This window comes from Durio zibethinus, chromosome 1, assembly GCF_047325235.1.
Source record: "Durio zibethinus cultivar Kanyao isolate XHJ-2024 chromosome 1, ASM4732523v1, whole genome shotgun sequence".
In the NCBI taxonomy this organism is placed as follows: Eukaryota; Viridiplantae; Streptophyta; class Magnoliopsida; order Malvales; family Malvaceae; genus Durio; species Durio zibethinus.
In genome coordinates this window covers 10185989-10258077 of record NC_143162.1, presented here as the reverse complement: position 1 = coordinate 10258077, position 72089 = coordinate 10185989, and the positions used below count along the sequence as shown (strand labels likewise).

General features: G+C 34.5%; 5 protein-coding genes and 2 pseudogenes across 8 annotated transcripts; 6 read left to right on the top strand and 1 right to left on the bottom strand.

The window, feature by feature from the left end:
- The first annotated feature begins 26351 nt into the window (after positions 1-26351).
- On the top strand, positions 26352-27970 carry LOC111312093 (uncharacterized). The gene is made up of 2 exons (XM_022912074.2): positions 26352-26593; positions 27597-27970. Exons 1-2 carry the CDS (start codon positions 26378-26380, stop codon positions 27822-27824), a joined length of 444 nt encoding a protein of 147 aa, XP_022767809.2. The 5' UTR covers positions 26352-26377; the 3' UTR covers positions 27825-27970.
- Positions 27971-28466: 496 nt separating this feature from the next.
- Positions 28467-30571, top strand: LOC111312094 (uncharacterized). The gene is made up of 3 exons (XM_022912075.2): positions 28467-28723; positions 29769-29969; positions 30271-30571. Exons 1-3 carry the CDS (start codon positions 28613-28615, stop codon positions 30304-30306), a joined length of 348 nt encoding a protein of 115 aa, XP_022767810.1. The 5' UTR covers positions 28467-28612; the 3' UTR covers positions 30307-30571.
- A 1617-nt stretch (positions 30572-32188) lies between these two features.
- On the top strand, positions 32189-33195 carry LOC111312092 (PRA1 family protein B4 pseudogene; annotated as a pseudogene). Its single transcript, XR_016343171.1, has one exon. The product of XR_016343171.1 is annotated as a PRA1 family protein B4 pseudogene (transcript).
- Positions 33196-34129: 934 nt separating this feature from the next.
- Positions 34130-38728, top strand: LOC149520344 (probably inactive leucine-rich repeat receptor-like protein kinase IMK2). The gene is made up of 2 exons (XM_089762985.1): positions 34130-37688; positions 37919-38728. The coding sequence occupies exons 1-2, from the start codon at positions 35726-35728 to the stop codon at positions 38533-38535; spliced, it is 2580 nt and encodes an 859-aa protein (XP_089619111.1). The 5' UTR covers positions 34130-35725; the 3' UTR covers positions 38536-38728.
- Positions 38729-38818: 90 nt separating this feature from the next.
- On the top strand, positions 38819-41783 carry LOC111312091 (BRISC complex subunit Abro1-like protein). Its single transcript, XM_089763007.1, has 3 exons — positions 38819-40014; positions 40083-40165; positions 41440-41783. Exons 1-2 carry the CDS (start codon positions 39139-39141, stop codon positions 40137-40139), a joined length of 933 nt encoding a protein of 310 aa, XP_089619133.1. The 5' UTR covers positions 38819-39138; the 3' UTR covers positions 40140-40165; positions 41440-41783.
- Positions 41784-41918: 135 nt separating this feature from the next.
- LOC111312089 (uncharacterized) lies at positions 41919-44726 on the top strand (annotated as a pseudogene). The gene is made up of 2 exons (XR_016343166.1): positions 41919-42654; positions 42774-44726. The product of XR_016343166.1 is annotated as an uncharacterized LOC111312089 (transcript).
- Positions 44727-44961: 235 nt separating this feature from the next.
- Positions 44962-49938, bottom strand: LOC111312088 (protein DETOXIFICATION 44, chloroplastic-like). 2 transcript variants are annotated; one of them, XM_022912065.2, is made up of 13 exons: positions 49334-49938; positions 49109-49230; positions 48805-48942; positions 48565-48707; positions 48324-48459; positions 47654-47750; positions 47427-47527; positions 46763-46926; positions 46561-46632; positions 46349-46465; positions 45726-45821; positions 45494-45615; positions 44962-45373 (listed from the first exon to the last, which is right to left on the bottom strand). In XM_022912065.2, the coding sequence occupies exons 1-13, from the start codon at positions 49621-49623 to the stop codon at positions 45310-45312; spliced, it is 1662 nt and encodes a 553-aa protein (XP_022767800.2). In that variant the 5' UTR covers positions 49624-49938; the 3' UTR covers positions 44962-45309. The 2 variants fall into 2 exon arrangements, with proteins under 2 accessions (XP_022767800.2, XP_089619125.1); XM_089762999.1 differs by lacking the exon at positions 48805-48942 and having other exon boundaries at positions 49334-49935.
- Between the last annotated feature and the right edge of the window lie 22151 nt (positions 49939-72089).

Below are 72089 nucleotides of genomic sequence, written 5' to 3'. Positions count from 1 at the left end.
TTATCATTATTTATGGTTTAATAATTTAAGTAAATAAGTTAAGTTAATTATTATAGTTTATAAGTATTGAATTTATTAAACTTGATAATTAAAACAAAGGTTTTGTTTAAATAATGTAAACAAAAACTTTTGCTTAATAAACATAATTAAACTAAAAGAGTTTTAATTATAATGAATAAGGGTTTTGTTTTATGAAACAATGAATGCAATGTAAACAAAAGAAAATTTTGTTTAAAACTCATATATTGAGGGAATGTATAAATTGAATGCAGTTAAGGAATGAAACAAATGCTTCACTCTCTTTGCCTATAAATTGATTCATTTTAGCCATCAAGAATGTGTTTTAAGTCAAAGGGTTAAGAGGGAAAAAAGCAAAACAAAAATTATAAAACACAATTTCTAAATAAAAAAATAATTATGGATCAAGATATGATTTCTCTTCAATTAGAAAATTATGACAATCATCTTGTTCTAAAACCTTGGGCATTAAGACCATGCAAAATTAAGATTTGATTTGCATAATAATAGAAAATCCAACATATGGTATCAAAGTCTTTGGTTTAAGAACTTGTAATTTTACGTTAAAAATCACTTTATATATATATTATGATTTATTTTTATTTCCTTATTTGTTGTAATTTTATTTCATATTTTGTTGAAATTATAATGTATCTATAAGCAAATAGCAACTCATATTCTTATATAAATTAAATATAGTAATAAATCATATTTATTAATGAAGAAACACATAACATAATGAATATATATTTATTAGATTAATGTATATATATTAAAATATATAATACGTAAAGAAAATGTAATAAAGGTAGCATAATAAATGCAAGACAAAATAAATGAAACTTAATAGTTATTAAATTGTATATTGAATTTTATAGTGATTCTGAAAGCCATTGATGTAAATGAATGTTTAACTATTTTATGCCTATCTACTTATTATAATATAAATATTGCATTATGTATGTAAGATATAATAATTATGTGAAAATTATAAATTATAGGTTTTGAACATTTTGTTTACTCAAAATATTAACACTTTCTGCATATGTATATTTTGGTTTATCATTATGGATTGTATATTATTTATTAAAATAATTGTTATCATTATTTATTTTGATATGACTAGTATGTTTAATTTATTAGTCACCAAAATTACCAAATTAAATAAACAATTTCAATTACTCATGACTATGTGATGCTATAAATGAGAAGATATGATAATATGTATTTATTGAGTAAATTGAAGTTAAATGATTATAAAATATTTAAGGATCCTCCAAAAGTAGATTGGTTAATTTTATAATCATAAACATGATCACAGTTGATTAATATAATTCATTAGATATTTTTGCATATCCAAATATAGCAAGTATGTCTAATTGGAATATATATAATTGTTAATTATGTGAAATTAAAATTAAACATCAATTATGTTTATTGTTGTACATTGTTGGATCACTCAAAGGAGAATTTCAATGTACATTTAATTTTTATATGCATGTTATTTGAATTTGTATCATGTATTTAAGTTATAACTCAAAGCATTAACGTATGAGCATTCTATCTATTTTGTAGCTTCTATTCATGTTTCTCTTTATTCGCAAGCTTTGTCTATTATAAATTTTAATGAGCTTAATTTTTTGAATGGTGTGAACAAGTCCAAAATCATCTAGGCATGCTAGATCTTGATTTAGCACTCTTGACTAATAGGTCTACTGCTATTATTGATCTAGCAGTACCGAACAACAATCTTTTTACAAAGTTTGAGAAAGATCAAATAGACTGAATTTAAAGTTCATGTGAATGACAGTAGGAAACAACATTAAGTCAACAATTCCTAAAATGACAATGCTAAGGAATTTTTAAAGTTTGTGAAAAATAGGTCTCAACCTGACTCTGTTGATAAGTCACTTGTTGGGACATTAATGGATACAGTAACTATGATGAAATTTGATGGTTCTCATACCATGTATGAGCATGTCATTAAAATGTGAAACATAACAGCAAAATTAAGATCCATGAGAATGAAAGTGAGTGAAAGTTTTCCTATACAATTTATTATAAATTCCTTACCTCCTAGGTATGCTTCATTTCAAATAAATTACAATACTATAAAGGATAAATGGAATGTGATTGAACTACAAAGTATACTTATTTAAGAAGAAACGAGGCTTAAGAAGTAAGGGATTGAATTAATTAATCTCATGGACTAGCCAAGAGCTAAAAAGAAACTAGAAAAAAAAAAAGAAAGGGCAATAAAAGATTAATATGTCATTTGCCCAAATTCACAAGAAAAAATAAAAGAAAGATAAGTGTCATTTATGTAGAAAGTCCAAATACTATAAAAAAATGCCTAAAACGTAATGCATGATTCGAAAAGAAAGGTAAGCCTAGTGCTTTCATATGTTTTGAATTAAATTTGGCAGAAGTTCCTTATTGTACTTGGTGATTTGATTCTGGTTGCATCACTCATGTTTCAAATACAATGTTGGGATTCCTTATAACCTAAACCATAAATCCAAATGAAAATTTTATTTTTATGATAAATTGAGTCAAAGCTCTAGTTGAAACCATTAGAACCTACCTTTTAATTTTAAACACTGGACATTATTTAGATTTTTTTATGTTCTTTTCGTTTCTTAAAAGTTAGTTTCTTTATCTAAACTTGATACATCTGGATATTCCTTTAAGTTTGAAAATTGATGTTTTAGTTTATTTAAACATAATCATTTTACTGGCTCTAATATTCTTTTTAATGGTTTATACAAATTTAATCTTGATAACCTTTTTGCTGAGACCTTGTTAACCTCACATCGTAATGTTGGTACTAAACGTGATTTAATGAATAAAAATTCAACTTATTTATGGTATAAACGTTTGGATCATATATCCAAAGAAAGAATACAAACATTGATAAAGAATGAAATCCTTCCTAATTTGGATTTTATTGATCTTAGTATGTGTGGATTGTATTAAGAGAAAATATACAAAACACACAATTAAAAAAACAACTATAAGAAGCAATTAACTCTTTGAGATTATACACACTAATATTTGTGAACCTTTTGATGTTCCATCTTTTGGTGGAGAAAAGTATTTTATTATCTTTATTAACGATTTTTCATGTTATGGTTATGTCTAATTATTGCATGAAAAATCGTAGTCAATAAATGCCTTAGAAGTATTTATTCATGAGGTTGAAAGGCAATTAGACAATAAGGTAAAAATTATCAAATCTAATAGAGGTGGTGAATATTATAGAAGTTATGATGAAAATGGACAATGTCCTAGTTCATTTGCTAAATTCCTTGAAAAGTATGGTATATGTGCTCAATACACAATGTAGATATATCGCAACAAAATGGTGTTGTAGAAAGGTTAAACTGTACCTTAATGAAATAGTTAAGAGTAAGTTAAGCAATTTTTCTTTACCCTTATCTTTGTCGATATATACTTTGAAAACCACCATGTATTTGTTAAACATGGTTCCTAGTAAGACCGTTTCAAAAACTCATTTTAAATTGTGAAAGGGAAGAAAATCTAGTTTAAGGCACCTGCATGTTTGGGGCTACCTAGTAGAAGTAATAATTTATAATCCATGGATTTAAGAACAATTAATGGATTGTTCATTGGTTATCCAAAAAAATCTAAAAGGTATAGATTTTACTATTCTCGTAATAATATAAGAATTATTGAAACTGAAAGTATTAGGTTCATTGAAAATAGTGAAACAAGTAGGAGTGTGGAACCACACAAAGTGGAATTTCAAGAAGTTATGATGCAAATCCCATTACCTATAACGTCTTCTCAAATTATTCTTACAATTGTTGAACAGTTTAGCAATTTACAAGAATAACAAATAAATTATCAACATCCCATAATGAAATTATTTCTCATGAACCTATAATGGATGAACCATAAGAGATAACGTTAAAAAGGTCTCAAAGATAAAAGAAATTTACTATTTTTGATGAATATGTGGCTCATCTACAAGAGTTAGAATTTAACTTAAGAATTAATGAAGATCCAATTTCATCTTCATAAGCCATAAAAAGTATTAATTCTACTAAATGGTTAGATGCTATGAAAGAAAAGCTAGAATCAACAGATCACAATGATGTTTGAAATCTTGTTAAATTGCTTGAAGATTGTAAAAGAGTTTGGTGTGAATGGGTTTTCAAGACCAAACGCGACTTAAATGACAATATTGAATGATACAAGGCTAAACTTGTTGCCAAAAGTTTTACAAAAAAAAAATGGCATTAACTATAAAGAAACTTTTTCCCCAATTTCTAAAAAGGATTTATTTAGAATTATTATGGTAATAGTGGCTCAATATGACTTAAAGTTACATCAAATGGATGTGAAAACAACTTTTTTGAATAGAAATTTAAAGAAAAAAGTTTACATAGACCAACTTGAGGGTTTTTCAATTAAAGAAAAAGAACACATGGAGTTTAAACTTAAAAAGTTAATATATGGACTTAAACAAGCTTTCCGACAATAATATCTTAAGTTCAATGATATTATTACTTCCTTTGGATTTAAAGAAAACACTATTGATTGATGTATATATCTAAAAATCAGAAAACATTGTTGATCGATATATATATCTGAAAGTCAGTTGGAGTAAGTTTATATTTTTGATTCTGTATATTGATGATATTTTACTTACTACTAATGATTTTAGCTTATTACATGAGAACAAGAAATTTCTCTCTAAGAATTTTGAAATAAAAGATAAGGGTAAGGCATTTTATGTAATTGGAATTGAAATATTTTGTGATAAATTACAAGGATTGTTAGGATTGTCTCAGAAAATATATATTAATAAAATTTTAAAGAGATTTAAAATGAAAAAAATGCTCTACAAGTGTTGTTCCAATTAAAAAAAAAAGATAAATTAAACCTTATGCAATACCTAAAGAATGAATTGGAACGCAAACAAATGGAACAAATTCCTTATGCATCAATTATTAGAAGCTTGATGTATGCCCAAACTTGTACTAGACCAGGCATTACTTTTAGTGTTGGAATGCTGTTTAGGTATCATAGTAATCCAGGATTAGATCATTGTAGAGCTGCAAAGAAAGTATTAAAATATTTACAAGGAATGAAAGATCACATGCTCACTTATAGGAGGTCCGATCATCTTGAGGTGATAAGATATTCAGATTTAGATTTTACTCAGTGTGTGGATATTAAAAAATTCACATTTGGCTATTTGTTTCTTTTAGTCGGTGGAACAATTTCATAAAAAAGTAAAAGTAATCTGTCATTTCTACATCCACTATAGAAGTTTAGTTTATGGCATGCTTTGAAGCCACTGTTCATGGTTTATATCTGCGAAACTTTATTTCATGACTTAGAATTGTCAACAATATCACCAAGCCGTTGAAAATTTATTGTGATAATATCACAATAGTCTTTTTTTTCTACAAACGACAAGTATTCAAAATGTACTAAATACATGGAATTGAAATACTTTGCTATTAAAAAAGAAATCCAAAAACAAAAAGTGTTAATTAAACACATTTGCACTAATCTTATGGTTGCGGATCCGTTAACAAAAGGTTTGCCACCAAAGACATTTAATGAACATGTCGAAAGAATGGGCATTATTTAAAACCATTATTGACATTACGGTAAAGTTTTATGTTTTTTTATGAATTTGGTACTTTGAGCTCTTTTAAGTATTATTTTTGAGATATTAATACATCATGTTCTATTATGTTAGTATATATGCATGATTAAATTATGTGAATATGAACATGATTTGTCTCTAATGAAGATATTATTGAACATTATGGCATCTCTCATTAAAAGCCATGTTGAGTATAGAACTAATAATATTATATATAGAAGGAATTATATTGTGTTAATGACATACAACCGCTATGATTTTTATTAGTTTTTGCTCAATGATGATATATGATTTGAGAAATGACTTAATTTATATTATATGCATTATGTTTATTATTAAACCATAAAGTTGAACAATTCCACATAGACTAAGTGGAAGAATGTTAGATATTATATGGCTTGTATGACCATTATCTTACTTTAAAAAATATCTTTATTTATGGTTTAATAACTTAAGTAAATAAGTTAAGTTAATTATTATAGTTTAAAAAGTATTGAATTTATTAAACTTGATAATTAAAACAAAGGTTTTATTTAATTAATGTAAATAAAACTGTTGCTTAATAAACATAATTAAAATAAAAGAGTTTCAATTATAATGAATGAGAGTTTTGTTTTATGAAACAATGAATGCAATGTAAACAAAAGAAAATTTTGTTTATAATTCATTCATTGATGGAACATGTGAATTAAATGCAATTAACAAATGAAAGATATCAATTCACTCTCTATGCCTATAAATTGATACATTTTATCCATCAAGAATGTGTGTTAAATCAAAGGGTCAAGAGAGAGAAAAAAAATTATAAAACACCATTTCTAAATAAAAAATAATTATGAATCAAAGTATGATTTCTCTTCAATTAGAAAATTGTGAAAATCATCTTATTCTAAGACTTTAAACATTAAGATTATGTAAAATTAAGATTTGGTTTGCATGATAAAGGAAAATCCAACAACTGTGTATGTAGTTTTGGTTGTTTAGTTATTTTCTAGTTTGTTAGTTAATTATTCAGTTATTGTAATTTAATTATAATGAATAATTAATTATTCAAATGATCATAAGAATGTAATAATTTATTATAATTGTAATTTCAAAATAAAAGGCCAAGTAGACAATTTCTTTTTCCATTTCATGCACAAAATGAAGTAGATTTTAAAATAAAAGGTAAAACATTGAATTAATAATAAGAATTTTATTTTCACAAATTATTTCAAAAATTTTTAAAAATTTAACAGATTTTTTAAAAGAATTTTAACAAGAATTTTTATTTATTATATTATTTTATTAAGATTTTAAAATATTTAGTAAGATACGTGAAAATCTTTAATACATTAATAACATTTAAAAAATTTTACCAATGGGATATATTAAATAATTGATTAAAAGGTTAAAAAATTTATCAAATAAAAATTTAATAATCATCTAAAATTTTATAATTTTATTTCAATCAATTAAGCCTCCAAATATATATATTTCTTATTAGATGAAAATTGATTAACTATCAATGTTAATTTCCATCCAATCAATGACTCAATTAAAGTAAAAATAAATATTTAAAAATTCAATTGAATAAAAATAAATATTTAAAGACTCAATTGATTTGAAATTAAAATTTAAAATTTGATTAATTATGATAAAATATTAAGAATTTAAATTATTATTAAATTTTTATTCAAAAACTTTTTTGAATTTTGACCCTTTCGTCAAAATAATTTTTAATAGTAATAGTGGACAAAAAAAACAACACTAATAAAATGGTCCATGTGCGTCCTCAAAGAGTTAGGTCAGATAATGTAGTCCCGATTGCAACACCGTCTGTCATGTGTCTTTTTCAATTTCCATTTGTTTTTTGTTTGGTAATAAGAATTTATTCAAGTTTTATATTAGCAGTGGGATGCCGTAAAGAAGATGAAGCTGTCATGAAATTTGTAGCTGATTTTATTGTCACGTGATTCCTATTCATATAATACTCAATTCAAAGTACTTACTATAGAAGAATCGTTTTTTTAATGTGATTGGAAATCCAATTGATGGAGAGCTAATGTAACATGTTTTATCTGAGCCATGCGTTCAACTTAACGGTTTTGTATAAAGATTAAAAAAAGAATAAAGGGAGAATTTGTTAATTTAATGATTAAAATATATAATTATTTTTTTATTTTATAATTTAATTATTAAATTAAAATTTTTTATTTTTTATCTTTTTTATTAAGCAAAGAAAAAACATTTTATTAATTTTATAGCTTGTATTATGATTTTGATGAAATTTGCTCTCTCTTTTGATGGTTTTTTTGTCAAATTATGTACGACATTTTTATTTTGTCAAAATTTAGAATTTAGTCATTATATTCTCATTTTTAGTTCTCATATATATATATATATATTTTGGTAAAACGTTATTCATTAATGTAAGATATCATCCACATTTGTAATAGATTCTGGTAAGGATTCTTCTCAAATATTCTGATGACCCACAGGACAAGGCACTCTCGCTATATCTTGTGCCAGAAAGTTTGCATTCCTACTCCCATAACCTATAGCAGTCTCTTATAGCTGTGATGCTAGTTGCAGAGTGTCTATTACAATCCCTATTCCCTCCCACAACGATGATGCACCCTTTTAGATCTAATCCAGTGCTAGTTTTGAGTCAGATTCTACCACCACTGATTCATAATTTCTTTCCCTCGCTACTCCTAAGCCAAAAAATATAGCTTTCATCTCTGTCTACACAGGGCCATGCAAACCAACCACCTTAGTTACATCGCTTAGAACAACACGTCCCCTCCCATCTCAAACCACCATCCGCAAACCCGCCATCTTGTTTTGTAAATCCACTGCAACATCTACATTAATTTTTACCTCAAAATCCACCGGCGGTTTTCACTGTTGACTAGGTTTTGGTTGCACATTTCTGCTATCTACGTTCACCAGCCTAGACTCTTCTACCAATCTTGATGTGGTGGTGGTTATTGTTCTTCCTGTGTTGAACCTGGCATGGTGTAACTGTCACGCCTTGGGCGGGGCACACCAGGCACATAGGCTCGATGTCATAGTCCTAAAAAAGAGTCATGAATTCTACATCAGCTGTGTACTAGAATTAATCTTGAGATATAAAGGTTCGCACCACATTTAACTTGTGAGGCACTTTTTATGAGATAAAATCGTGTGGTCAGAGGGACCAGAGCGAATAATATCTCACAAGTTACTGTGGACCGTGACACCTGAGCACCAGAGTTTAAAGCTCGAGCACCAGGGACATTGGTGGAGGTTTGCACACTAGGCCTTGGAGAGGAGTCCAGACCACCTGTCCAACATGCAGGCTTGCCCGCACAGCTAGGGCCAAGCCCGTAAGACACCCACACCACACCTAAGAGGGCCCAAGGGAGTAGGACTGATCTAGGATATTCCAGAAGCAGCCAAGATCGGCAAGAGCCTTTAACAGGATCTAGTTGACCTGAAAATCGGGATGAGCCTTCTATATTAGTGTGTAATCTGTGTAATCTCTGATTTTTAAGAGATATTGTAATTCCTTTATTTTAGAAATTAACCATAAGTAGAGTTGAGGGCCTTAACTATAAATAAAGGGTCGCCCCACCCTCTTTTGTACATCATCAGACACTTTACTTCAGTAATACATAATGCATATTCCAACAATTCTCTTGCTCTTTCAAACTTGCGCATTCTGTTCTTTTAGTTATTCTAGTGCCCACACGTTTGTGTTCTAGGCTAACTTAGGCTAAAAAGAGGTGATTCCAAGCCTAAGGTTGTATGAATTCTAAGTCTTAGATCGAAGCTCGTGACAGTTGGTATCAGAGTAGGTTTGGTTCAGGTTCTACTTGTGTTTGTGTGCAGGTTAGATCACAATCGAGGAAATGACATCCTATAGTGATGTTGCTAGCCAACAACTAGAGGCCTAGGAGCAAGGCCACAAAAGGGGCAAGAAAGCCAGTTCGAGAGACATCTGGTCTACCATGGACGGTAGGCTATCCAAGATGGAGATGACTATAGGCGATGTGAAAGAGAAGCTTGAAGATGTGGAGACTCACGTTGAAGCGCTAGACTCCATGGAGGAGAAGCTCAAAGGTGAGTTACAAGCTGCCCTCAATGAAGGCCTTGACATGATCACAAAGAGGAACAAAGTCTTGGAGGCCCAAGTGGAGACCATGCGCAATAGGATTGAGGCCATGCATAGAGAAATGGAGGATCTCAAGGCAGAGCTCACTGCTTGTAAGACTGTCATTGGGAATGGCATGTTTGCTAGAGTGTCTAAGACCCATGTGAAGATTTTCAAGCTTAAAGAGTTCAAGGGGATAGGGTGACTAAAGAAGTAGACAACTACCTATGGGGGATAGAGTAGTACTTTTGAGCCATAGACGTGTAAGACAATGCTACCAAGGTAAGCACTGCTTCAATATATCTTACGGATGTTGCCTTATTGTGGTAGAGACGTAGGTGTGATGATGTTCGGTGCGGGAATGCCATGATTGGAACCTAGAAGGAGTTTCAAAAGAAGTTCAGAGAGCAGTTTTACTCGAAGTACGCTAATGATGAGGCACGGGCAAAGTTGCATAGGCCTAGCCAATAAGGGGACATGAGGGAGTACGTCCAAAATTTTTTTGAACTGATGCTTTAGATCTCAGATTTGAGTAAGACAGAGGGTCTATTTGCTTTCATGGATGGGCTAAAGTTATGGGTGAAGCATGAGTTACAACAGAAAGAAGTTCGTGACTTGGCTAAAGCCATGACAACTGTTAAATCCTTGGTGGAGTTTAAACCACAAAACAAGTTCAAGTCTTTCAAGCCCAAAGGAAAGGGTAATGACAAGAGGGATCGGAAGAGATAGTTCAAGGGAAAGGACTATGACTGGCAGTCTATGGATAGGGACTGAGATCGTTTGAACAAAGATGGTGAAAGGAAGCCACCAACAGGGAAGTAGAAGGCAAAGGAAGACCGTGAACCAATCTCATGCTACCTATGTGGTGAGGGACACATAGTGCGTAATTACCCAAAGAGGGGTAAGCTGGCTATTATAGATAAGGAGTCGGATGAAGAGCCAAAGGTGGAGTAGCAAAGCTTAGGTCATTGATACTTAATGTTGTCTAGAGTAAGGGGAACTATAAGCCAAAAGGCTTGATGTTTGTAAATCTAATGGTTACGAGCAAAAAAGTGAGTGCACTAGTGGACATATATGCCTCACATTTGTTTTATTTTAGGTGATGAAGTCCAAAAACTTGAATTGAAAGTGCATCAAAAGATTGGTACTATCAAGATGGTGAACTTCAAGAAAGCGCAGGGAGTGGAGTTATAGCTTAGAGATTGGAAGGGTAAGGAAACCATGAAAGTGATACCCTTGGATGATTATGAGTTTATGATTAGTTTAGATTTTTTTGTTCAGATTAACGCCCTCATTGTGCCTTTTGCCAATTGTATATGCATTTTGGATGCATGGTGCCAATACCTTATACCATTAAGGCATAGGTCTGGGATTGGGTCTAAAGTACTGTCGGCCATTCAATTTGCCAAGGCGGTGAGTAAGGATAAAGACATTTTCTCGACAGTCTTGAAGTATAAAAAATCAAAAGAAAATGAGACCGACACCCCTTTAGAGGTGATAAGGGTTCTAGAGACCTTTAGTGATATGATGTCTGCCAAGCTGTCAAGCAAGTTACCACCTAAGAAAGAGGTGGACCATAGGATCGAGCTGGTGTTCGAGGCCAAGCCACCAGCCAGGGCCTTTTATCAAATGTTTCCCTTAGAGTTTGAAGAGTTAACGAAGCAACTCAGGGAACTGATTAATGCAGGGTGCATTAGGCTATCTAAGGCCCTGTATGATGCACTAGTGTTGTTCCAACACAAGCATGATGGGTCGTTACGATTATATATAGGCTACCAGGCATTGAACAAGCTGACCGTGAAGAACAAGTATCTTATCCTACTCATTGTAGACTTGTTCGATCAACTTGGAAATGTAATGTGGTTTTTCAAGCTAAATTTGAGGTCAGGCTAGTACTAGGTCAGGATCACGAAGGGAGATAAGCCTAAGATAGCATGTGTTACCCGTTATAGTTCATAAGAGTTCTTGGTCATGCCATTCAGACTCACCAATGTGCCAGCCATGTTTTGCACTCTAATGAGCAAGGTACTTCAATTATTTTTTGATCATTTTCTTATGGTTTATCTTGATGATATTATGATGTATAGCCAGACATTGGAGGACTACGTAGATCACTTGAGACAAGTGTTTGAGGTTTTATGGGCAAATGAACTATATGTTAAGAGGAAAAAAATGCTCATTTGCCTAGTAAGAAAACCCGTTCTTAGGTCACATAGTGAGAGGTAACAGGATAAGCATGAATAAAGGTAAAGTGTGAGCCATCCTAGAATGGGAACCTCTAGCCAAGGTCATTGAGTTAAAGTCATTCCTTGGGCTAGTCAACTACTATAGGCACTTCATCAAAGGTCACTCAGCCATAGCCATGCCATTGATTGACTTACTTAAAATGGGAAGAGCATAGGAATGAAGCGCATGATGCCAGAAAGCTTTTGTTCGATTGAAACAAGCTGTGACCAAAGAGCTAGTCTTAGCCTTGCCAGACCATGCCAAGTTGTATGAGGTGCATATGGATGCATTAGACTATGCAATAAGGGGTATGTTGATGTAAGAGGGTCATCCGATTACGTTTAAAAACTGGAAGCTCAATGAGATCAAGCATAGGTACATGGTTTAAGAGGAAAAGATGATAGTAGTGGCTTGCGTACTTGGTGCAATTACTTGTTGAGGTCGAGGTTCATGGTCAAGATAGATAATGTGGCAACCAGTTACTTTCAAATGCAGAAGAAGTTATCCCCCAAGCAAGTAAGATGGTAGATTTTCTTACAGAATTTGATTACAGGTTAGAGTACAAGCTTGGGTGAGCAAACCTAATGGCTGACACATTGAGCAGGAAGGTGAGCCTAGCTGTCATTAGCTAACCAGAGGGTTCTTTAGTGCCACACATCAAGAAGGGGCTCACGCACGATCTTATAGCCATAGCTTTTATCGAGCATGCTAAGCAAGGTAAGACTAGACGATTTTGAGTGCAAGATGATTTGTTGCTTACTAAGGGCAGTAGGTTGTTTATGTCACAGCATGGGATGCTCCGTAGGAAAGTCATGCACAAGTGCCATGATTCGAGGTAGGCTGAACACCCAAGGGTGAGCCTACCTTGGCTTTGCTAATGGACCAATACTATTAGCCGTACATCAAGGAAGATGTGAAGGCCTATGTAAAGACTTATCTTATGTGCTAATAAGACAAAGTAGAGCTTAAGCTGCCAGGTGATCTATTGGGCCATTGCCAGTGCCAAAGCGACCATGAGAAAGTGTCACTTTGGACTTTATAATCAGTCTACCCAAGGTAAAAGGGTTTGGGAGCATCATGGTAGTGGTGGACAAATTTTCCAAGTATGAGATTTTCATTCTAGCAACCAAGGAGGGCCCAATCGAGGAGGTAGCCTAATTGTTCCTGAAAAATGTGGTAAAGTACTAGGGAGTGTCAAGGACCATTGTTAGTGATCGAGATGGGCATTTTATAGGTAGGTTCTGGATTGAGTTGTTTAAGTTATTGGGGTCAGACTTAAACTTTTTCACTAGCATGCACTCGTAGATCGATGCCAACTGAATGTGTGAATGAACTGTTGAAGGCTACCTCAGGCACTATGTGAGTGCCATACAAAAGGACTAGCCAAAGCTATTAGATGTTGCCTAGTTTTTCTATAACTTACAAAAGAATGAAGCAATGAACCAGAGTCTATTTGAGATTGAGACAGGCAGTAACTGCTAACACTCAATTCGATTGCTGCAGGTTATACAAGGCCTGATCTAGCAATATACAAGTTTGTCAAGGCATGACAGGAGCAAGCCAACTTGGCCAGAGTCTGTCTCCACAAAGCTACTAAGAGGTCGAAGAAGTGGATAGACTAAAAGAGGTAGGACATGCAGTTCCAAGTAGAAAACTTGGTGTTGGTGAAGCTGCATCCCATTGTGTACCACAAAGGGCTATACAAAAGCCTATTCCAGAGGTATGAGGGATCTTTTAGAGTTCTCAAAAGGGTAGGCAAGGTTGCCTATAAGGTGGATATGCCACCCAAGTCAAAGGTACACTCGATGTTCTATGTTAGCATGCTCAAGCCATTCCATGAAGATAAAAGAGATCCAGGATGGGTAAAGTCAAAGTGTGCGCCATTAGGAGCCAGGGCCTCATATGATAAGAAGGTTCACAACATCATTGCTAATTGGGAAGTGAGGCAAAAAAATTATCAACTAAGATAAGAGTATTTGGTGCACTGGAAGGGACTTCCAAATAGTGAGGTGAGTTGGAAGCCAGCAAAAGACTTATGGCAATTTCAAGACCAGATCAGGCAGTTTCATGCAAAGGATGTGACAAGGCCGTCACGCAATTAGGTAAGGGAGAATGTCACACCTTGGGCGGGTGCACCAATCGTATAAGCTCGAGCACCAAGGGTTAAGGCTCGAGCACCATTGACATTGGCGAGAGTTTGCACACTAGGCCTTGGAGAGGAGTCCAGGCCGCTTACACAGCATGCAGGCTTGCCCGCACAGCCAGGGTTGAGCTGGCAAGATGCCTGTACCATACCTTGAGGGGCTTAAAAGAATAAGACTAATCCAGGATCTTTCAAAAGCAGCCAGGATCGGTAGGAGCCTTCAACAGGATCTGGTTGACCCTAAAAATTAAGAGAAGCCTTCTATATTAATATGTAATATCTTATTTTTATAAGATATTATAATCCCTTTATTTTAAGAGCTAGCCATAAGTAGAGTTAGGGGCCTCAACTATATATAGAGGGTCACCCTACCCTCCTTTGTTCATCATCACACATTTTGCTTCAGTAATATAAAATACATATTCCAGCAAATCCCTTGCTCTTTCAAACTTGCTCATTTTGTCTTTTCAATTGTTCTAGTGTCCACATGCTTATGTTCTAGGCTGACTTAGGCTAAAATGAAATGATTCCAAGCCTAAAGTCACACGAATTCTGAGTCTTAGATCGGAGCCTGTGACATAAGCATTAGTTTTGGTTCAGCCAAATGAGTCACAGTACATACATGCATAACTCCATTTGATTCTCTTGCTTGGTTTTAATCATAAAAGCTAGCCAAAAATCATCAGAAAAAGACCAACTTTCTAAAAAATCCTGCATTGAGGGACATATTTCCCCCCACACTACGACTGAATACACAGCCAAAAAAGACATGATAGCCAGTTTCATTCTTTTTCCCACAAACATAGCACTTGTCTTCCCTACCTAGCCCTTGAGCTTTGTGCACTTCATTGACAGGTAGTATTCCTCACACAAGTTTACATATGAAAATTTTAGCTTTAGGCATCAAAGTCCCCCTCCCTACCATCTACCATAACGATGATCGCATATCTCTAAAAGCTTGATCTTTCCTAAGTGATCTTCGAGCAACATGTTATGCAGATTTGACCGTAAACATCCCCAAAGGTGAATCCATCCATATTAGCTTGTAAGGGATGGGCTGTCAACTCAACGACACTTAAAGTATAAGATCACGCAGTCCTCTTGTCTGAACAGTTGATTCACCAGCTCCATTTTGTAACATTTTAATCTATCAGCTCTGTTACTTTCATTGGTGGTCCAACATTTCCAACAGGCAGATCGATTTATAGTTGGGTGGTTTATTGAGCCATCTATCCTTCCAAATATCAATTTGTTCCCCATCCCCAACCTGCCACCTTGCCCCAACTAGAAGTATCTCCTTTCTCGCCATCAAGCTCCTCCTTGCATACTATACATTGGTACCCAAGTTAGCATTTAAGAGCGTGGAATGATGGAAATACTTTGCTCTAAGGACCCGATGACACAAAGAAAACCCATCCTGCACCAATCTCCAGCATTGTTTTACCAGCATGGCAAGGTTGAAAGCCTTAAAGTCTTTAAAGCCCAACCCCTCATCTAGCTTAGATTCACATAAGAAATCTCAATTTTTCTAATGCATGCTCTTGTGTTCATCACTTTCACCCCACCAAAACCTGACGAGTAGCATATTCAACTCATTCACCAAGCTCTTTCGAAGCAAAAAACAGCTCATGTAGTGCATTGGAATAGCTTGAGCTACCGAATAGATTAAAATCGCCCTACCTACGAAAGATAACAAATGTCCTTTCCACCCTTGTTGTTGTTGCCACATTCTTTCTTTGATCTTTTGGAAAACTCTCTTCTTTGAACTTCCAATTAATAGAGGCAAGTCTGGATAAAGATCTTGTGACATATCTTTATTAATTCCCAAGATCACCTTGACTTCTTTTTGTACTCGTTCAGTTGTATTAGAACTAAACATCACAGCAGGCTTTCCTACGTTCACTATTTGTCTAGACACCTTCTCATACTAGTAGAGTATTTCTCGGATAGCTTGACATTTTACTGCCCTAACCCTAAGGAAGAAAGATGCTATCATCCGTAAAAAAACAAGTGAGAAACCTTAAGCGCCCGTCTATTTACTGTAATTCCTTAAGTAACACCCCGAAGCTTAGCTTAAACCTGAGAAACCCTCCATGCATAATAGAAAGAGATATGGAGATAAAAGATCCCCTTGTCGTAGACCTCTCGTTGGAATAATCCTATCACATTGATCCCTATTGATCACAATCGAATAAGTGACACTACGCATACACGTCATTATCCATGAAGTCCACCTCTCCGTGAATCTTATTTTTTGCGTAACTCTTTTCAGGTAAGTCTATTCAACCCTGTCATATACCTTACTCATGTCGAGTTTAAGGGCCATCTGATGCTCGTTCTGTACCTTCTATTTACCATCGAATGAATTACCTCATGTGTCACCAAGATATTATTAAAAATCATTCGACTCGGTAAGCATTTTGGCTAGGACCAATAATTATATGTAGAAAAAGTTTCAATCTATTCATAAGCATCTTTGACATAATCTTGAATGACACATTACATAGACTGATTGACCTAAAGTCTGTTACTTTGCTAGGCACACCCACCTTTGGTATTAGCACGATGTTGGTATGGTTGATCTCAAAAAAGGCCCTTTTCATTATTCAGAACCTTTAAGACAGTTTTTGTCATCCCTTCTCTCACTATATGCCAATATCTTTAATAAAATGCCACATTCATCCCATCCAGACTAAGGGCTTTGTTGGGGTTTATCTGGAAAAGTGTTTCCTTTACTTCTTCTCTGGTAAAGTCCCTTTCCAGTTGCATATTCATCTCAGGAGACCCTTATGTCCATTGGGTCAAACACTTTCTCCATATCAGAAAGATGAGAGTGGAGACAATGTCTTGAAAGCACTCGAGGATGGCTTGTTCAATCTCGGTACCATCATCGGTCTACGTTCCTCTCCCATTTTGCAATTTCCCTATGAAATTATTCTTTCTCCTCTTAAAAGTAGTAGCATGAAAGAATGCAGTATTTCTATCTCCCTCTTTTAGCCAATCAACCCTAGACCGTTGCCTTCACATTATTTTCTCCTGCGTTAAAAGTCCCATCAGCTCATTTCTGCATTTAACTACTTCCGCTTCATTATCTCCATCCTGTCGTTTCAGTAGTAGTGCACTTAGCTCTTTCTGCCAATGTTGAATATTTGCATTGAGATTCCCAAACATTCGCTTGTTCCATACCCTAAGGTCTCTGCTACATATATTCACACGGCTTTCCACCTCTTGCAAGCTTTCAGGTTGTGCATTTCCTCAGCTTTCACGTGTAATATTCTCACAATCTGCATGCTTTGTCCACATGTTATCAAATATAAACATTTTTCTTCCTTTCGGCATTGCTGTAGCTGGTTTGTCCATGACATGCATCAATAATGGTAGGTGGTCTAAGGTGCTTGACACGAGGGTGCTCTTTCCATGAAAAAGGAAAAATATCCCACCAGCTAAATGTAACGAGGCATCGGTCTAGCTTTTCAAAAACTGTATTGGAAACATTTCCTCTCTGTCAAGTTAATAATGGTCTTTTTACAGGAAGCTCTTGTAGCCCACAGTCATTTACTACTTTTCTTAAATCTGTAATTTGCCATGCGGGTCGTGATACGCCTCTCACCTTCTCCTCCATCGACAAGATTTTATTGAAGTCACCCACACACATCTATGGTATTTCTGTCCTCGCATTTAACCTCCATAACAACTCCTATGATTCCTTCTTGTGTTGTGTGTCAGGATTTCCATAGAACCATGTAAGCTTTCACTGAGTTTTACAACCCCCTGATAAGATATTAGCATCAATGTGCCATGTAAAAAAAGTTAAAATACTAACCTTTAGGTTATCAACCCATATCGAGGTGAGGTTTCCACTTCTACCAATGCTTTTGGACACAAAACATTTGTCAAAACCCCATTTTATTCATAACCAAGTTATTTCACTACTTCTTCTTGTTGTTTCAATTAAAAAAAACCATTTGAGGGTGAGCACTTTGGACCATTTTGGTCATCTCATGAACTGATCGAAGGGCCCCCTTCCCTTGACAATTCTAAATTAATATTTTCATTGCTATCAACAAGGCTAGTTAATGTCACCAGCCTCCGTCGATATTCCACAAGTCATTGTCATGTCCCCATCCACCTCCGTATCATCCTTATGTTTTTTAACTATCCCCACTTTGTTATCCTTTTCTAATTACTCACACGGGATTCCAATCCTCTTACTACCAGATAGACTTTTTCAAACTATTTGAATTTGAACTTCGTTCTTCCGTGATTTTTGCCTCCATATTATGTGTTAGGATTTACCTTAAATCTCATAATCCCACATCGAAAGTTAGTGAGTTTTGAATTTGTCCAGTATCCCGCATCAGGAGTTTAGTAAAAGTATAAGGGGTTTCACCCTTATAAATAAGATGTTTTGGTTTTAATTTGGTAATCTCAGAGAGTTAGACACAAAGAGAATAGCTAAATGAGTAGGCTATTAAATGGTGTAATTGGGTTTTGGGTTAAGTTTTGAATAAGGAGTTTTATGAGACTTTTCTCATTCTAAAAGTCTCACAGTTGTAAAAATTTATTTGTTAGTGGATTGTGTTTAGAGTAGGCCATTTTGAGTTAGATCGAACCAAATATATTTGTATGTTCTTATTCTTGATTTAAGCTTACTATTTTGTGTGTGGTTACTGCACGTGGGTGTTGTTTTTTCCAACAAGTGGTATCAGAATCAGGTTCGAGGTTTAAGGTTTATGAGCCCAAAAGATCGTGAAGCAGTGTTTGAATATGTCTAAAGAAGGTATGTCTGGTATGCCTATGCCTAAGTTTGAGATTCTGTTATTTGATGGAAGAATAATTTTATGTTATGACAAAGTACGATTCAAGATCTATTAGTACAACAAAGGTTGAATCAGGCATTCGAGAGTAGTAAGCCTAAGGAAATGTCTGATGCTAATTAGAATAGGATTCAGAAGAAGGCTGTTAGTACTATTAGATTGACGTTAGTTTCAAAAGTAAAGTACAGTGTGTTGACTAAAAGTACTCTGAAAAGTTTATGGGATAAGCTTGAAGGTATTTATGCTTCGAAGTCATTGACTAATAGATTATGTTTGAAGATAGATCTGTATTCTTTTAAGATGAAAGAAGGTATAAGTCTTCATAATCACCTGAATGAGTTTAATAGATTGGTTTCTCAATTGCTAGTGATTTTTATTGATGAGTTAAAAGATGAAGATAAGGCTTTAATTTTGCTGTCATCTTTACCCAAGTCTTATAGGCCTTTAGTTCAGACTGTGTTGGTAGGTAGGTCTACTTTGAAGTTGGATGATGTGACTGCCTTGTTGCATGAGAATGAAAAGTTTATGAGAGCTCAGAGCTCATCACCTAAGGGGAGTACACTAGTTGTAGAAGGTTTTGATTGAGAGAGGACTCAAAAGAGGATTGATGGATCAAGTGGAGATCTAAGTTAAGAGATAAGATTACAGTGATGTAGAATGTTATTATTATGGTGAGAAGGGACATATTCAAGTGCGCTGCAAGAAGCTGAGAAGAGATATAACTACTTTCAAAAGGACGAATGATGAGAAAAAATTAAATGAAGAAAAGAGTGATACTGCTGCTGTCGTGTCTGATGATGATGATGATGTTGTTTTGATAACTTGTGTGGATGAGACTCAAACTTTGAAAAGTGATAAAGGTTGGTTTTAGATTCAGCTGTTACAGTTCATGTTTGCAATGATAGGCTTTGTAGAGTTGGATGAGAATGAAAAGTATGGAGATATTGTAGTTGCTAATGAAGAAAAGGTACATATTCAAGGCATTAAGAGTGTTCATCTTAGATCTCATAATGGTGTTATTAGGACACTTCGTCATGTAAGATATGTACCAAATTGTCACTACAATTTGATTACTTTAGATGAGTTAACTTCTTGGGGGTACACATATTATGGTAGTAATGAGTGGTTGAAAGTGTACAAGAATGGTAGTGTGATTCTACAAGGGAATAGGGTCAATAATCATTTGTACATGTTTGATAGAGGCTCAAATGCTAGGATCCCTATGATGAAAGAAAAAAAAAATGTAAGCATGTTAGCTTTGCAGATACTGTTGAAGTGTTTGAAAATTCAAGTCAATGAAAGATTTGTTGGGATTTACTTTGAATCTCATAATCCCACATCGAAAGTTAGTGAGTTTTAAATTTGTCCAGTATCCCACATCGAAAGTTTAGTAAAAGTATAAGGGGTTTCACCCTTATAAATAAGATGTTTTGGTTTTAGTTTGGTAATCTCAGAGAGTTAGACACCAAGAGAATAGCTAAGTGAGTAAGCTATTAAATGGTGTAATTGGATTTTGGGTTAAGTTTTGAGTAAGAAGTTTTATGAGACTTTTCTTATTCTAAAAGTCTCACAATTGTAAAAATTTATTTGTTAGTGGATTGTGTTTGAAGTAGACCATTTTGAGTTGGGCCGAACCAAATATATTTGTATGTTCTTATTCTTGATTTGAGCTTACTATTTTGTATGTGGTTACTGCACGTGGGTGTTATTTTTCTCAACATTATGCTCTTTCCTCATAATTCGATCAACTATTTTATCTTCACTATCTGTCAAAATCTTGATGCTAGTTATGCATCTGTCTTGACCTATTTGTTAATCTGGATTTTTCTTCATACGTAACGTTTGGATAGTTGCTTATTCTGTATGCATACTACGATTGGCCCTTGAACTAGATACCCCTCTAGAGGTTGTGGTCCTACCATCTTCTTTAGCAGACAATGACTCATAGGAACTGGATCCGTATGTGCTTATATTTGATGATTTCATGGACCATGTTTGCACACATCCACTTTTCATACTCCCTTATAATCGATCCGATCTCCCTTTTCATCTTTATTACCACGTCGTATTTCATTCTCTTGGTGGTTCATTCTACCGCAAACGAAACAAAAATTTGGTATTTTTTTGTATCGAAACATAAACGGTACTTTGTCGCTACCCTTAATCGCCACCATGGTTCCTCTTTGTAAAAGGGTATTGACATCCAAATTGACTATGATCCTAAAACTCATTTTCCATGCTGTTTGATTGCTATCCATATCCACTTCCTCCACCATACCCAAAGACTGACCTATTGGCTTTTCAACTATTTCACACATCATACATAATGGTAGGCAATGAATTTGGACCCAGAAAGGGCATCTTTTTATATAAAGTGACACTAGTGAAACCACTCCTTCAAACTCTCTCAATAGAATAAGTGATTTGTTGAATGTCCATGGTTACATCATTAACACTCTGTTTTTCTCCAAACAATCCTCAAAAAGAAAAAGAAATACCTTCTTCCTGATTCACGGTCTTTGGAGTGAAATCAAGAATCTTACATCAACTGTGTACTAAAGTTAGTTATGGAATATAAGGGTCACACATTCTCCTTTGTGTGAAATGCCTTTTGTAGGATAAAATCATGAAGTCAAAGGGACCAAAGTGGATAATACCTCACAAGAGTGTAAATCATGATAGATTAATCTGAGACGTCAAATGGTGTATGCCCGAGTCCTAAAGCAGTCCAGGCATGGAGATATTATCTCGATCAGTGACAAGTGGTATCAGAACCAGCTCTAAAAGTATTAGAGATGTGCTATAGAGGATGATAGGCCCTCGTTGGAGTAGAGGATGATGTCACGATCCTGAAGTGATGCCAAAAATCCCACATCGATTGAGTACTAAAGTTAGTCTTAGGATAAAAAGGTTCACACCATATTTTCCTTGTGAAGTGTCTTTTGTGAGATAAAAACATAAGGTCAGAGCGGACAAAACTTTACAAGACTGTAAACCATGGTAGTTACGCTGATCTAAGGCACTGGATGAATCCATGCTCGAGTCTTGAAGTCGCATGGGCTTGGAAGATGAGTCTCAACTTATGGCAAGTGGTATTGAGTTTATGTTTAGGCTCAAAGTCTTAGTTTTTAAGATATAGTTGGTAGTAGACGTTAGTTTTTAAGATTAGTTAGTAATAGTTGTTAAACGTGATTGAGTGATTCTTAATATTCAGCCACTTTTTTATATTTTTTAAGCTTGAGAAACCTTATAAAAAGAGTTTTAGAGCTTTTCAAAAGTTATTGGTGTGAAACTCCAAAACTCTTCAACATGAATTTGAAACTTTGATGTTGACAAACAGTGCAAGATTTTCTTTCTAAAGTAATTTTTATTGTTACTCAACTGAGATCTTATAGTGATAAGATTACTGACGAGACCATCGTTTTCAAAGTTTTACAAAGCCTAACTTTAAAGTTTGACTATATAGTTACTGTAATAGAAGTGTCTAAGGATTTGTCTATTTTTTCTTTTAATGAACTAATGGATTCTTTACAAGCTCATGAGGTAAGGCTAAACAAATCACAAGAGAAGACTGATGAAAAGGCATTTCAAGTGAAAGGGGAAGAAACTAGAATGGAAGTGTCTGTTGGCAAAAGATGTGGTAGAAGAGGTTTTCATGAAAAAAAGACATCACAGAAGTAAAGAAAGAGGCTCTTCTAATGGAAAAAAAAGATAGTCTATTTGTGAGCAAAAAAAAATAAGAACGCTGTCCAGTGTTACAATTATAAGAAATTTGAGTATGTAAAAGAAAATTGCTAGAACCAAGTGAGCTATGTGGAAGAATGGCTCTTGTGAAAAAACAAAGTGGAGCTTTTATAAAGACTCTTCACATTGATCAAGGAGGAGAATTTTTATCTAATGAGTTTAACCTTTTTTGTGAGAAAAATGGCATTCACAGGGAATTGATTGCACCCTACACTCTAGAGCAAAATGGTGTAGCTGAAAGAAAGAATCATATTGTTGTGAAAATAGCTAGAAGCTTGTTACAAGTAAGAAGACTACTGAATAATTTTTAAGCTAAAGCTATGGCAACTACTGTTTACTTGTTAAATCTTTCTCCTACCAAAGTAGTCCTCAATCAGACATCTTATGAAGCTTGGACAGGTACAAGACCGATGGTAAGCCATTTAAATTTTTTTTGTTATGTTGCATATGCTTTAATTAATTCTCAATCTCGTCACAAACTTGAGGAAAAATCTAAAAAATGCATTTTTATGGGATATTCACTCAATCTAAAGCATATCGTCTATATAATTCTCTTAGTGGCAAGGTGATTATTAGTAGAAATGTGATCTTTGATGAAAATACAAGTTGGGAGTGGAATGGAAAAAATGAGACTACTCAAATTATAATTCCAAGTGAGAATGCAGCAAATGAAGATGTTGAATAAAGCCCCACGAACTTTTCAAGTAGTTAATGATTCCTAATATTTAGCTACTTTTTGCACTTTTTCATTATCTGTTAACTGTTTGAGTTTTTTCTCTGTTAGTTATCTTATAAGCTTATTAAAAAGTTGATTGAGTTTAATAAAAATATAGAGTAATTTATTTATAATTATCTAAAATTAGTTATTTCTTGTGAGTCGGTGATTTAATTTTAGAAAGCTTACCTCTTTCCCCAACACCTTTATATGTAGCCCTTTTGCCAATTTTCATACTTTGTATAGGACCATTTTCATCGCTTCTATATTCAAATTTTTCTTGGTTAAAATTTTACCCAAGAGACAGGTTCTCCCTTCTACTTCTATTTTATCAAGCCATTCCTTCTATACCACTACTTCTCTCTTTTCTGCGTTGATAATAAGAGCTTCGCCCATAGCTTTCCTAGGTCCTCCGCCATCCATAACTGTACTGCTTGCTAAAATAAACACACTACTATACCTTTATGGTAAAGTTAAGAACCTGAACTCGTCAAGTTGAAAAGCTTTCAACAAAAAATTTGTAGGAGACTCAACGTTGTACTTAACAAGACATCCTCTCACCAGTCATAGAATACACGGGAGAAACATCAGCTCATTCACAGGGATTTAATTATTTTAATCTAATTACTAATTCTATCAAATATTTATTATTAAAAATATTAATGTGATTATTGACGTAGACTTTGACTTTATCGATATAATCAATTTGGATTAATAAAACTAATTTTAAATTATACAAATAATTTTTATGTTCGTAGAAAATTTGAATTTTTATCTCTTTAGTATACTTTTTTTAATTTAAAAAAATAAAATTTTTTAAATTAATATTTTGAATTTTTTAAAAATTTATCCATATTTTAAAATTTTAAAGTTTTTATAAATTTTTAAAAATTTTAATTTTTTAAGAATAATCTTATTTTTTATTATTTTAAAATAAGATTTCATTTTTAAAAAATTTAAAATTTTAATCTTTTAGAAAATTTTTTGATTTTTTAAATGCATTAAATTATCTTTTTTCAATATTTTAAAATTCAATCAAATTTCATTTTTTGAAAGTTTTTATATTTTTTTCAAACTTTAATATTTTTATTTAATCAAAATATTTAATTTTACTGTTTATATTGTTTTTGGAATTTTTATAAAATTTTATTTATTTTTAAACTTTTATTTTTTAAAAAGAATTTTATATTTTTTATATTTTTAAAAAGATTTTAAAAATTTTTACTTGCTTTTTATGTTATTCAAGTGAAGAATAAATTAGAATCAGAAGCTATTCATGCCACATCATTTTCAAATATTTATACTTTTTCACCTAAAATGTATCAAAACAAACTAAATTCTAAAGGCTTGAGTCTTCCCTATAATTTATTTATTTTGCATTTAAATATTACAAATATATAGAAAATTTCTAAAAATATATAGAAAATTTTATAAAAATTCCAAAAATTTTAAAACAAAAAATTAAATATTTTGATTAAATAAAAATGCAAAATTTGAACAAAAATAAAACTTCTGAAAAATTAAAAAAATAAATTTAATGTTTTAGAAGATCAAGAAGATTTCTTTAAAAAATCACAATATTGAATTTTAAAAAAATTAAATTTGATTTTAGAAAATTTTAAAATATGATTTTTTAAAAAAATTATAAAAATTTTTAAATGTTAAATTTAATATTTGAAAATTATGGAAACATTTGAAAATTTGAAAATATTAATTTTTTTAAAAAATAAAAATATAATTTTAGAAAAAGTTAAAAGCATGATTTTTATTAGTAATTTAACCAACATTATCAAATTCAACTTGTACGAAAACCATATTTTTATGAATTATACTAGAACGATTAAAGTTTAAATTTAATGAGTATAGTGATTATTTGCATAATTTGACAATTAATTTCATTCATCCAAGTTATCATATTAGCAGTCAATGCTACATCAACAAAATTAATGTCCACAATCATTAAGTTAATGACTATGTTAGCTTTTTTAACAGTAAAAATTAAATAGAGTTAGTAATTGAATTAAAATTATCAAATTAAAATAATATGAGAATTAAATTTGTAAAATTATAATAAAAAGATTAAATTTCAAAATTTGGTAAGGTACAAACACCTCTGGCATAATTTGACTTTATTTATTTAATTTATATGACCACTATGTTACATTTGATGTTTGGTTCCTTTCCTTATTACAACTTTTGTTTCTCCTTTTTGGACAATCTTTTCAAGTTCCAAGTTCAACTTGTTCATTTTAAATGTTCATAAAATTATGTCTCAAAATTATAAAATTTAAAGTGTTAAATCAAATCAAATTAAGCAATATCATTAATAGAAGAACCCATGATTTGGCATTCATACTAATATATACAAGGCTAGAGTTACTAATATATACAAGGCTAGAGTAAATTATTACAGAACTTTTTTTTGAAATACATTTTTACATAACTTAAGAATGAATTAATTATCATAAATAAAATCAGGGCAAGAGATGATTGACTAAGACCTCAGGTCTCTGATTTGTCTGCTTTATTTTCCCTTAATTAATATAATATAAAACTCATTTTATTTTTGTAATGGGTAGAATTTAAATAAGATAATATAAATTCATTTGAGAAGCATTTATGAGTACTTATGCTCATATATTTTGTTTTCCCTTAATTTCAATCTTCAACAAAATGACCGAAGTACAAAGTAAAGTTTTGTTTAGAATAATAGACCACGCATTAATTAATTAATTAATTAATAAAAGTTATGGTAAGTGGAAGTCAGGTCCAGCGGTTAGAGATTAGACCGTGCAGCCTCTAGTGGCCCAATAGAACCCAATTTGTCCAAGATTGCTACCTCCACCACCACAGGTTGCCTCCTTTCCATTTCCCCAAGATAAAAAGTATAATAAAGTATTATCGTTAAAAATTAGCTTCTAGATTCAATATTCAAATTTGGCTATATAAAGGCATGTCAAATTGCCTGCTTTGCTTAGATCATAAGCCACGAGCAATTATTATCGAAAGCTTTTTCAGCTCAGTACTGCTGCATAAGATTAGCACAACTCAAAAGAAGATGCCTTGCCTTTACATCTCAACTAACATCAACTTGGATGAGGTAGACACTGATCCCATCTTCTCCGAAGCAACCAAAGCCGTCGCCTCCATCATCGGAAAACCCGAAAATGTAAAGTCATGTACTCTCTATACTCTTTCTTTCGAATATACGGTACATACTTTCCTGCTTTAATTCTTTTTCCATTTTCCAAACCTTATTAGATGTCGTTCAGTTTTTTTACTGATGGAAAACTTCCATGTTAGGATAAGTCAAAAGAGAAAAAGGCACAGGAATCTCATCTTACTGACTTTTTAACTTGCTCATAAATGAGGAGAAGAGCCAGCATCTAAGTATCCTAGATTCCAAGTCAAAACAAGCTTTAATCTGATAGAAGATATATACTAGTCAATGTTGGAGCGATTTTGCTGTAGGGGTTATGACATGTGAAACTCATTTCCAGGGTAGCTTCAAATCAATTGCATGCATTTTTGTGTGGATTACATGCATGCCGAAACATTGAACAGATCTGAACAGACTGAGCTTGTCTAAAAACATACACTTTTCCAGTTTTTTCATTAATTTGTTCAACTCATCGATTCCAGCATCACTGCCATAAAATTTCACCTGGTATTTGGATAAGTACTTTGAAAATATATAAGAAGCTCTGAAAACTTGGTGAAAACATGATCCTACTTCCTACTAATTAATTAGGTTATTAGCTACCAAAGAAATATCTAGTTGATGCAATTATTAGGTTCAAGGAAATTGGAAAAGACTGTATAAACAGGTTTCCTTTTGAAATCCTACTTGAAATGTATCTGTGCATAAGGAGGCGGTCACTTGGAGTCGAAGAATTACAATAATTGGATAACTGGTCTAATAAAGGCATAAAGCATTTCTGCTACAGCTAGCCTACAAGCCTGCGACACGTTTATCTTTAGACTTCCTAGCTCCGATAAAAGTGGTTTTAACCGAAAGGGGATTCAAGTAGCACAGTTTATTTGATTAATTGCAGGCTAGCTTGCAGCTGATAATCATTGGTTTTGCTTTATACTATATTCCAATTCAGACCTTGGTTTTGTTTTTTAATTAATTCTTTATTACACAATATTTAATTCACGAATGCATGCAGTTCGTGATGGTCATTCTTAAGGGATCAGTGGCAATATCATTTAACGGGAACAAGGAGCCAGCTGCGTACGCTGAGGTGGTCTCAATGGGCGGCATGAATGGAGAGGTGAAGAGGAGGTTGATTGCCACACTGGGCACAATTTTACAGAACAAGTTGTGTATTCCCAGAACGCGATTTTTTCTCAAAGTTTATGATACAACAGCCGGTCGCAACGTCTCCAAAATATAATTCCTTAACCTTAAATATGCATGTTTACAATTTAAGTAGATGGTTTCCAGTTTCTGTATCATTTTAAACGGCCCTAGCGATGGACTAATAAATACAGTATTCAACTATCGTCCAATACAAACAAATTATACTTTGATGCACTGCTTTATATATACTTTGATGGAAAATCATGAGCCACTCCATGTAGCATGCATGAGGCTGAGGGCTTTGGTAGGGTCACAAATTACTCAAATTCCTCCAGTCTCCCGCAGCCTTGTAGCTTTGCTCCTGAGTCGACCATTAGCTAGGTTTTGTTTTTCATTTTGAAGAAAACCAAATATTAGTACACTTATTAGGATAAAAAATTTAATCATGTAATCGTTAATTTTTCAAACTTTTAAACCGTTTTATAGATGAGCAAAATTGTATAATTTCATACAAATTAATTATTATTTTAGAAAAACTTGACAGAACCAAGCCAACCAAATCTTTTGCCAAATTAAATATAAATGGGCTATGGCTGAGATGCCCAATGTGTGGTGGTCCAGATTAGCTTTGAATACGAGCCCCATAGCAAGAGGAGCATCGCATTGGCCCATTGGCTGGCCGGGGGCTTGGGGGTGGCACTTGAAGGGGCATTTTGGGTAACAAAACGATTATGTTTGCGTTACTTCTGCCTGGTCCTGGGTTGCTTTATGATAGGGATAGCGAAGCTAGGGCATTGAAAATCAGTGTGTGGGGTTCCTGATCTCTCTCATTTGGCAGCAGCAGTTGGAGAAGAGTCCAGAGTCACAGCTCAGAGACAGAAGATGCCTTGCCTCAACCTTTCAACCAACGTGAACCTGGATGGGGTTGACACCTCCTCCATCCTCTCTGAGGCCACCTCTTCGGTTGCCAAACTCATCGGCAAACCAGAGGCCGTATGTTTCTCGTTTCCCTTCTTTTTATTACTACTTTCCATTTCTAGTTTATCTGTTTCTTGAATTTGTGAATCTTTAATTTCTGCTTTGTAAGTGTGGATACCCATAATCTTTCTTTCTTTCTTTATGTATTTATTTATTTTTGCCAGAACCCATAATCTTTAATTTAATAATTTGTCTATTGAAGTAATATGTGGGAATACTGCGGTCTTGGTATGGTATTGGCTGTATAGGTTGTATCCTATTTGGTTAAACCTTTATCATTAGTGTTAAAGGATCATTACCCATTTAAGGATTTGTTTAGAATGGGGTCTTGAGAGGGTGCTGCAGTAATGTATGCATGCTTGCTTAAGCAGCCACTGAAACCTGAACTTGTGTTTTTGCACTTTATCATCCTAAGATCCTTTAAAGAAAGACCAGTTGATACATATCTTGTTGTGGAGCTTCCAAGCTAAGTACCCTTGGTTCATCCCGCTTTTGTCAATTGGAAATGCTAGAAAAGAGCAACACCTCAATTTATCTCACAGCTATGAAAGCATTATTCTAAATTCTGCTTCTCTTTCTTGTTTGTGAGTGACTTTTGGAACATTCTTATATACACATATGCAAATATATTTTCACCTTTTTCAATTCTGAACATCATTGCAAGTGTAACATAAGAAGTTCATCAAATTTATGCTGGATATTGGCCGATGCCTGAAGAGTTTTGCATCTCCTAAGTGATTAATATCATAATAGTTACCATCATCTTTTCTATTTTACTTGTGTGCACTGTAGTACATCAAGCATGTAGTAAATACTTAACAGTTCTACTTGTTTTCATTTACTTGTATAGACTTTCGAGTGGCTTTGTTAGATCCTAGGCATCACCTACAGTGGTGAGAGAAGTATGCTCTTGGTTCAAGTGATTTATGTTCTTGTTCAAATACACTTGCTCTCTTCCTTTTTTGTTTCTGCTTCTTATTAACAAGCTAAAAGGAACTTTTATTGTTCTCAGTATATCATGTTCATCCATGGCACGTAACATATGGCTGTTGATATGCAGTATGTGATGATTGTGTTGAAGGGTTCAGTGCCCATGTCATTTGGTGGTACTGAGCAGCCAGCTGCCTATGGCGAGTTGGTATCCATTGGTGGCCTTAATCCAGATGTGAACAAGAAACTGAGTGCTGCAATTGCTGCAATTCTTGAAACAAAGTTACAAGTGCCTAAGTCACGGTTCTTCCTCAAATTCTATGACACTAAGGCAAGCTATCTTTTCTTTCTTTATTGCCAATAGGATAGGTTGTTGGCATCTATTTGTCTCTTCTCATTCCATTTCCCTGTTTGTTTAGGCACATCAAAGCCAAGAATATGCACAGTGTTTACATGCTTTACACCAGCAGTAGATAATGTAAATAAATCTTTTCTGTTTCATACCGTGAGCATTGCATTCACTAGTTTTATTGTGAGTCCAACTTATGTCATTTCTTTGGCCTGTGATGATATTTAGCACTCATTTGTGGTACTTGCTGCTTGATAGTGCTGATACTTGGATTATTTTGCAGGGTTCCAACTTTGGATGGAATGGATCCACCTTCTGAGTCTGGCATGTTTTGAAATCATCGATGTCATCTGTTCAATGGTGACTTGGTGCTGAAAAAGTTTGGTAATACTTGCATTGTATTATGTTGTTTATCTACGTGTTTTCTTAGGATCATGTACTAATTTGGCAAGGAATTTTATGTTATCTTGGCACTAGCCTATCTGAAGCTATGGCACATGATTCAGTCTTGGAGGGAAAACCTATTTTGTCAACAGATCATCTACTGTTTTGATCTATTTGAAATAATGTTTAACCATTTGCTACATGGTTTGCATTGATGTTTTCTTAGGGTCTTTAGATTGTTGTGTCCATGGGTATTTTTGCACCAGCTTTCTTGCACAGTGCAAGGAATAGCTATGGGGCGTCATTATAAGATTAGAGAATTTTAGTGGGACAAGAAATGTGGTTTGCTGCCCTTTGTGGAGAAACTAAGGGGTCATTTGGATTCCACTGGAAGGGGGATTGAGGTGCGATTTGCACCACTTTTTTAGTCCAATCTCACCATTGTGCTGTTTGTGTAACACCATTGGGGCGCGTTTTGCACCAGTTCTCCACTAGACCTTTTAGCTCCGGTCATGAATCTTTCCTTCCCACCTACCTCCATCCAACTTTGCCTATCATTTTCTGCTTTTGTGTTTTGTTTTTCCCCTTAAAGTTATAATAAAAATATTCATACAATAATCTTTCATTCTTTTTTTTTTTTTTTTTGGTTTTTCATTTCAATTTTATATTTAAAATTTTTAAAATTACTTTATTGATTTAATATAATAAATAAAATTTATTATTATATAATAAATTAATAAATAAACAAGTTGTTTTATTATTTTGATTTAGAATAAAAAATTGAAGATTTTAAATGTTATAAATAATATTAAAACATACATAAAAATATTTTATTAATATATTTAGAATAAAGTTTTTAATGGATATTTTTATTCTCCCTTTACTATCATCTTTGCTTTGATATCCAATTATATATCTCATTATTAATTTTAAAGTAATTGTTATAATATTAATTTTATTATTATAATAATTAATTTTACTATTGTTATTACTTTTTACTGTTCATCTAAATGGATTTCATGTAAGCATGAGTTTTTTAAATAGATTAGTTAGAGTGTGATTTTGCTACAATCTAGCTAAAACAACACAAAATGTGGCTTCTGGGTATTACATGATGCAATTTCATCTAAATAATGGAATTTACGTGGAAGGATATTATTTATAACTATTAGAGTATAATTAATCAATTAAATTTAGAATTATATAAAATTCATTAAAATTTTATATAAAATTTACACTTATAAATAGTTAATTTTTACATAATTTTTTATTATAATTAAATAATTATACTATAGCAATAAAGAGACTTATTGATGAAATGCTCTCCTTGTACATGGAGCTTAAATGATATATTTAAGCACAGCTGACATAGAAATTGAGCGTCATCATCTTTCTCATTCCTACCGATCTGTCGGCGAATTAACCAAGCGTAAAAACCGAGTTGGAATGGCGTGTCTGCGGCTGAGTTGTTGAAGGGCGCGACTAAGAAATCGGCAGGGACTATATTTAATTTAAGGTCCACTCGTCAAAACATCGAAGGACAAAAAAAAAAAAAAAAAAAGAAAAAGGAAAACACCGTGAAACGTCCTTCTCCCTTTCCTTACCCCGTCAATCTCTGCCTCTCTTTTATGTTTCTGCACGCCAAACCAAACCCCAAATCTAGAATTTTCTTAAAATCTAAATCTAAATCTAAATCCTCTGCTCTAAGATTTCTCTCTGCCTCTTCCTAAACTTGGCCAATCAAATCCCCAAATAAATCAGCGCTCAACTCCACCCAACGCCCATTCTCGTATCCTCCAAAGCATCTCTCAACTGCAATGTCCTCCTCAGCTCCACCCATCCTCCCAATCTCCACCGCTCAATCCGCCGAATCCCAACCACCAGTTGCCACCCCTGTATTTCGCTCTTATATCTCCCATCTGAATGATTCCCTCCGCAACGGCCTCTCCCAGCGCCGTCCCTGGGCTGAGCTTGTTGACCGCACCGCCTTCTCCAAGCCTGAGTCCTTCTCTGAAGCCGCCCTCCGTGTCCGCAAGAATTACTCGTATTTCCGAGTCAATTATTTGTCGGTGATTGGCCTGATTCTTGCCTTTTCGCTTCTTTCCCATCCCTTTTCCCTTCTCCTCCTTCTGGGCCTCGTCTGCTCCTGGATCTTCCTCTACCTTTTCCGCCCCGCTGACCAGCCTCTCGTCGTATTCGGCCGTACCTTCTCCGACCGCGAGGCCCTTGGCATCCTGATCATCTTTAGCGTCTTCGTTGTCTTCCTCACCACGGTTGGATCTCTTCTCATTTCCGCTCTCATGGTTGGATTCGGTCTCGTCTGTGCTCACGGCGCTTTCAGGGTCCCTGAGGATCTCTTTTTGGACGAGCAAGAACCAGCAGCCACCGGTTTCTTCTCCTTCCTAGGTGGTGCTGCCTCCAATGTCGCCGCTGCCGCTGCTCCTGCTGTTGCCACTCGTGTCTGAATCTGATCCTGGGTTCCATCTCTCTGAATCTTGTTCTCTATGGTAATACAATATGGCTTCAATCGTGACTGATTCAATTTTTCAAATTTTTTTATTACAAAATAAATTTCCTATGGGGGAATTTCTAGGATATTTTCTCTTTTCATTTTATGAGTAAGGTTTATATTAACATTGGTGAAATGTATATGGATCTGGTTTATTAGATACTTTATACCGGTGGATCCATTGAGACTCCATTATACAAAGTTGTCGTTCCATTTTTTTTTTTTTTGGCACGGATCATGTGTAAAAATCTTATTGTTTATTCTGCATGCAGTGAATATGTGTTTATGGAAACTTTCAGAGAATTCTTAGCGCCAGATCTGTGCATAGATCATGATTATACATCCTTTTCTCTTAGGTTTCCTCTTTGCATTATAGAGAATAATTTAATCGCTGTATTAGTTAATGTAAATTTCACCCAATGCTATTTACTAATCAGTTCTTTGTTATAACATCTTAATGGATCAATGCTTGATGCTGCTAGCTACCCTCCTCTTATGGTGCTTGTAGTTCTTTTCTTTACAACTTGTATGCATACGATTTATTCTTTCTTGTAACACATTGTAGTGTGCTTTATTTGTTGCAACTGGCAACCTGAAACATATGAAATAGGGTAAAATGTAGGGAGATCAAATTGCATGACTATTGATCTACCTGCTTTCATGCTCAGTGGGATTTTCAGCTATGATATTTGTGGTTGATTCACTCTAGGCTTTATTTTTTAAATATTGGCCCTCGGTTTTTATTAACATGAGTATGTGGACGAGGATGAGTGTTTGTGTCTTCTTTAGTGGTTTCTGGTGCTCTGAAGGACTGGTTGAGACAACTCTTGCAATATTTTCCCCAATTACAACATTACCATTCTGAATTTCTGATACAGAGTTTCATTCTAATTATGAACTGTTGATAGATTTATTTGTACTGCCATAAACTTCTTTTTTCAGATTCCTGCCTTGTCATTTTGCTAGGAGTTTATTCATCTTTTGTATAGAAAACATGATAGGTCATGGTGGCCCCAGTCGGATGCAGTCGTGCGTGCACATGTTGATGGAACCTTGAGAATGATCTCAAAACATCTAATAAAATTTGGATGTACACTTTAATTTTCATGTTTTAATTAATCATTTCCTAATTTTCTTGGTTAGAATGATTTTATTGAGAATTTGGTTTTGTTGATTCTTGCAATGGAAATGCTATATGGACTCTTTCTCCAACATGTTTTATGCTTATTATTTGTCAAATATGTGAGTCTTTGTTAAATTGAATGAATTGGTTTCATTTAAAGATCAGGACTGGAATCAAAGCAGAGTTGTACTCTTTCTTTTGTTGTGGTATGAAGTGCAGATCTTAATCTTATAATACCTTTGATCATGATATTGCAATTGTGTTGAACTCTTGTGGAATGGGATATAAGTGTGCGTCAAATCAACTCACTCTTCTTTGGTATAACATTTTAACGATTCTAATTGATGTGCAAGTTGTAATTGTTGAATGTTTGTAGTTTGGCCTTATCAGCAGCACTAACGAGTATAGCCCATAGAATTGGTCGTGGTTTGGTGATATATTGTGCTCATTAACCTTGTAGGATTGGTAATAATGTCTGTATCCTTGATTTTGTCATTTTTACAGTCATGTTACACATACTTATCCTATAAAAAAAAAAAAAATCCATTTAGCATTAGCCAAGTATAGGTTCCAAAAAAAACAAGAGATATTAGGATTAACTCTCAAGGACTTAAAGCAATTTGAGTACAAAAAATCAAATGAGCATTGTCTCTTGTGTGCTAGAGCAAGGAGTTATATTGTGATTGTAGGATTGATATAATGCCTGTAACCTTGTAGGTGAGTAATATTTATTACTCGGGGGTTTTAGGGAGCTGTAGTATATTTCTTTCTCCATTTTTCCATGGTGTGAAATGGTTTGGCAGTCAATGTTTTTGCAACACTATAATTGCCGTCGAGCTTCTCTCCTAAACAAGTGAATTATTTATGATTTGGGTTGTTGGGCAATAAACAGAACCTAAAATGATGGATTGCGTTCAAATCTTGGACCTAGTAAAATTGTATTTTCATGCTTTTGGTCCACAAAAGCTGATGAAGGTGGTGCATTCATGGTGTGTGAAATGGGGGTCATTGAACTTGTCTCAGTAGCATGGAGATAAGCCAATGCACGACGTTTGAGAATTCCACTTACGTGGTTTTTACCCTGCCTCGTTATTGCGTCCCTGTGATAATGCCTTTGATGGTTTGATTTCAGACTTTTTGCCGGATCACTACATAAACAGATTCTTCAATTTTTTTTTTCTGTGAATTTCTGAAAATTTTGAGAACAAAATGAGACTGACGAGATCCCTTCTTCCTTTCCTGGTAGTCAACAGTCGGTCTAGCACCGTATCAAAATCCACATGATTATCCTTCTTCAACCCCAATTGTCGTCGCTGTATTTGTCTCCTTGATTTAAAGCAATCAATTTTGTACTCTATTTGAACTTAGTGGGCTAGTGAGTTTAGCTTTATAAAATCCAGTAAGACGTGGTCCCATGAAATATAGCCGTTACAGTAAGAACGTTCACCCGCCTTCCATACTTCTAACGGTTTTATGGAATGGAAGTAAAACTAGCCGTTAGAATTTATCTAAAGAAGAAGACCCCCCATCTGTACTGACTTTGTCTAGCGCAGCAAGATTCCTCTCTCTTTCCCTTTTTATTTCTCCTCACTTGGCTTTACTCTCTCTATCTCCTGTCTACCTTCTTCATCTTTCTCCTCTTCTGCATCCACAAGGAAAAGAGGAGTACATCTCTTCTCCTTCCTTTTCTCTCCCTCTTACTGTTGTTTCTCTTGCATTTTCATGGAAAATACTTATTATTTCAATGAATCTAACCCATACATGTTCCAGTCTTGGCTTCAAGATAATATTTCAGATTCACAAACGGACAAATGGAAGATAAAACCACACAAGAATTTTATATCCACTTTTGCGTTTAGAAACAAGCTCTTCCTCTTTGCCCACTTGTTTCTGTTTCTGCTACCACTTGCATCTCAGCTTGTTTCAGCCCAACACTGGGATGGGGTAATTGTAACCCAAGCTGATTATCAAGCTCTTCAAGCCATTAAACGTGAACTCATCGACTTCAAAGGATTCCTACGCAGCTGGAATGATAGCGGCCAGGGAGCTTGCTCGGGTATGTGGGCTGGAATCAAGTGTGCTAAGGGACAGATCATTGCTATCCAGCTTCCTTGGAGGGGACTAGGTGGCCACATTTCCGAGAAGATTGGTCAGCTTCAAGCTCTTAGGAAGCTTAGCCTCCATGATAATGTTCTTGGTGGTCCAGTCCCTTGGTCCCTTGGGTTTCTTCCTAATCTCAGAGGGGTATATCTCTTCAACAACCGGCTTTCAGGTTCCATCCCTCCTTCTGTTGGTAACTGTCCTGCTCTTCAAACTCTTGATTTGAGTAACAATTCACTCACCGGTACAATTCCTACTAGTCTTGCCAACTCTACTAGGTTATATAGACTTAACTTTAGCTACAATTCTTTGCTGGGTTCCATCCCAGTTCGTTTCACCAGGTCACCGTCTCTCACCATTCTTGCTTTACAACATAACAATCTTTCTGGTTCTGTCCCAGATACTTGGGTTGGAACAGGAAACAATTCTTACCAACTTCAGTTCTTGACCCTTGATCATAACTCCCTCACTGGAACAATTCCAGTTTCTCTGAGCAAGTTGAATTTACTTAAACAGATTTCTTTAAGCCATAATCAGATTTCTGGGACCATACCTGATGAACTGGGGACACTATCAAAACTCCAGATCCTAGACCTATCAGGCAATGCTATCAATGGGAGCTTTCCTTCTAGCTTTTCCAACCTCTTCTCTCTTGTTTCTTTAAATCTAGAGGGCAATCACCTTGATAACCAAATCCCAGAAACATTGGACAATCTGCAAAACCTTACAGTGCTCAACCTTAAAAATAATAGATTAAGTGGCCGGATCCCAGCAACTGTAGGCAACATATCTGGCATCAATCAATTAGATTTATCTGGAAATAATTTTACAGGAGAAATACCGGATTCACTTGCCAGCCTAACCAATCTTAGTCATTTTAATGTTTCTTACAACAATCTCTCTGGTGCTGTCCCATCTCTCCTTGCCAAAAAATTCAATTCAAGCTCTTTTGTGGGCAATCTTCAGCTCTGTGGCTACAGCACATCAACCTTATGTCCTTCTCCCGCCCCTTTCAATCTTTCTCCTTCACCAGCAGAGGCACCCAAACATCATCACAGAAAACTTAGTACTAAGGACAGCATCCTCATAGCAGCCGGTGGCCTTCTTGTGATTCTATTAATATTATGCTGCATTTTAATCTGCTGCTTACTGAAGAAAAAAGCTACTAGGAAACAAAAGAGTGGTAAAATGGGGGCTGCCATTGGGAAAACTGAGAAGGCAGTTCCTGTGGCAGGCACTGGAGAACAATCAGGAGGAGAAATGGGTGGAAAATTAGTCCACTTTGATGGTCCATTTGTCTTTACAGCTGATGATCTACTATGCGCCACTGCTGAGATAATGGGGAAGAGCACTTATGGTACAGTGTACAAGGCAACTTTAGAAGATGGTAATCAAGTTGCTGTGAAGAGGTTGAGGGAGAAGACTACAAAGGGACAGCGGGAATTTGAGACTGAGGCTGCTGCACTTGGAAAGATCCGCCATCCAAACCTCCTTGCACTTAGGGCCTATTACTTGGGACCCAAAGGAGAGAAGCTTCTTGTATTTGATTACATGCCCAAGGGAAGTCTTGCATCTTTTCTCCACGGTAAGTAGATTCAACTAACTTAAAAATTAGTATTTACAACTATAGGCATATTCACTACGCATAATCTAGTTAGATACTTAAGCTAGTTCTAGGAGAGAAATAAAAGAAAAATAAAAAGGATTTGTTTAATTGTGTACCTCGGACAGACTCTACGCAAGAATGTTGCCTACATATATGCCTTTTGACATGATCATTCCGTCAATTCTAACAATGTAGAATATCTTGTGTAGCTCGAGGGCCCGAAACCACCATTGATTGGCCAACAAGGATGAAAATAGCAATTGGAGTTACACGAGGATTGAACCACCTACACACTCAAGAAAATATTATTCATGGAAACCTCACATCCAGTAACATACTACTTGACGAGCAAGCCAATGGCCATATTGCAGATTTTGGCCTTTCTCGGCTAATGACTTCTGCGGCCAACACAAATGTAATTGCTACTGCAGGAACACTTGGCTATCGAGCACCAGAACTGTCAAAGCTGAAGAATGCCAGCACAAAGACTGATGTCTACAGCCTCGGGGTGATCATACTGGAACTTCTTACAGGGAAATCCCCAGGTGAACCAACGAATGGCATGGACTTGCCCCAGTGGGTGGCATCCATTGTAAAAGAGGAATGGACTAATGAAGTCTTTGATTTGGAGCTCATGCGAGATACACCAACCACAAATGATGAGTTGCTTAACACATTGAAATTAGCTCTTCACTGCGTTGATCCCTCACCTGCAGCACGTCCTGAAGTTCAGCATGTTCTGCAGCAGTTAGAAGAGATTAAGCCAGAGGTGGCTGCTGGTGGTTCTGGTGATGATGGAGCTAAAGTTCCAGCGACAAGTGAATAGAGTATCTTCATTATTTTAAGGGGTTTAAACTTGAAATTCCATTATAGGGGAAAGATGGGTTAGTCAACAGATTCTTTGATTCTTATTTGTATTTGTTGTTTTGTATATGTAATATAAGTTGTTTAGAACGGGTATATTCTTTTTTGTCTAAGAAAATAAGAGAGCAAAATGCATATGATATTTATTTCCATTATAGGGAAATCGAGCTATGGTTTGCCTTTCCTGCCCATGTTGTTCACTATAACCCTTTTGATCTTGATGATATGATGATTTTTATTGAGGGTCATAGATAGTGATTTCCCTCTTAAGTTCTTTTAATTTGATACCATAAATAACTTTGGTATCAGACTATCAGTCTCTGCTGTAAATTCAATTGTAGCCTAAATGTCGTGGTTTCAATTTAATTTTTATTGTTATAGACAGCAGCAAAAGTGCCGCTCTCAATGTTTAAGCCCAATGGACCAACACTTCCTTCATTTGCTAGGAAAGGCCCAAGTAACAAACGCTGCCGCTCTTTTAGTTTACCGAAGTGAAGACTGAAGCGCATCCCGGCAGCGCCTACCCATCTGGCTCACTCTCTATTGCTCTCACCATTTTCACGACATGGACGATCTGGTATTGCAGAAAATAGCAATATCAGGCCCCACAATGGCCTCAATGATCCAATGCCTCTCATCCTCCCCTGCCGACGTGGACGGTCTCCTCTTCGGCCACGTCACTTACATCGCACCTTCCACCCTATCCGACGATTACGCCCAGACTTCCCCCGATTCGCAACTCGTCGCCACAATCTCCAGCTTCCTCTCCTTCCCTTCACTTCTCTCCTTCTACGACTCACTCGGTCGGGTCGACTCCTCTCGACTATTCCCTACTCACCTCAACCACAATCCCCTCATCGGCTGGTTCTCCTCTCGCCGGAAAACCCCCCTCCGCCCTTCCATGCGCGAGTCCTCGGTCGCTCGTTCTCTCTCCTCTCTACCCAATCTCTCTCTCCCAATCCAAAACGCTGATTTCAATTCCCTTTTCGCTCCTTGCATTTTCCTCCTCTTCACCACTCCTCTACAAGACCAATTCATCCAAACCAACCAGTATCGGGCCTTCCAGTTCCAATCATCGAAGCTCTGTTTTAACCCGCTATCAATCGATATAGTGAACATTGGGCCTGCGTTTAGAGGACATTACGGGTCGTTTAGCCCGACCTCTGCGCTGCCCTTTTTGAACTGCGAGTTGAGGAGGGTAATGGCGATGAATGAAGATAGAAATGAGGAGAATTTAATTGGAATGAAACAAACAGCAAAGGATCAATCGGAGTTGGATATGTGCGCCGAGGGAATGCAAATTGGGAGATTGAACAGGTTGATTGGACCGGAAGCAGTTAATTACACGGCTGGATTAGAGGATTTGTATGAGAAAATGCTTTCAAAAATCAAAAGTTTGGCCAGGCTCGTTGAAGCCAGCTCAGCTAAGGTTCTTGAACAGGTGAGCTTCGTGGTTAAAGTTGGTTTCTTTGTGCATCTCAGGGTATTTTCTAAATCATTTGTTTACAGGAAAATCATAATAGGAAGTTAAGGTACAAAGTTGCTAGGTCTGCTGGAGTTGAATAATTGCTTCCTGTCGTTTTTCATGCCAGGTAATTTCTTATATTCCCCAAATGATCCTACTTTATATTGCATTTTTAGATAGTCAATATTTTTACTATTATTGTTGCATCGCATCTATGGCTAAACTAATTTAGTTTAGGTTCATGACTACCGATTGACTTACTATAACAAAGTTTATTGCTTAACTTGAAGGTTGATTTTTCTTTTGGTCATGTTCCAAATGAAAGTAGCACCAAGTATAGCAGAACACGGTTTGTTTCCCCATTAAATGTTTGATATATAGTGCTGTTACTTTCTATGAAGGTTCATCTTATTTTAGCGAATGTCAGTGGTGTCTAATTTTTATCCTTGCCATTTTGTGAATGCTGAATAATTTGTGGTATTTACTATTTGGAGAAACTAGTTCCTTCTGCTTTTAGTGCCTTTTATGTTTGTCCGTTGCATTAGTATGAAAATTGTGTAATATGGCTTTATAAAACGAAAACTAATATAAGAAGGGAATGATAAAGATTCTCAGTATTTAGGTGTAACATACAGAATGGTGATGTTGAGTTGCCTTGTCTTCAGGAAAGCTCCAGGAAGTGAGGGTAAAGGATTGTATAGGGAATAGTTTAGAGCTGCATGACATGTGCTTTTGGAAGGGTTTTATAGCTCTTACCTGAAATCAGTTTGCAAATGCAGAGAGCACACAAAATGTTGTGTTATTCTGAGCATTATGGTTCACATGCATGTGAGATTTTTCATCTATGTTACAGAAATTTGATTCTGTTTCTCCTCAATGGATAAGAAAAATTGTGATGGTTAAAAAGGCAAAATTCTTGTTATGTTTATGTTGCAACCTGGTTAAGGGTGTTATGGACTTTTTTTGAATAATTTTAATCAAATTAAAGGCTTTACCAGCATCAAAACTTTATATTAAGATGTAGTGACTAAGAACATTAGCTTTATATGTAGATGTACTAACCAAGAGCATTAGTTACCTATCATCTTGCTGAAGTTTCTTCTGGGGGTTCCACCCTTTAGTAGTTTCACTATGTACTCAGGTTTAACTAATTAAGGAATTTGGAGAAAGTTTGTGACTAACATCTTGGCGCATACAATCACTTTGTTTTTTTATGCTTTGTATAATTAATTGTGCATGTGATATACTTTGGAGCCTATTGACTCTTCATAAGTTGATAGGCAGATTTCATTGGGAAAAAATCCAAATAAAAAAGAAGTGAATAAAAAAAAAATGGTTTCACCATATTTGATTTCCTTGCTTTCTGTTTAACTTATTGGTTTTCTTGCTGACTCTTTGAAGACAGAAATTCGTAATCTGGGAGCTGACCTATGAAAGGTTATTAACTTTGATGCTTCATAAGGTTGGGTTTCTTTCTTGACAATTACGCACGAGTTGATCGATTGATGCTACAGTTGCTGCCAATACCTCATGAACCGAAAACTTCCTAAGGTGGTCTTTCAACCGGAGGATGGTGTTGAAGATTGGCTGTGGATTTGTATACATACTACTTATGATGTTGTGCCTTGTTCATTATTCTCTTTCTTCTGCCTTTGCTAGTTTTTTTTTTTTTTTTTTCTTTTTTTGGGTTCTGTAGTTTGGGAGAACATTATGGCTTGTGATAGAGAAATGAGATTTGGCATGTATTCTGATCCTCTCTTGCTACTTGTTAGGCATTCTCATCAACAATTTATCCAGCTCAAGGTCCCATCTGGCATATCTAAGCACACATTGGAACAGCAAAATATGTTTAAAATTTTATTATTATTGTGTATAATTTTGTCCGCATGAGATAAATTTTTGTATTCGTGATGCAGTTTTGTGCCATAAATTAATGACAAAAAATTAATAAAAAATGGAAAATGAATGAAAAGGAACGATCCAAAAATAGAAAAATTCGGTCAAATGACGTGGATTCCTGTGAAATGCAATATACATGGTTTCATTGGATTGGACTAGTCAGTCATTCGAGATGGTATGGGGCTTGGGCGTTGTCTCTATCTGTCCAGCGATAGGATTAAGGAAATGAAACAAAGTGCTGTTTCAAGTACGAGGCAGAAGTTTCCAAATACTAACGCCCACGGGACAAGAGCGGAAATAATGTTACTATTCTAATCGCAATTAAAAAAAAAAAAAAAAAACGTGTAAAGAGACAATAACTTTGTGAGGAAAGGAAAGGATTAAAATGATGAAAATAAAAGACAAAGTCTTCCGGAACTCAACTATATTGGTCTTGATCGGGGTTTAGCCACGACTCATCTCTCGCTTATATAAGTAACCCGAAGGAAAGATGCCACGTCCCTTATAATTCTTTTTGGGAATATCAAAAATTGGTGTTTTGCTTCCATCCCAAGATATTCTCAGCTTCGTCGTTGCTGACCTCAATTAGAAACATAGTCCAATTCTCCTTCATATTTTCCCTACAAACTCCAAAAACAAAGAAGTTAAACTCCTGCTACTAAATTTCAAAGAAAAACTTGGCAACGCACACAGGCCTCTGAAGAAGATTGTTCATGAGTGAGTTCCGCTCGCCATTTTCTTCTCCTAACCTACTTTCTTTCCTTCAGTTTGTTTCTTTTCTAAGTTTATGTATTATACTTCTGATTTCTTCTTTTGGTAATTAATCTATGCTCCAGAGACATGTCAGCTTTTTCACTTGTTTATTATTGAATCAGTTATAAGTTCCCCCAATGAATAGAAAGCGCAAGGATGGTCTTAGGGCTCGTAATAAGAATTCCCAAGCAAGAAGAAATGGACGTGAATCAGTAGAAGACACTATTGAAAAGTGGAAGCAGTACAACAACAACAACAACCAACTTCAATTTGTTGAAGAAGCTGGCTTCAGAAATATCTGTAAGGTTCCGGCCAAGGGTTGTATGCGAGGGAAAGGAGGGCCAGAGAACTCCACATGTAAGTTTAGAGGTGTACGACAAAGGATTTGGGGCAAGTGGGTAGCAGAAATTCGACAACCAATAAATGGGGTTCGTGTAGGAAGTAAAGGAAACAACAGTTTTTGGCTTGGAACGTTGTCTAATGCCATTGAAGCAGCTCTTGCTTATGATGAGGCTGCAAAGGCTATGTATGGTCCTTATGCTCGCCTCAATTTCCCTGATCATTCCAAGGATTCGGTGGATAACTCCAACAAATTGTCTGTTTCATCTGCCACTGAAGCATGTTCAACTGATTATACTTCAATATCATATTCGGAAGATGAAAAAGGTAAGGAATCAAATATTAATTATGCGTCCCCTGCGGAAGAACTTAAATCTTCTGAGCTTCATATAGTTGAAGAAGCGAAGGTCTGCTTAGAGGATAAATCGATGGAGAAACATGATTGTTCTCAAGTTTATATAAAGGAGGAAGCAGGATGTGTAGCAGATGACAACACCGGAACAGAATGCATTTCTAGAAATGACTGCAAACCTTATAAAGAGCATGGAGTTGAAGTTGAGACGTTAAAAGAAACCATGGATGATGAACTTACTGAAGTTATGGGAATCCATAACTTTAATGGAATCAAGGATACAAATGATTACTTGCACAATGAGCTCAAAGATGAGGAATGCCAATCAACGATCAATTTTATGTATTCTGATGATTATAATCTGCAGACACCCTTTAAGAGGAAAGAAATGGAATCAGAAGGAGAGCTATCGCAAATTATTAGATCAAGACCTAGCGGCTTCAATTTTAGATACAATTACTTAGATAATGCAGACCAAGATGCAGGCATTTCAGTTTTTAACTTGGAGCTTTCTAACGATGTTAAAGTTGAGAATCTAGTGACAAGGGAAAACTGGAAAGGTGAACTTGCTGGAAGTATTGACTCAATTGGTTATAATTTTTTCTTTGGTAAAGATGATAACCGTCTGCAAACAAATGATAGCCTCAGGTCAGATATTTATTCTAAGCCCTTATGTGAAATGAAAGCAGAAGTGCCCATATTAAGGAAAGAGGTGGAGGTTGAACCTGGAGGATTTACAGATTTTTATAGCCACAAGGGTTTTGATACAAATGTTTATGATATCATGCCTTATGAGCCCGGATTTGAACTGCCAACAACAAATTAATACTCGTACACCGGTTGATTTCAAAGTTCAGACGCCTATAAATTATGTTGGCATTAACAGTTTTAAGAATAAATTGCACTTTCCGCATAGTTTGTCAGCAGAAGTCATAGCTGATGAGAAGCCCTTTGCCTTAATTAGAAACGGAAACGGCGGATTGAGAGCAAAAGAAAATTACGATTCTGATCAATTTGAGTTTTCTTCTACGAGCTAACTTGATAGAGGTTGGCTGGAGGACCCGATCCAGGGTGGCTTCAACCAACATGAGACAGGCCCTGATGTAGATTACAATATGGAATTTTCGAGTCCTGATGTTGATTTGGACTTTGTGGAAGCAACAAAATTGACTGATTTATGGTTTCCTGAGAGTGGATTCTAGGAATTTTGGGGTTTGTTTAAGATGTGGCCCAATAATACTAGTACGAATTTAGTAGCTGTGTAGCATTGCAGTTAATATCAAACATCTCATAAGATACCATATTCTTTCTCTTAGGAAATTTTGTCGGAAGCCATGTTACGCTGTGATTATTTGGGTTCATTCTTTTCTTTGTTTCAGATTTAGTCCTCCTTACGAATTGTTTTCTCAACATATTTGCTGAGCAAGTAAATGGATTTTTACTTTTCCTGCTTTACTTCTCTTCTCAGGGCGAAGGGTCATTGTTATCCCAATATCTCATTTCACGCCACAATTTTCACAACATAGTTATGAAATAGACATCACATTTTTTTGAGAAAATAGTAAAATGTTAAGCCAATGTAGAGGAAAATGTGACTGATATAATAAATAACTGCAAACAAATTTACATTGCTGATTGTGCGTGTGAAAAAGAGAATAAATTCCATTCTGACCAGAATTAAATATAATTCCGTTTCTAATCGAGTCATCCCATATTGAGTCCGGCTGAGAAGCGTCTAAATCTACGGGTTCTGAATCCAGTTAGCCTCAATTAAAAGTTAAGAGGTCTTTGAATGCTGTGCACCATCTCATAAGTGACTAGAGTACTGATGTTTTTGCCATTGCCACCACCTTCTCATATGTCCTTACCACCCTGACAGCGTTTAACATCTCAAACCGAGCTTTGGCCAGCCAATTTAGATGTATTCTTTATCCATTTCCTCTTTCCATATCACAATAAATCATTTTCCATGGTCCACTTTTTGTGCCCAACCTAACATTAAACAGTCCAATCTAATGAGATTTCAAATTATGATTTGGAAAGCTTTAATAGCATATTTCAGGATATGTACTCGTAGGATAATGCCTTCCTAATCATCAGAAACCAGATTACCTCCAAATTCCAGCTACGACACGCAAGGTCATGAAGAGAAATAAGCCTGTCCACACTCCAGCAAGACTGAATACAGGAGCAGCCACAAGTAGGAATGCAGATGAGATCAATCCAACTAGCACCTAGACAATCACATATGGGACGCTTAGGACGCATAAAAATCTATCAGTTGTCAAAGATTATAGAAAAGAGATACTTTGTCAAAGATTAGTAAGAAAGGAAGTTAAAGAACCATAGAGACTGCAGCATATTCAAAATCTGAAACCCCATAATAGAGCCCATCAAGAACAAAAGCAATGGCATTCACTGGCTGAGAGCCGGCAACAAACTGCAAAACAGTATCAATGTCAGATAGTCTAGAAGTCAAAAGCCAATCACGACACTTGTTGCATGTCCAGGAGAGCAAAAACATAAAGATCTTTTTTGACTTGATTAGACAATTCCTTTTGTTCTGTCAATGTCGTATTAGATCAAAAAGCAATGTGAAAGAAATGATGTCATTTTTTACAAGAAACAGATCTCTTGAGAACCAAACATAATGAGTCTGGTCCATAAAGACTCATAATAGTTCTAATAATTAGTATGTTAAATGGAAACTGCTGACTCCTGTTGTACCTCCTAGGTGAAAAAATAAAATACAGAAGTTATTTTTAATGATGAAAAATACATGAACAAGGCATTGAAAGCCAAACTCATCTTGAATATCTAAAAAGACAGCCAAGAAAACTAGACCATGTGTTTCAAAGTGGCTGTAGACTCTTTTATAAGCAACAATAAAAAAGATCCAGAGTATTCTGTTGGTTAATCAGAATCTTTCCAGAAGTTATTGTAAAAGTGTATGAGGAGGTCACTTACCAAAGCACCTGACCAGGCAATTTGGAGAACTTCTGAATCTGTGCTAAATAAGCCAGAAAATGCTCCAAATCCAAGGAATAAGAAGACAGCCAAAGCAAATCCTGTTACTAAACCAATCTGCTTGAAAATCAAGTGACAAGATAATAAAAATGGCTCAGATAAATAAAAGGGCAATAAAATTCAAAGAAATGGACAACTAGGTTTTAATAAACCTGTAGAACACTATAAATCACTTCACGAGCTTGTTGATAATTTGATTGGGAGTAATCAGTGGCAAGAAGAGCCTGTTACAGAAACCGAAAAGTAGTTCCATATAAATACATTTAACAGGTTTCATTTAATGCTACTTAATATGGTATTGCCATAAATATTCTACATTTGGGTCTTCCATATGAAAAACACAGGACACGTTACCTGACCAGAAAGTGCTAAAGCATCAGTAAGCAAAGATACAGCCAACCAAACTTGTATGCAAATCTGATGACCAGCCATAGGAATAGGGCCCTGCCTAGCTGCCAGTGATGTTGCTAGCGTGAGAGTTCCGAGAGTGGCTATGGTCCTGATAATAAGAAGTCCACCTGCAAGTACCATAACCATTTCCATACGAAGAATTTGGCTATTTCAAAATTGAAGTACTTTACAGGTTGTCTGCTGTTAACATTCATTTTATGTAGGTTAACTATAAGAAAAAACTAGGCAGATGCTGAAAGTAATGCTTAAGATCAGCACGAAAGTAACAGTTAAGGCTTGTCTTAATCTCAGGATATTGTATGACTACTATATTCAAACGTAAAATAGAATGATTGTCAGAGTAAGAAAGGAATAGGTTTCACTATTATATCTGTAGAGTCAAAAATTACTTGAGCTCCTATTCTAAACTGTCCTAGATCTGATAAATTTGTATAATATGCATCCCAAAGAAGCTATCAGCTTTTTCCTCTTGAAACTTTTTCTGCTACAACTTTCTTCCATTCAAGATTGACCTGGACTATTTACTATAAAATTGACAGAACAAGATAACCTTAGGGAGAGTCAAATGAAATTGAATATTGCTAAAATTAGCTGGCAAGAAATGTACCAGATTTTATATAGAGGGAAACTTTTCTCCAGTCAACATTTGGAGAGACAAGCACAACTTTCCCATTCAACTCCCATAGAAGAATAATAGCAATCAGATATCTGGTTAAGAATAAATGAAATGAAAGGTTAGTAGAAGTAAAAATATCAATAGAGCTTCCAACATTAGCAGAAATATTATGAGCGAAGTACACTAGAATCATTAAGTTTACCACATTATTGACGTACTCAGAAATCACAGTAGCAACTGCAGCACCACCAACGCCAAAACCAATGGGAAATATCAAAATTGCATCCAATATAGCATTTAATAAGCTGCCTGCACCTGTTAGTTCAAGGAAGAAATTCACTATATGCATCAAGGCAGTAACTAACCTACTAGCATGATATTTGTTCCACAGGCTAAACTAGAATAACTTTTGGATATGGAAGAATGCTATTCTTATCCTTTGTTCTTAATTTTGCACCTAATAATTCAAGAAGAGTTGGGGTGCTTCTTGAATAAAATCAACCATAGTGGAATAACTGGCAATTTTGTTTACAAACTAACAAGTAAAAAAATTAGTATGAGAAGCTGAAATTGGATATTCAAAGAGGAAAAATGAAAAGGATAAAGGTAAAATTGTAGCCTATGATCTGCTTATCAACACAAACTAGCTTTTTTGAATCTTTCTCGGTCATTAACTATTGGCTAAGGTTCAGCAATTCTTAAACTTCTGAGATCTTATAGTTGTCCTCATATGCTAATAAGTCATTGTTTTTTCACAGACAAGAAAATAGATTGGCCCAGGTTTTAGACTCCATTACATGAGCTGCATTTCAGTGAAACATACTGCAATTAAGCAGCAAAGAGGCCCCTAGAGAGAAATTGAAACGGAAGGCATGCTTCAATACTTGCCAATGGCATACAAAGGTGTCTTGGTATCCTTAAATCCACGAAAAGTGCCTTGAGCAGCAAGTGCAATTACAATTGGAGGGGCACCAAAGGCCCTCCAGGTCAGAAACTGCTCAGCTGGTCCACGCATTGGTGAATCCTAGGAAATAAGGTATGAAAAAAAAAGGAATAAGATATATCAAATTAGAGCATTACAATTTAAAAAATAATAATAAGAAATTCATAATTGGCTAGCCTGACATACAACAGGTATACCCATGATATTCATTAAGAAACCCGATCCAACTGAGAGAGCAACTGCTTCTGCAATGCCAAGACCAGCAGCAAGTGCCAGGGAAGTGGATACTGAGGGAAGAACTCTCTTGCCTTGATGCTCAAATTCACGATCTTAATCATAACAAAAGGTCAGCGTTATGTAAAAGTTCAACCAAACAATATCATGATAGAATTGCAATTGCTTATTAGCGTTATTCACTGAAATTACCATCATTGTTTTTACTAATTAATGCTTGCTCTTCAGCAACAAAGGATGTTGTAATATTAAGTAAAGGAACATTAAACAATTTTGAAACCAGATTGAATATTGATACTGATACCCCAACCGCGGCCAATTCAACCGACCCTGCACCACAAAAACCAATATTTATCCCCTACTGTTTAATTTCATTTTTAGGGAAAATTGTAAATCCATGGTAAGCTGTGATTAATAACGTAAAGCTACAATTGCAAGCTTGATATGATTATAAACTACCAAGACGATAGAACAAAACTAAATAACAAGTAAGCACCTAAATGGCCAACAAAGGCTGTATCGACAAGTGAAGCAATGGGGTCAGCAGCCAAAGCCAACGCAGCAGGCAGTGCAATGGATAAAATCTCCAATCCAAGCTCATCTACCTTAAACCCATCTCTGCAAAACCCTCCCAGAAAGATTAAAAAAAGAAGACGCTCAAATATTTAAATTTCAAGAGCATAGCAAGCCCAACAATTATTAGGGGTAAGAAAATTTGTACCTTAACCGGCAAAAGAGAAGCGAGAAAGACAGATTAGAGTCAGGAATATCGACAGGCTTGGGAGGGAGAGCGGTTCGAGATTTCCTAGGTTGACCATTTTGTTGTTGGCGTGAGGTTTTGAGTGAAGTACTGGTATTGTTGTGTTTAGACGACTTGGGTTTGGGAAGAGTTGTTGGAGTACAGCGTAAGAAACTGCGGTTCCTAGAGAGTTTGTGATAAGGGTGTTTTGGCACATCGTATTTAGAGAGAAAGTGAGAGACAGTGGCAGTGGCAGTGGCAGTGGCAGCCATTGGTTTTCTGAGCTGCCTGACTTTTCAACTCCGAGACGGAGAGAGCTGGACTTTGAATCCTAGTGATTTCAGTTTTTGTTTGTATGGTGGAAGTGTATCAACAGAATTTTAACGGCTACAGTTCTCTGCTTAATAAAATATCTTATTTTGTGCGCAGGCAAGCCAGGTCACCTATGTTCACTTTTTCTTCACTTGCTCAAGCTTTAATGCTTTGAGTTCTCAGCCCATTTACTACTGTTTACACCGGGTCTGGCCCCTTTTTTGCATCTTTTGGACCTTTTTTTTCTTAATTTTTATGTAAAGCAATTTTTATTAGATTAATTCATTGAGTTTTACATCAGTTTGGTTTATTCAACTTTTTTACTACCTTCAAAATTATCTATGATCATTGTTGTGAATAAAATTATAAATTTCTACCCCATTTAAATATCTTTTTTTTTTTTGCGGGAGATTTCGTGTTTTTTAATATGGAAAATCAATTAGCCTAAATGCATAGCAAGGTAAGGTCATTACTTGTATCTTTTTCAGCTTATTTTTGTTTGCTCACATTGTGGGCCTGCTATTTCACTGTCCTTGGCATCTCACCTGAAGATCCGTGGTACAAACTGAAGAACATGGTCCAGCCATTCCAAGGGAGAGGAAGCCCGACACACCCTTTGACACATCGGTCAGCTCAGTTATTATCTGGAAAAGAAATTAAAATGGACAACTTCTCACTTTTTTCACTTCCAATGACACAAATTTGACGGTCCACAAATTACCGTCTTTGCAAATTTAAAAAAAAAAAGGTGCTGAAATTCAAATGCCCTGGTTCCTATGTATGATTCCAGTTAAAATTGGACACATGGGTGACAGAGAGGCATAACTCTGACCGCTTGCAACTATTGACGCACATGCTGGTCAACAATTCCTGCACCATATCTTCACGATTATTACAAAGAAAAGAATAATAATAAGTGGACTTGGAAACTTATTACTTGACTTGCGCCCTATGCCACTGAAGATGGTCTCACGCTTTGCAATCCATTGACATAAAAACAAGTTGAGGTTATATGGTTGTTTATCAAGAGGGTCAGAAGTAACCTTAATTAGAAAAAAATGAAATAATCCTGAATCCAAATATAATGTCTACCCCATCCGTTTGAATAGGGGCAATGCTGCTGCTGGCTGCCTGGAGGGGAATGAAATGGCTGGCGTGCATGGTAAGACTTGTAAAAGAAGTTCTGCAGAGGCACATGGCAAACCTTGAATGTCATTCAATGCAACTGCTACAATAAGACAAATGAAAGGCTTTTCATGATTTCTTGTGGATAATCACTAATCTCTCTTGTTCAATGCCTTTTTATACCGTATAATAGTGTTATTTAAATTCTGAGATGAACAGAGTGTCTCCAAATGCATTATTATGATCATAAAACTCCAATCCAACACAAATTATTGAAAATATATATACATATACATGAGTCCATTTCATTTGAAAATGATACAATTTGGTAGTTCGGAAAGTTGCATATTAATCTTGTTAAGTCAAACTAAAGAAATTTTCTTTAAACAACAATTCTAAGCAAATACGCAAGTGCAGTGGCCACCTATTGCTATAGTCAAGCATGTATCAATATGCAAAGAGGCATTAGCTTCTTAAGATTTTCCTTAAAAATATTCTCGAGAAACGTTGCCTAGAATAGAAGCACACCATTTTGGCATGCAATTTTTAATTCTGACTTTTAAAAAGGGGATTTAAACCCCTATACAACGCACTTCTTATAGACGAAATTAATTATCTCCACAAATATGAGGTCCTTGTTTGTTACATTTTTCCAAAAAATAATTGAAAAGAAGCCATGGGAAAGGGGGGTAAATAATCAGCAGCACTCGCGTTTTTCTAGTGGAAGCAGAAAAGGAAGCGTGGAAATTCAGTCACCTGGAAACTGGGATTACAAATATCCCAAAGTTCGGAAAGAGAAAGAGTGCAGATATTGCAAAAACGAGGCGGCCTTGGTAGAACAACTGAACCATGCCTTACACGAAGTAGGAAACAAAAGCCAATCTCTCCCATTCCAATTCTAACCTTTCCATCCTGCAACACCCCTATTTTACTTTCCATTTCACATCTGTCCGTACATGTACATATTCCCAAATGGAGATCCATAGGAGAAAGAAAATCATCACAAACACATATGTTTAGATGGTAGATATTGTTATTAACAAACGACATAGGAGGAAACAAATACCAAAACCCTTCCTCATTTGTCCAGCCAAGATGTTTACAGAAATAAATGGAAAATGAAATTAGTCACTCATTCTCTTTCAATCCCAGAACCTTTGTTACCATCAAAGAGTTAAAAAGTAATAGTATATGATATATACAGTATACGTTGTAAAAGAAGAGCGATGGCACAGAAAGCTCGGACATTTTTAAAGAAAGAAACTAACAAAACCTTGATATATCAAGATTGGTAGAGACTAGAGAAGCGATGATAAGCAGTACGTACCAACATGGATCTTTCTGCAGTTGTCGGACTGAGAGACAGAGCAGGAGCAAGAAGAACCGATGAAACTCAGGATGGATAGCGCTAATGAGGATCAGATTACATAAAAAAAAAGCGTCAAGATCATCCATGGCGCTATCCCTCCTGAGCTTAACAGATTCTTCTATGCTAATATATCTTCTACCTTATATCATAGTTTCAGAAACAAAACAACTCCCCTGTGCAAAGCTAAATAAACCAAGTAAAAAGAAAAGGAAAACCCCGTTAATGGACTGCTCTGATAATGTTGGTGAGAGAGTTAAAAGAAGAGCAGCCTGTATTTATAGCAGTTGAGGAGAGAACGAGGGGGAAAATGGAAATGCAGACAAACGTCAGCTTCTCCTGGAGCCATGAGACAGCTTGATAACTTAAACTCTTTATTTGACAATGTAGGAGGGATGGATTTGAGATGTATTCTTTTATGTTGATTTTTTTAAAAAAATTTTTTCGTATCGTCTTTTTAATGCCCCTGCCGACTACGGTACTAGTGGAAATTGTACATGTAAATCATCTTTGCCTCACAAATGGACCGTATTTTTGCCATATATAATTGTACATTAATTGCACTGTTATTTGCTTTGTTTTATTTACTTCTCTTCTTCTGCTGAATTTTCAAAGGCTAGCTACACAACAATTCTCTCTCTCCCCTTCATGATTACTTCTCCTTATTGGTTAATCTTCTTATTAATGATTATGATCGTACATAATATAGTTTTAATTAATTTTTTTTCCACAGAAAATCTATCTATGATGAGGGTGTCTCTCAACCTAACAGCACCAGTATCTGCTTCCATTGGCCTATTTATTAAAGTCTAAATGGGTTCAGAAAAACCATGGCTTCATGGAAATCTTTCTCAACTATGGTTTAATTTTCACGCAGCATTGAACACATTTTCAGATTAATGTTTCAAAATTGCAGCACTTCTCGAGTACATTGATCATTGCCATCTCCATTAATGGAAAAATATGTGATTGTCATGCAATATTATGGTGTGGGCCTCTGTCTACTCCACTTAAAACTAAGAAACTGTTTCCTAATTGTTTTGGTGTTTGCCGAAAACAACTTTATTAAAATGGGAAGTTTCTTACCCTATGATAATAACATTGACCCAACATGTTTTTGCTTCAAGTAGTTCCCACCATCAACAGTAGTAGTCCCATAATTTAACATTGCCAAAATTTTTTGTCACGTCTGCTCTGAGTAGATCATGACACATTCCTAATTTAAAGAAGTCTAAGGGATATGAATGTTAAGGGTATTTTTGAAAATGAAAGGGAGGCCCTTAATGTTTGTGATGAATATCATTGGATAAAGTCAAACCAATTTTGTTCATCAATATGTAAATGATTTTTCAAATTACTCAAATGAAAATTTCGACCATCGATTAGGGAATTTGACAGAGTTGCATTAATTAAATGAATCAGCAAAATTATATATAGATTAAGAATTAAAAAAAGTACTGAAAAATGTAGTGAATATAAATTCAATATCATTTAGGTCTTTTAATTTGATGAAAATCTCTTCTTACTATACATTCAAATGGACTATAACAATAATAATTAATTTAATTATTTGCTCTCTCATATGTCTTTGTTTACGTAGAAAGTTAATTAGAAATAGATTTCAAATAAGTTTACTCAAGTCTACTTGCGTCTCTAAACTTCAATTAATAAAATTTCTTAAAAATGAAATACAAGGAGACTACATGTAAAGTTATAAGTATATATGAAGAAAATCTCAAATTTATACATTTGATGTATGCGAAATACGTAAGAGTTTGGCAATTATCAATCATTACCGAGCTTTTTACATGCCAACTTGTCAATTAGGGCATTGAATTCATATCCACCAAACCTCCTTGTTATAGCATAGTTCATTTGCATCCAGCCTCCTTTTTTGCCTCCGAGTTCCCAATCGCTGTCTCTCTCTCGCTCATCGTGACTGGACTGCCATCATCATTGCTGTTTTCTTGTTTTCATTTAGTCTTGATAAAACGCCATATGTCGTGTTTATCAAACTTATATGCACTATGTTTCTGATTACAAATATATATAAACTTGCAAACATACAATCTGACAAATTTGAATGCTAGGGTTAGCTTTCACGCCTCAATAGAATAAAAGTCTCCCAGCATACCCCTTCACAAAAGCTTTTCCAGGAACAAAAATACTAATAAAACAACATAAAATTTTGAAGCCTAATATCACCTGGTAGATAAATACTACTAGTATACTAGCTAGCAGTAAATAGACTACCTGGAGGAGCTATATATATAAAAATATAGCTGGAAATTAACCAGGCCGATACGGGTAAAGGAGCCGGGTTTGGACACATATAGTGGCCAGGGAGTAAAATGGGGCAACATCAGGGTCGTCATTGTAATACTAGCATTAAATTAATGGGAAAATCCCATTCTCCGTAGAGTCGTCAATGTACCAGAAAATTGAACTCTCCACGGGAGGCTTCGGAAATTGTACCTTTCTATTAATTTTGATTTCGACTGCAATAGATACATGCCTCCAGCCACAGAGAGAGAGTGAGAGAGAGAGAGAGAGAGGCGAGAAGGGTCCACAGCCTTGAACTCCACAGTCCACGGCCTCTTCACGGTTTCCAAGGCACATGGCACATTTTTTTCTTTTTGCAGTGAATTAGGGGAATACTGTTGGAATATATTTTCCTTTCCATATTCATAATCACGATACACTAATCTTTTATTCTAGTTATTCTAACTTAGATATAATTCAGATTCACTGATCAACAGAAGCTTATTTTAACATATGATGAGAAAGCCAATTTTATACACCTTCATAGAAAGGCTATACTATTTAAACTTATGCAACTTGTGTTACCCTGTGCTTTATGCGTGTTGAAATGGTTTTGTAGCAATCGTTTTGAACTTAATGCCAAACTAGTGGCCTGATAATGAAAGCAAAATCTAACCATGATGATACCTTTGGGTTTGCTGACATACTGATACAGTGATACTGTTAGGTGATGTAAAAATGACAAGTAGTGGTTGCTCAATGCCTCGAATTTAAAGACTTTGGGGGCACCCAATACTCGTTGGTCATCCCACAAAAGCCGCCGGGAGATCCCTGTCCACGGGATTGAATCCTCTGTAGCATCGGATGGCTCAAAAGTGCCATATGTTTTCACAATTTCAACAAGTTTAATGATTAAGAGAACTTGAAACGATACGTTAGATGGAATTCGAAATTCATTATTCTCATTCTTTGTCTCTTATCAATAGATAAAAAAAAATCCGTCTGCCAGTTTTTTCCAAAAAAACCATAATTGATTGGTTAATGAAAGAAAGGAAGACAAACAACTAATTAATTAAGAGAAAGTTATGCAACTGGTCTAATCTCAATTTCGTCGGGGTTAAGGTCTGAGATTGAGCTTCATTCATCTTTAATATTGTTGAAGTATATATAATTAACTATCTCATTCGAATATAATTAACTATCTTTTTCTCTCTGTCTTTTATATATTTACACATTGTTTACATATCTAATCGGTTTGACAATCATACTTTTTTCTCTTTGTCCTATGGTGTAGACAGATGCTGCCAATTTTTCACATTTTTTTTCGAAAGTTTTTTTTTTATATATAAAAGAAAATTGCTATTATATGTTTAATTTTTTTTTTTAAGCTAAAGAGCTTATCTTATTGGTCAAGTGTCCTCAATAAACGGGTGAAAGGAAAACGGCGTTTCGGTGCAGCCATGCCATAGGCCCATGACAAATCTGATTCGGAGACGGCAGGGCCTGCCGTGGTGAAAGAACTGCGGTGATGGTGGTGTCAAATCATGCCTCTGATTCGTTCTAAATGCGCCACGTGGGGGCCTAAGATCCACATTAGTATTTTACAACTCCTTCCCATTGGGCCATTTTCCATCCATAGTCAGTAGTGAAAAACTTTGTTTGAACTCTCAATTATAAAAATAGAATCATCCGCTCTGATTTAGACATCTCGATACATATAAGTTACCAGTTTACATTAAAAAAAAAAATTTGATTAATGATTTCACAGGTTTGATCTTGTTATTGTGCAAACAAACTTCTTCTATTATATAAATTTTTGACTAAATAGATGATTACTTATAAACCATAATAATAATAAGAACAACGGAAAGTAGCATACTTCTGGGTATTCAAGCCCTGTTCTTCAACCAAAATTTAACATTATATAAATTTTCATATTCAAGCTTTATTTAATTGGAGTAATAAGATATACTTTATTTAAAGAATTGGATTTAAATTCTTTATATATCTTGAAAAAAAAAAAAAAACTATAATTTCATTAAATGTGAGATTCAGATCACATAATGTTTCATACGGAATCGAACGCGTCGATGATTGCCGATTACTTCCCAAACATGAAAATAAGAGAAGAAGAAGAAACAAAGTCAACAAGTCAAAGTGGGGGATCTGGTATAAATGTGATCATCATAGCCGAAATGGGCCATGCATGCACCCGACAAAAACTTTTGATGAATATATTATGGGACCGAGTTTTCTTGATACGATCCAGCAATGCGACCCAACGCCTGGTTCTGGATGACTAAATTAAGGTCCCCACCCTATTAATCTGACGCAATGATTATACTGTGTACCTACTCCCACAGCCCACGAACCGTGGACCTCTTTCTCTACTGCAAACCAGTCCCCCCAACCCGTTCTCTAATCACACATGTGGGTGACCCCCCTTTTGTTGATTGACTATTTCGAAAACAACTGCTCACTTATCCCCTTCTCATCCCTATTTTCTTCCCCACCCCTTTTATGAGTTTTGCCCCCACATCTAACATTATTCATTTATTTTTTGTGAAAGGATTTTGTAATTTCTAAGGATTCACATGCTTTTGCCAAGATGGTGTTTAGATTTTATGGGTCCTCACTCTTTAGCATATGATCTGTCTATTATATTATTGCTTTTAAGCATTACTGTTATATACTATAGGAATCTAAATTTGAACATACTCATACTTGGCTTTTTTTGTTGTCGTTTTTTCCAATCAAAAGTCCAGATTCAATTGAATTATTATTCTATTCCAAGGACTGTACTTTCGAAATTTCTAAAGCGACATTCCAGCTAGCTATAATATTTCTAGTCATATCTCAAGAATTCACTAGGCATTAATTGCTAGAAAATTCAAAATTGGTTTAGTATCATTTGAAATCAGGGGTGAATGCAGTGTTCAAGACACCGTGTACCGAGAAAAACTACTGATTTTGATTAAAAATAATATCTCAAATCTCATTAAAAAATATTTAAAATTAATTAGATATTATTTAATAAATAAAAAGATGTATAAGAGAAAACTTTTAAAATAAAAGAGATTCTTTATAAAGAAGTTAAGAATCCCCGTAGGCTAAAAGAAATTGAGATAATTCATGTAAATATAGTGAGCCACATTAGTATTTATTAGTCTAGGTTGAGAATATTTCATAAAATTAGAAGAGAATAAAAGGATTTATAACTATTAATTTGTTTGAGACTGATTGTTGATAATTTTATTTATATGTTTATAATACTTTTTAACTAATGAAGCTTTTTTTCTCATTTGTAGATATAAACATGTTGGATCAAATTACGTTAAATTATTTTTTTTGTGATTAATTGATTGTTTGATGATACTTTTACTGGCTTGATTATTTAATTATATTTGAGCTTGTTTGCCTAATAATTGAAATCATAGTTATTATGATCCTAATAACTAATAATAGAGCTTGGTTTGAAACTTGTGGATGGGATTTCTAACAACTAGTATCAGAATCAGGTTCGAGGTATGAAAAGAGGTAAGTCCAGAAAAGCTCGATTCAATTGAGGAGTTTGAGTTTATGTTTTAAATATTAGTTTATGTGAAACTTAAAGACATATAAGAGAAGATGATTGCAAGACTTTCATTGTCGATAAAGCCAAGCATATCTAGCAAAAAGATTAATGATTTGATGGAATTTAAGTTAAAGTGGAGACTGTTGGGAATAATGATTCAAATCCCATAAGAGATTTGTTTAAGATTGATTATATATTGTTTGATGGATAAGAAGACTTAAAATAGAAAAATTTTATAAGAAAATAGATTTTTGATAGGTAAGTTTATATGTTTATAAACATTATAAGTCTCTATAGGATTAGGTATAAAAAAAATTGTAAGAGAGTTGTAAGATTTTATTGAGTAAACACCTTATAGGACTAGAGGAGATTAAAAGAGTCCTTATAAGTGTGTATGTTTAAGTAGATTAGAAAAGAATGAGAGAGTTGATGAGCACTCAAATTTTTCAGAAGAAATACGAAAAATAATTTTGTAATTTCTAGAAAAAAGAAAAAAAGAAAAAATTTTAGAAAGAAAGAAAGAGTTTGAGAGAAAGAGAATTCATTACATTTTCTCATAACAAAATACCCCACAATGCCCTTCAATTTGCTTTTATGCTGGTTTAATGACCTTCTATGGCTATATCCGAGATTCTTAGATATAAATAGCAAACTCTTTCTATTTCACTAATGGTAAAGAGTAAAGGGCCTGATTAAAATAAGCCTTAAAACTATGTAAAATAACAAGCCTCACAATTAAAAACACTAGGTCCAAACATAACAATAAATCAAACATGAATAGGACTATACCAATACTCCCTTCCTGAAAGCATCCTTGTCTTTAAGGATCGAAGCGACAATTTTTCTCTCCCATTCAACTCCATAACCATTGTAACTATCATAACGTATAGATTCATGAACCTACTGCTAGACATTGATTAGAAAAGTTACCACCAGTCTTTTTTATTTAGGTGTGATTAGCCACCTGATATAGATTATGATCTGCGAAAATAAATGATAGGTTCCGAAGTCGATTACGCATGGAGAAAGTTATAGCACCCCCACAATGCCCATCTAACGACGGTACTAGTTTAATTTTAAATTATTCAAGCCTTGATCATATTTATAATTTACCAAATTAATTTAATATTAAAAATTAGTCTTAAAATTGTCCCAATAGTTTGGTAGCAATTTAAGATAATTTTCTCACATTAGGAGTATTCATAGAGACTAGTATCTCATTCTAAAGAAGTTCCATCGTTAGAATTATTAACATATTTTTATTCAGAGAAATTAATAAAGTCTCCCAATAGTCTGGTAAGACTTAAAAATAATCATATAATAGTTTAGAGGATAAAAGTTATTTTTTATTTTTTACTTTTTCTTTTAAAAAAATAATTTATGAAACTTTTCAATAGTTTGGTGGATTCCATTTTACAAAATTAAACCCATGAAAACTATCCAATAGTTTGGTAGAATTCATGAATTTATTTTGTAAGGATTTCTATTTGAAAAGATTTTTTTATATAAATATTTTGTGAAAACTTTATTTGAAAATATTTTTTATTTGGAAAAATTTTCTTTTAGAATCATTTTTTTTTTAATTTCAGAAATAAAATGGCAGAAATAACATTTTTTTAAAAATAAAACCAAAAAAATAATATAAAAAAATAAAAAATAAAATGGGTTAAAAATAAAATGAAAAAAGAAAAAAAGAAAACCTGCGATCAAGTAGGGGCGATACCAGTGTCAATGAGCGAATCTTTGTTGGGTCACCCGCTAGTCAAGGCTTTCCAAAACGTTGTCATTCTAGAACAATATAAAATGCATAACCTCAGCGTTTTCCTTAGAATTACCCAAGCCATTCTCTCTCTAGCTTGAAAATCCTCTGCCTTTTCTTTAAAATAGCCTAGAACCATGCCAAAAAGTTTTATCGAAAACTGACAAACTCGTCGATTTCTGGAGACTTCGTCAAAAAGTTTAACAAAAAACTGGAAAACCCATCAATTTTTGAAAAACTTGTTGGAATCCCACCAAAAAATTCAACCTCATCGAAAAATTTCACCGAAAAATTCAAATGTTCATCCCAAACCCAAAAAATCCAAAAAAATCCAGAAAATCCTCAAACCTTCCCAAAAAGCTCTAAATCTTCGTCGAAGCCTTTTGAAGCCTTAAATCTAATTCCAGATGCCTAAATTCAAACCTAAAACTACAAATCAAACCATAAATCTCAACTCCAAAATTCCAAAAACCCTACCGTCAAAATTTTTTTAGACCCTTTTTCCTCAAAATTTTTATGTCTTGTTCTATGATTTCTCATCAAATTTATAGGCAGTCTTAGAAGGATTTTTAGGAAATGGGCAGAATCAATTTAGGCTTGAATCTTGAGATTGATTCTGTCCAACCGTGATCCTGGGTCTCTGATTTGATCCCAGTTGATTCCAACATTTAAACCAATTGACTTTGTATTAAAGATAGTTGATTCTGGTCAAATTCAGATTTCCCTATCCTTTGGTAGATTCGAACAAAAAGGAAAGAACAGAAAAAAATGAAAAACATAAATAATAATAATAATAATAATATAATATAATATAATATAATATACTAATAATAAAAGATACAATAGTATTAATATGATATAATATATTATACTATATGATATAATAACACTAATAGTAATAATATACTATTATACTACGATAATATATACAAAGAAAATTGGTCTTGACTAGGTCCAAACACAAATGGGTGTCTACAACTATCCCTCTTTGCACATCACTGTTAAATAGAGATGATGCAAACATTTAGACACCTACTCTACTCGAGTTGAATCAAGAATGATCCATGAATCTGAGAAATGATCTAGGTTAGGCCAAGATTAGGTGATTATGATGAAACCACGAGTTAGAAAATGAAGCAACCAGGATCGAGTCGAGGTCAAAAATGAATGATCAGGATGAAACCACAAGTCAGAAGGTGATCTAAGCTAAGATCAGATGATTGAGATGAAACCACGAGTCAAAATAAAGTGATCTAGATTGAGCCAAGATCAATGACTAGGACGAATCATGAGTCAAAAAATAAAGCGACCAGGACTGAGTCAAGATTGAAAATAAATGATCAGGACGAAATCATAAATTATATAAGATGATCTAGACTGAGCTAAGATTAAGTGACCGAGATGAAACCACAATTTAAAATGAAACGACCAAGATTGAGTCAAGGTCAAAAATAAATTATCGGGATAAAATCATGAGCCAAAATGAAATGATCTAGACTGAGCCAAGATAAAGTGATTGAGACAAAATCATGAGTTAAAATGAAGCAATCAAGACCAAGTCAAGGGTAAAATAAATGATCGAGATGAAATCATGAATCATATAAGATGATATAGACTGAGTCAAGATCAAGTAATGGGGATGAAATCACAAGTCAAAATGAAGCGACTAAGATTGAGTCAAGGTCAAAATAAATAACCGAGACAAAACCATAAATCATATGAGATGATATGTACTGAGCCAATATCAAGTGACCAGGATAAAATTACGAGTTAAAATGCAATGACCAAGATCGAGTCGAGATCAAAATAAATAACTGAGATGAAACCATGAGCCATAAGAGATAATTTGGACTGAGCCAAGATCGGGTAAATAAATAATGTAAGTGTATGCCCTATCAAGATGCAAATGAAACATTAATTGTGGTACTAAGGTTTCTACATTCTCATTTTTGCATACTTTTGGCAAAGAAACCATCTTTTATTAGCCTGAATATTTATCTTTATCTAAGGAAACCTATGGAACACTTTTCTCTTATTTGGAAAAATTTATCTTTGGTTTTTGTCTCATTTAATCCTTCAAAGTGACACAGAACTTTTTATGACTTTGTTCAATTATTTATCATTAACCCAATTTCAAAGCGTAAGATGCAAGTTATGCACTTTTTCTATTCATGGCAAGGTATAAAGAAAGGGGACAAATATACATTTGTAATTTATAAGACTAAAAGAGAACAAGAAGACAATTTTCATTTATTTAGATAAGCAATAAATTCTAAATAATGGTATAAAGACAAAAGAAAGTGTACAAGGATGGCTATTTGGCGTAACAATGTTCCAAGATAACTGATTAGATAATCATAATAACCAATCTTGAGTTTCTTTAAAAACTCAACTAAAATATGATGTTCCAACACCTCAGAGCTCTTTAAAATTCATTGTCTCTGGTATACCTTTCAAGTGATGTCATATTCTATTCATCTAAGTTTGTCGCCCTTCTAAATTTTCCTTTCTGGTTCATGTCGCCCTTTTAGGTTTTCAACTTGAACTTTTCTTTGGGCTCAAGCCACTTTTTCAGGTTTTCAACTTGAACTCTTTTTTTTTTTTTTTGGTTCAAGCTTCCATTTCAAGTTTTCAACTTTTACTCTTTTTTTCTTTTTTTTTTTCTTTTTTTTAAGTCAAGCAAAGTACTTTTTCATAGTATCAAAATTAACATGATTAGGAAGTTGGTCTCTATCCATTTCTGATAAGATTAAGGCTCCTCTTGAAAAAGCTCTTTTTACCACATATGGTCCTTCCTAATTCGGAGTCTATTTTTCTCTATCATTAGTTGACTTGAAAAAATTCTTTTTAATACTAACTCTTTTTTTAAAATTGATGAAGTCAGACCTTTTTGTCATGAGCCTTCATTATTCTCTTTTGGTACAGTTGGCCGTGATAGAGTGTTGTTAATCTTTTTTCTTCAATAAAGTTCAATTGCTCATAACGCCTCCGAATCCATTTAGCTTCTTCTAACCCCACTTTTCTTAGAACTTTTAGGGATGGGATCTTTACTTCTATTGGGAATACAACTTCATCCTATAAACTAAGAAAAAAAGAGTTGCACTAGTAGAAGTGCACATGGAGGTTCAATACATTTGTAGGGCAAAAGGTAATTTCTTATGCTAGTCTTTATATGTTTTAGTCATCTTTTCTAAAATTTTTTTAATGTTCTTATTTGTAGTTTCAACTATCCCATTCATTTTAGGGTGATATAAAGCTGAATTGTAGTGTTTGATCTTGAACTGAACACATACATCTTGCATTATTTTGCTATTCAAATTTCTTACATTGTCTGCGATGATTTTTTATGATAGCCTATATCTGTAGATTATCTTTCTTTTGATAAATTTATAGATCATTGATTTAATCACAGTTGTAAAAGAGGTGGCTTTGACCCATTTAGTAAAGTAATCAATCATCATAAAAATGAATCTATTCCCATTTAAGACCTTTGGGATAATGGGGCCAATGACATCCATTCCCTATATAAAAAATGACCAAGGTGATGCTATAACATGTAAAGCACTAGGCGGAGCATGGATCTTATCAGTATAAATATGACATTTGTGACATTTTCAAGCATAATCAATGCAATCTTTTTTCATTGTCAACCAGTAATATCTAACTCGCATAACCTATCTAGCCATTATATGCCCATTTGCATGTGTTCTACATATGCCGTTGTGAACTTTCTCATCAATCTTTTTGGCCACAGAAGCACCTACACAACACAATAATACTTGGTCTTTGCCTCTTTTATATAAAATTTCCCAATCTAAAAGAATCCCATGGCCAACCTTCTCAAGATTTTTTTTTATCACTTTCTGTTGTTTGATCTAGGTACTATTAATTCTTTAGATATTGCATAATATTATGATACCAAGGGTTGCCATCCTCTTCCTCCTCCAAGTTGGCACAATGTATTGGTATATCCTTGATATCTAGTTTGATAGGCTAAATTTCAATAGCATCATTGATTTGTACCATTACAACCAAGGTAGCCAAGATAGCCAAGGCATCTACAATATGATTTTCTTCACAAGGTAAGTGTTCAAACTAAGTTATCTTGAATTGTTTACATAGCTCTAAGATATATTTGTGATAAGGGATGTGTTTTGAATCCCCTGTTTCCCATTCACCTTTTAGTTGATAAATGATTAGAACTGAATTTTCAATCACCTTTAACACTTCAATTTTCTTATCTAAAGCAGCATGCAGTCTCATAACACAAGCTTCATATTCAGCTACATTATTGGTACAATTGAAGTTTAATCTTATCGTAACATTATAGTAATGCTTTATTAGAGATATTAAAACTGCTCTAATCCTATGCCCCATGGCATTGGCAACCCCATTCAAATACATTCTCCATATCTTTTCCTTGCCTTTATCTTCTTCTAACCCGTATATGGCCATTAATTCTTCATATGAAAAATCAAGCTTCATAGGTTCGTAGTCATTAACAGCTCTATCTACCAAAAATTCAGCAATGATGCTTTTTTTTTATTACTTTTTAGCTCATATACACTATGTCATATTTCGATAGCATCACTTGCCATCTAGCAATTCTTCCTGATAGTGATGGCTTCTCGAAAATGTATTTGATGGGATCTAATTTAGCTATGAGCCAAGTTATATGGTAAATCATGTACTGCCTGAGTCTTTTAACTATCCAAGCTAAAACATGACACATTTTCTCTAGTGATGAATATTGGACTCATACTCTATGAATTTCTTGGTTAGGTAATAAATAGCTCTCTTTTTTTTACCAAATTCATCTTATTGACCCAGCACATATCCCATTGACTTCTCATGTATCATTATATACAGAATCAGTGGTTTTTTCAAAACAGATGATGCTAATATTGAAGGATTTGATAAGTATTGTTTAACCTTATCAAAAGCTTATTAACATTCTTCATTCCACTCACTGGGATTATTCTTCTGAAGGAGTTTGAAAATGGGGTCACATTTAAAAGTGAGTTGAGAAATGAACCAAGAAATATAGTTCAATCTGCTCAAGAAACCTCGAATCTCTTTTTGTATGCTTGGTGGGGATAAATTCTAGATAGCCCAAATTTTATTCGGATCAATTTTTATCCCTTTTTCACTGACTATAAACCCCAATAACTTTCATAATCTGGCTTTGTATGTACATTTGGTCAGATTCAATTTAAGCCAAAACTTTTTCAACCTCTCAAATAACTTTCTAAGATTGATTGCATGATCTTCTCTTTTTTGAGATTTGATGATTATATCATCCAAATATACTTCAATCTCATTATGCATCATATCATGGAAGAGGGTTACTATAGCCTTTTGATAAGTTACCCCAGCATTTTTTAGTCCAAAGGGCATAACCTTGTAACAACAAGTTTTTCATATAGTGATAAATGTAGTCTTTTTCATGTCATCTTAGATCATCTTTATCTGATTATAACTAGAAAATCCATCCATAAAAGAGAATACTAAATGTTAGACTGTATTGTTTACTAGTGTGTCTATGTGAGATAAAAAAAATTATCCTTTGGACTAACTTTATTCAGATCTCAATAGTCTACACACATTCATACATTTTCATCCTTCTTGGGCATAGGTGCTATACTAGCCACCTATTCAAGATACTTGGCCACTTGCAAAAAGCTTGCATCAAATTACTTTTTTATTTTCTCTTTGATTTTTAACAACATCTTTGGCTTTATTCTTCTTAACTTTTGTTACATCGACTTATATTTTGGCTTCAAAGGTAACTTATACTCTACTATTTCACTACTGAGCTCAGGTATATCTTGGTAGAACTAGGCAAACACATCAACAAACTCTTAAAGCAAATCTTCTAACCGCTACCGATCACCTGCTGGAAGTGAAGTACCAATCCTAACTTTTTTTTTTATTTTTAGCATCACCCAAATTGATCAATTCAACCACTTCTTGATGATGCTGAATGGATTTATCTTCCTGCTCAATTAGCCTTATTAAATCTGGAGATAAAGTGTATTCTTTAGAGTCCTCTTTAGTATCAAATTCACCAATATTAATTGAATCTTCAAAATTAAACCCTGGATCATTGTTATGATTACCTTCACATTAATTTAGGGACCAGAAAGTTAGTAAAGTAGAAAATATTGGCAAGAAATTTTGATGGGGTAATGAATGGAATAGAAAAAATGGATAAAATGCATGCTTCTACTTTTATTGAAGTAATGAAAAATAAAAGGCCCCAAGCATAAAAGCTCATCCTAATACTTTTGGGCGTAAGCAATTAGGAGGTGTGATTACATTGAAGAAAAATTAGAAACAATAAGCATCTAGATGACCGTCTAATTCTTCAATTCATATCCAAGTGGACAGAGATAAACCAAAGCTTCCTCATTTTGACTTTCATCATCCATTATATGAATGGATAGCTTGGCAAAAGCTTTCTCCCATTTTGGTTCTTCTTTTGTGTCTTATTCAGCTCATGGGTGCATGTATCCTTAAGAAATGAAAGTTTCATTTAAATCAGAAAAGCTCATCAGTTTATTTTTTACCCTTTTACTGTTGTTCTGTATTTTCTCTGTCTTATAACCTAATCTTGATCTATAACTATAATCTTCAATCTTAGAAAGCTCTTTTATCCTTTGAAGACTTTTGTCCAAGTCGAACCTAATGCTTCAACCCCTGTTAATCATCTGATTAATCACAATCCGACTGAATTTGAGTCTTTCACCTATTACATTAATAGGTTCAGAAGATCGATAAGAACATTATAATGATTCTTCTGTTGCTTTTACATATAGGGCATTGATGGGTTAGGTCACTAATAGATCTTTTTCTTCAACCATATCACTAATTGATCTTTTATATTGAATTTGATCTTTTGATGCAGTGAAGAGGGGATGGCACCTATCTTGTGGATCCATGGCCTTCCTAATAAGCTACTATATGATGAAGAGATATCCATGACCTAAAATTTTATGTTGAACATACATGGCCTAATCTGTATGGGTAACTTAACATCTCTCAAGATTTTTTATTTAGTCTCATCAAATGCATGAACTATCATCTGACTACTTTCAATATGAGACATATCAAAAGGCAACTTAGCTAAAGTGGACATAAGCATGACATTAATAGTTGATCTATTATTAACAAGGACCTTAGCTATTATATGACCTTTACATTTAACGGTGATGTGCAATGCCTTGGTGTTCCTTCTACCTTCAAGTGAAATTTCATCATCACTGAAAGAGATTTTATGTGGCATCACTAGATTTTTCACCAAGTTATTCACATACTCCATGGATACGTTAGGGGTCACATAAGCCTAATTCAATACCTTTAATAAGGTATTTCGATGTGGTTCAGAGTTTAAGAGAAATGATAGTAGAGAAATTCTAGTTGCATCTTATTTAGTTGTTCCACCATAGAATATTCGTTATGCTTGACTAGCTTTAAAAACTCACAAGCCTTTTTTTTTAGGCACAGACCTAGGGGTATCTTTCTTTGAAATCTCTGGTTCAGTCTACTTTTTTTTTTTTTTCAAAGTTTTCAAAGTATAACATCTTTTACTTTTAGTTATGCCTCATACACCTGTTATATTAGTAGTTTTAGCTTTTGGCATGTCTTTTTGCTACCCCTGAGTCATTACTTCACACTTATATCTCTAAGGTACCATTTTTTCATCTTTGTAGAGAAATAAGCATAAGACTTTGAAAGCTACTAGTTTGGGAACAAACTTATTCTCAACTAATTATGGCTTTTTTTTACAGCATATGGTGATAGGTTTTGGTACCCACCTGTCTGTCATAACCACCCCAATGTCTTTCAAGGCTCTTGGCTCCTCATATAATTCTATTTGATAAGAGTTCATTAGCTTTTATACTTTATCACGAAATTACTTGTAAATGTTAATTGAGTATCCTGGAGCTCTATTGTGATACTTACATTTTTGGTTTAAGATGCATCTTTCCATATAAGTGCATGAAGCCATTGGTTGTATTAAACTAACTTCATATAAGGTATTATAAAGCTGATTAAATGACATTTTAAACTTTTTTACTTTCCTTTTCACATGTTTTTCGCCTGTATCCAAAGCATTGACTATATGACTGGGCAAGAGATTCTTGCTGACATTGGGTACTAAATTTCTAGTGGTATCAAAACTTATCAGCCCCTCTTTGATTAGACTTTGCACCCTATGCTTAAAAGAAATACAATTATCGGTAGAGTATCCCAATACTCCAAAATGATAGTCACAGTGGACGTTGAAATCATACCATTTATGATAAGGAGGTTCAAGCTGTTTAGCATGAATGAGAGCAATTAGGTGATTCTTATAGAGTTCTTAGTATAGTTCAGTGTAACTTATAGAGATAGGGTCAAATGTAGGTCTCTCTCTAATTCGTGGTTTTCGAACACTACTTATTGTATTATTAGAAGAAGCAGAAGACCTCAATGATGATGGATAAGAAGGTTATGTAGTCAGTTGGTAGGTAGAAATATGACTTGTTATATGATAGTATATAGGGTGGGTTGGTTGAAAGTAACTTTGAAATTGCTGCCCTTCAAGATTCTTAACTTGAGCCTTGCTTTTTTTTTTTCTTTTTAGTAGCTCTTTTAGAAGGCTCCCCTCCTTTAAGTTTATCATTTTTTATGATATTTTTTATGATCTCTCCTAAAATCACCATATTAACAAAGTTTTTACTTGAATTTTCTATCAATCTTTTATCGTATTACGATTTTAAAGTGCTCACAAATAGCACTGTAATTTTTTTTCTGTCAAGAGAGGTTGTACTTGAGTAACTACATCCCGCCACCTCTGGGCGTATTGCTTGAAGAATTCAATACTTTTTTTCATCCCTTGTAAGGAAAAGTGATTAGAAGCCATGTTAATGATATCACAGTATTGATTGATGAAGGATCGAGTCAAATATTTTCATGTCTTTATACTGATCCCATCTAATTGGATATACCATCTTATTGTAGATCCAGTTAAATTATCTTGAAAGACATGTATGAATAGCTTCACATTGCTAGCATGTGTCACTATCTTCCAACAATGCATTATGATATGCGTGATAAGGCACTTGGTACCGTCATACTTTTCAAACTTCGGTACTTTAAACTTAGGTGGCATCACCATGTTGGGTACTAAGCAAAGTGCCATTGCATCAATGGATCGTAAAAATCAATCCCTTTTATAGCCCATAATCTTTCTTTTAACCTGTTCATGGCCTAGTCAGTCTTGGAATTTTCTAAGAAGGTAACTGCCTGTAACTTTTCTCTTTTGTGTCATCCACAGTATGAAGTTGAATAGGCTCAACTGCTTTTTTGACGAAAATAAAATTGTCATAATTTGAACATTCTCATTATCAGGTGCATAAGTTATTCCCAAGTAGTTGTACTTTAGAAAAGTTGTCTATTGAGGTTGAAGATTATAGTAGTTTAAGTCTATTGTGAGCTGAAACCTGAAGGATATGTTGATTTAGTAGCTTCGGGTGAAGTATCTTCTTTTTTTTCCTTTCCTCTGTTTGCCTTTTTCAAGGCTTTCAGAATTTTGCTCAACTTTCTTTCAAGTACCTCTTGAGCCTTTTTTATCCTTTCAAAATGATTTGCATTGTCTTACTTAATCTTTTTGGCTTTAGCCCAAGTATTGTATGAATGGGTAGCTATTCTTTAACCTTAGTACCATAATTAAAAATCAATGATGATGCTATGATAATGAATGAATGAATGTGAAGTAATGCATGGATAAGAAAAGAAAAAGAAATAAAATATTTGTCCCTTAAAAATTCAACAAAAGTGAACTTTCATTTATTTCACAAGAGTCTGTTTTACATCAAATCTAATATTGTCCCTATATAAAAACTTTTAACTTGCTCATACTATTCCTTAACCTTTTCAATAAAGTTTAGCAGTTTCTATCCATACTCCCATGTTGGTGTAACCGAAGCTCTCAATGCCTTAGCTTTTTCTTTCATCTCATCTGCTTTGACCACTGTCTTGCTTATCTGAGCTATGAGGTGCTCTATGTATCTTTGTCTTTTCAACTCTTCTCTTTTGCCAAACTACATCTGATAGGATAATTCTCTGTGTTTCTTTATAAGGGTTTTGATGCGATCTTTTTGTTCATTAAATTTTAGTGTCAGGGTCAAAATATAATCTGAAAGCATTTTATTTTCTTGCTAAACTTCTTCAAAATCATCTTCTATTTATACACATTTTTTTAACTCTTCATTTTCACGAACCAGATCTATGTTATTTATTATTTTAGCATGCATCTGTATGCGCAACCTCTTGTGCTCTTATCGTAACTCTTTTAATTCTTTAAAGGCATCGTCTTGAAACTTTTTAGGCCTTGCTGTATTCTTTAGCAATCCTGTGGACTTAGACTTCTAGTTTGTCTACTTTTTTTTACCACTGGTCTTTTTTTTCCTAGAGCTTTAGAATTTTTTGTTTCAATTTCTCTTTTTCTACTTCATATTCTTTCCTTGCAAATTCTGATTCTAAAGGCACATCATCTAATTCATGGTCCATTAACTAGTGTTGGTCTTTAGGCATATGTGCCACTTTTTGCCCTCTTTTGGTTCTTCAAATTTGATACCTCTGAGTGACCTTATCAATAAATGGTCCATGGCCTACCTTTTTGGACATTTTTCAGGCCTTAATCATACTTCAATTTTTTGAAAAGTTTCAAACTCCCCATATAAACAATTAAACTGGTTAAGTTTATAAGTTCTAAGAGTAAACTATTCAACTCCATACAGTCTCCTTACCATCAATGGTGCATAACTGTTTGACCCTCATAACCTAAAAGTGGAACCCCTATCTTATCTCCACATTGATATAGCATAGGTTCCTTATTCATCCATAAAGCTAACCATTTTACTTTATCAGCTATGAGCTATTGCAACATATGTTTCCACTCCTTTTGAGTTTTTGTTTTTAGCTAAATGCTATGACAAGACTTTTTAATTAGGTTTCGGGTGTAGAAATAAAGCTTGGAGAAGGCATTCTTTTTGCATTCGAAATGACTTTTTATCCATAAATATAGTAATGGTATACAACCCATGAATCTTGCCTTGTAATTTTGTCTATAAAAGCTCAAAGATTTGATGGTTTCTGCCAAGATAGCTAAAAAAAGATTACACTCTTTTTCAATTTGTTTGAAAAGATCAACCATTTCTATCTCAATATGGCCTAACATCTTAGGGAAAATGACCAACCTATACATGGCTAGAGTAAATACATTCATCCTTTTATCATCATCTGGATGCTTGATAATGAAATCTCGAAGAATCTCCATGGGATACCCTTATGCTCTCCTTTTTCTAGAATGTAGTAATTTATGATTTTTTTTTTCCATTCCTACAATCTAGCCCAATTTACTACAATTCCCTAATTTGTGCTTCTTTACATATATATTCTATATGGATATAGTAAATGCATGCCCACTAAAGTTTAGTACTCTTCTATAGTTGGCACCAAATCAACCTCATTAAAGATGAAACAACGGTAGGAAATATCCCAGAATTATACCATCACTTTAATGAGTGAGTTATCAACATGCACTAACATGAGATATGCAATGTGCCCAAATTCTGACAGAAAGCTTCTTGCCTTGAAAAAGTCATGCTGTTCCATATATTTGATAGACTTTTCAAATTATTCTATTTGAAGAGCAAGTGAACTTTCTTTGGTAATGTAGAGATATGACTAGGTGGTAAACAATCTCCTTCTTCTTGCTACTTTTTTTTTTTATTCTATCTTTACATCTATGGGAGAGTCACATTTGAACAATGTAAATAAAGCTCAAACTTGACATTCTATGGAGTCCATGAGAACTTTTGTTGAAATAACTTTTAGGATAAAAATACTATGCAATTTGTAAGCATGTTTATGAAAATGCACAAAAGGGAAAAGAAATAAAAGAAGACAAAAAAATTAGTTAGTCACTTCAATAAAACATAAAATAAACACCATATAGTAAGTAAGATAACAACGTAACCTTGAATTTTGGATTGACTACAAAGGGGAAAGATAAGGCTCTATCTATGGTTAGGCTCTTAAGGTTGACTATATGCAGTTTGGGTCAATTTTAAAAGGTTCCCAAATTATTCCTTACATCATAGTCCATCACAGACTAGTAAGGCACCTAAATCCTCGCCCATTATAGGCTACAAATGAAAAGGGTTATCAGAGTGAGAGTGTTTCGTAGGCCCATGCAGAGACATGAAATCTCATAAGGGCATAAGTACTTCACTCCCTCCTAAAGGTAGAGCCCGGGTGGAGGGCTTATGTTATGCATATGCAAATGAAT

Bases quoted from the DNA above. Each gene is read 5' to 3' on its own strand.
- LOC111312094 (XM_022912075.2), top strand. From the start codon at position 28,613: ATGCCTTGCCTCAACCTTTCAACCAACGTGAACCTGGATGGGGTTGAC. The intron at 28,724-29,768 runs GTATGTTTCTCG...GTTGATATGCAG, and splicing joins TCATCGGCAAACCAGAGGCC to TATGTGATGATTGTGTTGAA. The intron at 29,970-30,270 runs GCAAGCTATCTT...ATTATTTTGCAG, and splicing joins TCAAATTCTATGACACTAAG to GGTTCCAACTTTGGATGGAA.
- LOC111312093 (XM_022912074.2), top strand. From the start codon at position 26,378: ATGTCAAATTGCCTGCTTTGCTTAGATCATAAGCCACGAGCAATTATT. The intron at 26,594-27,596 runs GTAAAGTCATGT...GAATGCATGCAG, and splicing joins TCATCGGAAAACCCGAAAAT to TTCGTGATGGTCATTCTTAA.
- LOC149520344 (XM_089762985.1), top strand. From the start codon at position 35,726: ATGGAAAATACTTATTATTTCAATGAATCTAACCCATACATGTTCCAG. The intron at 37,689-37,918 runs GTAAGTAGATTC...TATCTTGTGTAG, and splicing joins TCTTGCATCTTTTCTCCACG to CTCGAGGGCCCGAAACCACC.
- LOC111312091 (XM_089763007.1), top strand. From the start codon at position 39,139: ATGGACGATCTGGTATTGCAGAAAATAGCAATATCAGGCCCCACAATG. The intron at 40,015-40,082 runs GTGAGCTTCGTG...ATTTGTTTACAG, and splicing joins CAGCTAAGGTTCTTGAACAG to GAAAATCATAATAGGAAGTT.
- LOC111312088 (XM_022912065.2), bottom strand. From the start codon at position 49,623: ATGGCTGCCACTGCCACTGCCACTGCCACTGTCTCTCACTTTCTCTCT. The intron at 47,751-48,323 runs GCAAGTATTGAA...TTGAACTAACAG, and splicing joins GACACCTTTGTATGCCATTG to GTGCAGGCAGCTTATTAAAT. The intron at 46,633-46,762 runs GTAACGTGTCCT...TTTCTGTAACAG, and splicing joins CTTTAGCACTTTCTGGTCAG to GCTCTTCTTGCCACTGATTA.